Here is a 72,089-nt window from a genome sequence, read left to right as displayed (position 1 = left end):
CGGCCTCGTAGTTAGACAATACAAAACCACATTTTCCAATTAATCATTGCTCATTAATGAAACCTCCAAATGGTCAATAAACCGCATACAACAACTGTAGATAAATGCTGTAAATCAATAGCACACCAAAGTTACACACACTTATGCGTTTGTGATTTTTACTCGATGTAAATTAAAATCCTTCTTCTCTTTGTTTGCTCATTGCCGTTTAATACCCTTTGTACATTACATGTACATTCAAATGCTATCAAGTTTAAATGCCAGGCAAGTAAAAACAACTTTCATTCTCCCTCTATCGCCATCCCACCTTTATTCATCAGTAATGAAGTCAATAACAAATAGTGGAGAAAAATCAATATCAAACCATTTCATTTCATAACTAACCGTTTAACCTCAATGCATGCTCTCTCGCACATTTCTAATGCGATCACATTTTTACGTTTGTAAATTTTTTGCTCATTGAATCGAGTTAGCCTTTACTTATTCGCTATACCTGGAAACAGTGTAAATCAATGACAGGAACAATTTTGACTTTCGTTCTTAAATGCCATCGGGAAGAACACTAAACTTAAGCAGTCGATTAATTTGGCTAAGCATCTAAAAAATGTTGTATTTCCCTTCATGATAACCTCATCATGTTTCTCGTTCATTCTTATAGCCATGCCATAGTATATATTTTAATATAATTCACCATGTCTGCCACGCCCGCTACTATTGTATCTATTTGCTTATTCTTCTCCATCTGGCTCCGTTTTTTTTCTTCCTTTTAAAACTTATTTTTTGCTTAACACAACAGTCTGTCCTTCGGTATATTTTGGCTTTCGTTTGTGCTTTCTTCAGTTCGCCCCTTAGGAAATTTGCGAAGAACAGTGTGTCTTTCTTCGCTCTGTGATCTCCTCGTATCTGCTTATGCCATCGCATATATCTACCTTCGTTTGTCACTCTATGTTGGTCTGCATTTTCCCGCTGGAGGTCCCCTTCTACCTTTTGAGCTCTTGTCTTTATATCTGCCTCTATGCGTATTATCACTTGGTTTTCTGTCTACCACGCTTTCGCTTCATTTTTGCCTCCCACTTGTCTTTTCTTTTATATTTTAATTTGACCCCTCTCTACTTCGGCAACTCGCCTTTTTATTTTAATCGCTTCCTCTGTGCTCGTCTTCTTTCGTATCTTATTCTGCACTGTCCTTTTTCTTGCCGATCGTATTACCGACTGAATGAATAAAGAGTAAAATTTTATCGCAAATCCATTGCAATTAATTAAGCTATAAAGCTATGCATACTGAATATCAATAGCAGTAAGTTGGGTTGGCTGATTATCTCTACTCATCATCGCCGAAGAGTTGAAAAGGTCTATAGTAAGTCCCGACTTTAAATGCTAACTGGATTTATAATAGTTCCAAGCATCACTCGATTTGAATGCAATCATATGTGAACGAATATGTAGCTGCTCTAGGGAGACTACTTTTAGACTTCTAGTCAAAAGAAATAATGCGCTCAGTCAAATAAATTTCATGTTCATGCTCCACATTTTCTTTCCCTAAATATTTTATGAAATTATATGACATCTGGGTAAACGTTGTTGAGTAGTGGGATTCATTTGCAAACTAATCACGAAATTACAAACAAACTTAAATACCGATGATGTGAAGCCTCAGTGGAATTTTTCGCATATTTGAAAATTCATTTTCATATGCAAACTTTCACTGGCCGTTTAAACGTTCGACGAAAATGATAAAGAGCAAAAAAAAAAAAAAAAAAAAATCAGCTCAACGAACAACATAACAACGGAAGGTTAACAGTTACGTAATTTATGCAGTTACCTAATTTCAGTAAAGACATTGATTGAAAGTCATCAAAGACAGCACGAGTTCTTTGCGGCTGTCAGGAAAGGACAAAACCTTCTAATGGCTGTTTCGATGACCGCGTTATCTAATATTTTCACTTTAGGGTAAATATTTGCTACGGTCTATCTCTTACTAATATATTAAAATTGGCGATTATTTTTTTAAACTTAGACGAGTTATTGGCCGATACTATTTTTATAATCTTCTAGGAAGGGAAATATTTGTATTAGGTTTTAAATTAATATTTTCTATATATGCCACCTGTGATGTATTAAGAAGAAAGAATGGCTTTTTGTGCCTTTTCAGGCTAACATTTGTTCAACTTATTGTCATTTTTACGTTGCACCGCGACTTCGCCCAACATGTCTCTCATATAAAATGATTTCTGTAGAAGTTGGAACCGTGTCAACAGTGTTAGTTATCTGCTCCTTTTTGTTATATGCCCTACACTGCGTAGGGTTCGGGGTGCGTCAACTTTATCTGAACATATGAAGTATCCTGAACGATTTAAGAGAGACCCGCGTTTTATTATTCGGTTTAGAATAATTTCTTGTCCCTCTCCGTTTATCTGTTTAACCTATACGTCCCATTTTATCAAATACCTTGATGGAATTTCGTACCGGTGAGGACGAATGCTGCTAAATTGGAACATTCTTACGGTCACTCTCCATATAACGCGTTGTATTTGCCAAAGCCTTATGTGGGAAAAAGTTGCAATTTCCATAACTTTCTTCTTCTTGTTCTTCTTGAGTAATAGCATCCAAATAACAAGTTCATTCTAATCAACCTAAATTCTGCAGCCTACTCCCTCTACAGTCGTTCATACAAAAGTAAGCTTTTATTTGGCAAAATTCTCTGAAGGTCTAATATTTTATGCTAAAAGTGATAACTTGATATAAAGAGTAAGTGCACCAGATGTCGATCGTTCTGGATCCCTTCTCATATAAGGCTTCCTATTATAAGTTAGCCGATCAGTTCGATTTTTTACCTCTTTAGGACTTTATAAGAAAACTATTTTTGCGAAATGTCAACAAGGTCAGAGTTCACATTTTGAGTCCATTCACATATGAAGACTTCCCCGAAAAGTATGCCTTGAATGAGTGAAAATAAAGCGTAATGTTTGCTTATATAACATTTGTAACGTAAAAAACGAAGAATTTTGTTAGACAATTTGGCGTAGAGTATTTAACGATCGGTTTTGCTCTGGCCTCGCCATAATGTGTGTGCTTGCGCGTTTATTGTAAGTGTGTTTAACGGCAGCCCACTACCATTTTCGGCTTCTGGATGCTGTTAGCGAATTTTAGGTTGCTATGAACTGTGAGTTATAGCTTTTGTCTATTAAAGAGTGGTTTTGCGCGGACCATGTTCAATTTTAGATATCATGTTCGACATTTTAGATGAACTTAATCGGATATTGTAGATGAAGATCTGGTACTTTCCCATTCTTTGATATAAACTAACATGCGTTCTATATATTTCTAATCACGTGCATTAGAGCGGTTAATGCAAATTATGTCATATCATCTAACATACCTATGCAGTATGCGAGAGAGAAATTTTCGATGCTATTGTGTGTAGAGTCTGAAAATATCCTTGTTCTGAACTGCTGATGTGCAAAACCTAAAACTATTTTATATTCAACTAACTAAAAGTTGATAAAATTTTCGAATATTATCTAACAGCATTAATTATATGTATCCTGCATTAAGAGATGACTTTTGCGTTGATTTCATTTCACATTATTGTCGAATGAAAAATTTGTAACCATTAATATAGTTAACAACTAAACCCGTCGAGGATAATGATTGTGGTGGGAAACCTACTGTTTTTATTACGGCTGACGTGGCTATATTTGCGTTGTGATAATATCTCGACGGTGATTATGATGATGATGATGATGATGATGATCATGAAGAATTTCGGTCAATAGACTTGTAAATAATGATGCCATATCCACATACACGCACATACACACATATACATAGATACATTGATAGAAACGATACTACACTGATATAGTTTGTTTGTTTCTCATAACGTTTACATACGTGCATACATATATACGTTTAGGATTTTTGCACTTTTACGTTTAGTTAGCTAATAGTGTTTGTAAATGTGTTTAGTAAAATTTTTACTATTGTTGATGAGATTTTTGCCAACCTTAACACACATAAATGAATTTCGGATGATTGAATGTGTTTCCGTGGCCGGGCGTAGAGATGCATATTTGTAGAACGCCTTTTTGTGGTAGAAAGCATTAGCATACAGCTGGTAATTAAAATTTAATCATTTCGTATTACACTTTGTACACTTTTTCGGTTAGTTTTTCTGATATGCATTTCCATGGTGTCCTCCTAAGCAAGCAAGAATCGAAAATCTAATAATGAGTCTTATGTATATACACTTGAGAATAAATGAATGAATGGATGAATGAATGAATAAGCGAATGAATATCAAACATATTCAAGTCACAAAGCTATTGGTCTGATTTTGTATTCGTGTACACTTATGGGAACTTACAACAACAGATAGCTGTTGGACCAAATTTACCGACTTCAACCATCACATCGTCGTAATATTGTTTTATGCAGTACAAAATGGTTGGTCGTTTATTCATTTAGTCATTAAAACACTATACAAAGAGTCAGTCATTTTATAAATGCATACAAATACGCACACGTACTCACATGTTCACATAAACAAAAACCAACAAAAAAATGAGAGCGATAGTACAATGATGACATGATATGTTACTTGTGTCTGCATAAAAGTATGTACAGACTGCTTTCATTTTACTTGTATGTATTGTTCGATGTAATGGTCTGCCTATGTTATGAACTCTCAGCTGGCGTATGTCTCGCTGTAGCTTTTATAGGATTTTTGAATTTTTTTTTTCCTTTTTTTTGTTTTCAAACACACTCTCTTGTAGGTTTTATTTTTCTTCTTTTTTTTTTTTGTGATTGCTAAAAATTTTGCTTTTGTTTTCGCATTTTGTGGCCATTAAAGAATAGTAACGATGCTATTGTATGTGTTTGTGGATAGGATAAAGGAGATAAATGCGAGTGAATGTATATTGGTATCTGTGTGAGTGTGTGTGTGTGTTTATATGTGTTTGTGTTTGTGCGTGTGAGCGGGTTTGCGTTTTGGTGTAACCAAGGAATTTAATCTATTTTTCCGTATACAAATGTACCAGTTTCTCGCATATACACACAAAAGTTCCTACAACGTATTGTCTAAAAAATATTAAGACTAAACAAAGGCAAAGAGTTAATTCAACATAAATTTGTTCATTTATATGAAGTCTTTGCAGGTACAATCTGAGCAGGTCAATATCGCTTTGCTTGAGAGCTTAATACTTTTCAAACTACTTAGTGTAAGTGCATGCAAAGTCAGACCAATGGACAGACTTGTCTTATGATTATATAACCAAACTAAATAAGCTTTTTTCTCCTCTCCTCTTTTTTTTTTTTTTTTTTTTGGTTATTTCCAAGCCACATACAATATGCGTTTGTCTGTACATGTATTTTGCATTGTTGCAATTGTTTTTTTCCTTCTACATGTGTGTGGTTAACAATAAAATAAAATGGTTTTTGTGTTGAAAGAATAAAAAAGATTTTTTGCTTTTGATTTCTAAAGGAAAAAAAAAATTAATATTTGTGTAGCGTAGATATATGTGGATATGTGATGTTCATGTTTATGGTATTTTTACATAGATTTGTAATTCATATAAAATATATAAACATAGCTTTTATTACTTCAATTAAATTTTTTCTAATTTTTTTTTTACTTTTTTTTTTTTTTTTTTTTTTTTTTGTTTAAATAATATAAATAAACTTGTTTATATAATGATTTCTTATTTTATTACACTAGGTTCAAATTTATTTTGTTTTGATTAAATTGAAATACTACATTTTCCAGAATTTGTAACAACAATATTTAACAAAAAACTAATCATTAAAAATTTTGAAAATTCAAGTTAGTATAGTTTGTCCGCTTTAACAAAGTCATAGATAGGCGATCGAGCCCACTTTCAACTGAGCACTTATAAACGGCTTTGGGAAATGTTTTCGATAAATCTTAGCTCTGTATTTATCTGAAATTCTCAGTAAGTGCGCAAATATATTCAAAATTTCTATGAGGATTTTCAAAATACTTTGGCCATCTGAGGCATCACTGTGAATAGATTTCTTCAATATTAAAATTCCAATAAACAAAGCAAGTTCGGAAGCGTATTCGATTAATAGTCTTTTTGCTTTTTTACAATAAATTTCGGGAAATGAACGTACTCCTAGTAGACATAACCTTAAATGAAGATATCAGAATTTGTTTGAAAATTTACGCCTTAAACCAAATATCTTGAAAGCTTCCATTTTACTATAAAAAAAACTTACAGTCTCTTTGATTCTTCAGCGAAAGGCACCATATCGTTGGGATAAAGTCCTAAAAGTAATGTTGAAATTGCTGAAGATCAGCTTGACTTTGACCATTGTTTTCCTACTTTTATAAGTAAAGTTTCTTTAAAATAACAAAAAGCGCAAGCGCATGGGAGTCGAAAAATAAGTTATTAGAAAAATTTCTCCAGCTGAAGCTGTGTTAATGATGAGAATCTACTTTAGCTATTGCTTAAGGATAACCATTACTTTGCAAACATGGGGTTGGTGCAAAGACACTCTCTTTCAATTAGTTATCATTTTATTATTATTATAATTAAGTTACGCAGAGAAATAAGTTCTAGAAATAAGGTCTTAAAGCACTAGCATCTAAGACTATCAGCTTTATTGAAAACTTGGAAGAGTTGAGACTCTTTGTCTACTTGGCCATTCAGGTGGATAATTATCATTTTGAAAATATCCGTTGGCTTTGAACTCAGAAGGGACATTAAAACCTGAAGGGAAAGCAAGCAAAATCGTCGCAGTGGGCCATGGCCCTACACCACCCTACAGTTATTCATATCTATTTTTGTTTTTTTTCTTAAATGACACGTAGTATGGAAGGTATTCGAGAAAGTTGTCCGATTCGAAGATTTTTCAATAGGGTTTGTCTTTGGGCCAAAATACATCTGTGTACAAAAGAAAACAGAACGGCCTGTACCTTGAAAACAGAACAACAAGAGACAAATGGCGAGAGGGTCACATGGACATACAAGCTCAGATCGATTGAGAAAGCGATCCTGATCAACTATAACAGTAAAAAATTCAGTCCATTTCAAGTCAAACTTAACATCCTCTTGTACTACGAGTGGCATTGGATGTAACGGATAGGCTTTAAACGAGTTTTCGATCTTTTTCGCCAATAATATCACCCACGCTATTGCTATCATGCGATATAAAAAGCATTGTTCTTGAAATTCTGAATACTTTTACATACTTTCCGTATGAAGCAAAAATAGTTAATGGATGTACATAATTTATGCAGACAGCATAACTTCATTTTGCTGCGTCTTCAAGCTGCTTAATGCTTGATAAAGTAAATTTTATAAGTTAACAATATAAATAATTTTACTTTTACATCTTAAATGATCTGTAGGTGAATTTCTGTAATTTAGAAAATCTTTATTTATAGTAAAGCATTTAACCAAAAATATTTTATATATGAATTTTAATTCGATTTAAGTTTGCTTCGTTGACTATGAATTTTATTACTCATTAAATGAAAAATGAAAAACTCTTATAAATGATTTCATTGCCCATTTATTATATAATATAAAATAAATGCATTACTCATTGATACGACGACGAGAAGGAAAAAAGAGAATAAAAAAGAAAAAAAAGAAAAAAATTCATATAATGTATGTTTGTTATATTGTAATTTATTTATGGTAAATTATTTCTGCATGATTGCTTGTTTTCAATGAGAGAAATTTTAATGAAAATGAATCCTAAATAAAGACAGCAAAAAAAAAAAGAAAAAAAGATGATAGTTATTAAGAGATACTTTTTAATTAATTTTCAAAATGATACTTTTATGTCGAAACTCGGGAAAAAATGTAGCAATAAAAATGAGAAAAGAGGGGAGAGAGAGATTGAAACCGAGAACTTTTTGTTCAAGTTGAACTTTACATACTCAACTCAGTAAATTATCTGTTGTTGATTTGTTGACTCGCAGAAGAAAAAGAAGATCTAATTAGCGTAGTTGGAGCGAGCATTTTATGTACGTTTGAAGGTAAATGTATAGATGAATATGTTTGGCGTGAGCCTGTATGTTCGTTGGTATCAAATCGTATTTAAATTTTTCGTACGAAAGTAAAGTGTTGGAAAAGATCAAGCCCCCGGAGGACAGGTAGACAGCATTATCAAAATAATCAATATCGGAGTAGATAGAGGAGACGAGATTTCACTTTGACTCAGTGATTGTGATTACCGCAGGTACACGGATAGCGTAAATAAATATTCGATTAAAAAGACAAATAGATGGAGGAAAAAGGTCTTGTAAAGGTCTTGTTGGAAAAGCAAGAGTTGTTGTCATGGATGGCCAGTGGAAGCATTTTAAGTAGTTGCCTTTCGATTTCTTGAAAAGAGAAGTAGAGTCGCGTGATATTCTTCAAACGTGGAAACGTCCTAAAAATTACACTTTTTCAAAAAAGCAAGAAAGCAAATCTACCAATTATTACGTTTGTCCTTCAAGTATGTCATGATAAATGCTCTTGGCTATTTTAGACTTTGATTATGTTAAGCTACATATTTATTCGCAAGCATATCTATTAATCAGAGATTATGTTGTGATAGTTTCACTATTACATAACATCCTCTATCTCTGCTGACAACTTAGGTTTTAGATTACAGAGGACCAGGAAAGATTACAAGTATAAACTTTCCATCTAGTAAGAGAAACTGACAAATTTTTTACGTCTCTCTTATCCATAATGCTATCTATTAGCAGTCATTTATATGCTTGCTTTTTTATCCTCACTAAGAATATTCCGTTAATTGTTTCTTAATACAGCATCACATCCTCTGCAACGTTTGCAAAGCACGAGCACATATAACATTTAAGTTAATATGCATATATATATTTAAGTGTGAATGTGAAAAAACTAAACAATATATGTGTATGCAGCAAATATGATTCCGTTTCCGTTCATCGTTTATTTCACACTGAAGTGTTCTAAATGTTCTATGTTCGCTAAATGATCCGAAATGAAATTTGGAATATCCTCAACGAGACATATCATAACAGAAGTAATTAAAGATTTGCTGATTTTTTATTTAATCTGTTAGTATTTTAATAATATTTTTATTAATGTAAGTCCTACAGTTCATCGTAGGGAAAAATAAATTTTTCTCTAAACCAAACTACAAACATTTGTCGTTCAAGTCTTTCAAGTTTTGGCTCTCGCGCTCTCGTTAGTTATAAGGGCGAAAATTCTGGTAATGGTTTCTTGATACAAACTCACATTTTATTATGCGTTTACAAAGCAAATGCATATACAATTCTACGCCTTTAAGTTTACATTAATTGTGAAAATTAGAATTAAATTAAAAACAGAGGAGAGAAAGCTGAAAGTGTATCAAAAACGTGGACGTTCAGGTGCCTTCCCCTGATAAAGTGTCGTTGGTATTTATAGTGTTCTTCTTTTCTTTTCTTTTTAATATAAAGAGAAAAACCTATGATATATATTTTTAAAGATAAAAATTAAACGTTATAAAGAAAAGATGCCGCTAAATGACTACAATGCTCTCGTAAACAATCTACTTAGACTATTTTACAGGTCTACCTTTACTAGCTCCAATAATTGCATTCATCGTCAACACATTGTCCATACAGACTCAGTGAATGAAAATAAATTTGCATTTAGTTTTATCGAAAAATAATTTTTTTATTCGGTTTTTAGGATATCCTTTGCCGCTCGCTCACGATAAATTATTCGTTGTAAAATATCCTATGAACTAATCAAAAATTACCTTCCCACTTTATTTTTATTTATTTTCGTAATAGTCCACTACGTATAGTTTACATTGGTAAGAGTATTTGGTATTTCATCCATTCATGTTGTAAAACTAACTTCATCCCTAAGGTTTTGCGGTTTTTTCGCCCTTTAACTTTTGCCTTATATAGAAGTTTCGTACAGACTGTCTGAGATAAAGTTTCGCTGAGTGGTTAACGTTAAATATTTTCCACAGAGTACTTTTTTGCTAGATACCTGCTTATATTGCATATCGTGAAAAATGCGCGTGCGTCCGTTCTTCCCTTTGCTTCGTTACAGACTTTTTCGATGTATCTGTTTCATCATCGCAGTTAATGTTAACGCCGCTTGCTTTTACATAAATATTGTCGAAGGCTGGACTTCCTAATTGGTGAACATCCATCCGCAAGCCCTTCTACTTACTCATTATTTATATGCCCTCTGTTATTTCTTAACACCACCCCGTGCTCCTATCTAAAAACAACTCATCGTATTGGATATCATCAATTAAGTGATCTCGATGGCGACGAGTATACTAATGTGTAAAAAGTGACGTGGGAACGTCCCTTGTACTGCGGGTCACTGAAATTACTGGTAAACATAAAATTTAGAATTCTTCAATGCCAAATAAACGATAAAACGAAATCATGTTGGGTGCAAACATAAGATCACTATTCAACTCAAACTCAGCTGATATATCGAACATCGGAAATACTTTTTTTTTGTAAATTGGTAGCATTGCGACAGACGCTTGTGTCAAAATTTCACATCATAAACGCTTGATTTTGTGCGAGAAGAAAACTATGTTTTGCGATTTCGTTGAGCAAAGAAGTTGCATTAAATTTCGTATATAAAATGAAATGAGCTGAGATTTGGATCTACGCATACAACCCGGCAAAAATCGATCAATCGAGCGCATACTCAACTGAGACGGAAAAAATCGCGCCAAAGTCGTTAAAAACTCAAGGTGAGTCTTCTTCGATTATCGCGGTGTTGTGCACTATGAATTCCTTACGCCAGGCCAAGTTGTTAACAAGGAGCATTATACGGGTCTTATGCGTCGTTTACATTAAATTATTCTTCAAAGGAGGCTGGAATTGAATTAAAAAAGGAAAAAATTAAATTGATCTGATTTTTTGGACACAGTAACGCCTGCATATACTACGCGATATCAAGAAATCGCTAGCGGAATTTTTCCTCGACTGCTAATAAACAGCACTACTACTTTTATTGATACCATAAACCATGAAAAGCCACTGAGATCTATATTGCGTGTTTGTTTGAAAAAATTCTTAGCCAACCTTATAAAATTCACTAAGAAGTAGCAACCAAAAGCTGTTGAGTATTGAAATATTTACTTTGGATCGACTAAAATCGTCTGAATATTATTATTGTTATTTTTGTTTTCCGTAACTTGCAGAGAAAAAAAAAAAAAAAAGAAAAGACAATCTGAATTGTATGTATAAGTTTAGGAAACACGAACGCAACTGCTTCCACAAACTGTTCAGTCTAGTAAACTGCTACACGAAGCAGCTTATTATTGATGACTTAATTGTACTTGATTTATTAACACTAAACGCAGAATACAGGAACACGTACTCGTACACATATTACATATGCACATCTGCTCATATGGAATACAAATAACAATAGCATAACATATAGTTAAACATGATATTCTGTTTGCGGAATATATTGTATACATACACATGTGTAGATCTATGTGTGTGCAAGCATTTAGAGCAACTCATGCGTAAACTTATATGAAAGCGTAGTGAACATGCAGCATATGTTCGTTTTATTTTTATTTTACATAAAAGTGCAAAAACAATATATATATAAAAATGTAATAAAAGTTTTCTTCAAACACTGAATACACTTTTTAATCTTGAACCGTGCTCGTGTATATGTATATATCCATACTATATATTATACATTGTATTCTATAAATGATTAATGTGCAGCCGAGTTAATATTCTCTCCATAATAGTTAGTAAAAAAGTTTCTTTTTGTTTTCTTTAGAGCAGCGAATTGAATTGAATTGAATTAAGCAGAGTTATTGAGAGTATTAGAAAATTAATTTAAAACAAAAGTTAGTAACTCTTTCTATCTCTCTCTCTCTCTCTTGCTCGCTCTCTCTTTTTGGATGCATGTTCTCTGCAGGATAATCTTAAACTATTTTAATGGATGTTATGTTGTTTGTTTTGTTTTTCATAATTTCACATACTTGTTTTTTTTTTTTTTTTTTTTTAGTTTTTATTAAAGAAATCAACACTTGAATTTTTAAATAAATTAAAATCAAGTCTAGCATAAAGTAAGGAATCAATATTTCGTAGAAGAAATCTCATTTCAATAAATGTGATGGAAAATTTAATGAACTAAAGTTCGGAAAACGAGTAAGCAAAGAAATAACAGAAAAACAAGACTTTTCTTACAAAAAAAAAAAAAGAAAAGAAAAACGAGAAAAAAGAGAAAAAAAAAATGAAAAAAGGGAACAAATTTTTGAGTAAAGTACTTTGAGTAAAAAACTTTGAAATTTTCCATAAAGTCAAGAAAGAGTTGGTGCATTTGTTTGTTTGCCTAGGACAAGCATAAAATAAACTGGTAAGTAGAAAATCAAGTTGCTGTTGATGATGATTACTTTGAGATGTTGACAACAATGTGATGATAAGGCATAAAGTGCCTTAGTTTAGATGCAAAAGTGTTGAAATATAAATAATTTCACTGCGTTCGGTTCAAAAAAGTTAACGAACGAAGAGAAGAATATAAATTTTGGCATTCTGTTTGTTTGCCGTTTCCTGACTGCGTACGCTGCGGAGTAGAAGAAGTGAAGACCATAAAGATTCTTTAGTTGCTTGTATTGTATATAAGTAAGCCTCTTAGTGGAGAATGGGTGGGTTAAAGTTCGAAAAGATGAAAACATAACCCAGATGAAGACGATTGCAAATGACATTTTGCAATTTCTTGTTGAATTCAAATGTTGTTTTTGTTATTATTATTATCACACACACACACAATCATCAATGTGTAGTGCGTTGTAATGGCATCAGTTGTACTGACACCAATATTCTGTTCAACAACATTTTCAAATGCAAATTTGTTTCCTACAGTTTTGTATTCACTAAGAGTTTAGTTTGTACTATTACGAAATTTTCATTCCTCTCCGTAAAGCTTGGTGGCTTGTTATCACAAACACAAGAAAAACGTACTCTTAGTCTTTGCAAATGTTTGTAATTTATCCTACGCTTGCAAAAGTTAAGGTATAATTTACCAAAAATGGAAGAAGAACTTGTCGAATAGGTATCTGGGGATCTAGCAGTTAGAATCATATTTTCTATATGCCATATACTAATTACTATATTTACTAAAAATGGCATATATCCATTGGGACTGGCGTTTATCTTTATTTCAACTCAAAATATCGAACGTGGGGAAGAGATGCGTTGAAATTCGACGCAATTTTCGTAACTATTACAAAAAGCATATGAATTTTGAAATTTCTCGACTTTTTGCGAGTTTGTTTGCCAAAATATTCCTAGTTATTCTAAAATAAGTGAAAGCGCTATACTGGGAAAAGGTCCGCCATTAAATTCCCTACATCACTTCACTTAATGCACTTATTCATATAACTATCTATCAAAGTAAAGCTTTATACGAGGAATGTTCAAAAAAAGTTGTCCGATCGTCTTTGGCTCAAAATAAATCGGTTTACCAAATTTCATCAAAATATTTGAAAACTTACGACCTGTTGAAGGCAAAAAACAGGACAGAGAGACAGCCAGAAAAATGAACAGATACAGTACCATACATCGGCACAAACTTTATATTTCCTTATACCACAAGCGAAGGAGAATATAAAGAAAAAAAATTTACATTTTTTATGTCACTCTAGTCTAATAGGTACTACGTATTTTGCTCAAGCGATAGTATTGGTTCCATGGCGTTCGCCAACAAGAGTACTAGCAACAACACAACAACAACAATATTACTTTGCGAGCTTGTTTATTTTCATTTGTAAAACTCAAAGCGACACCCGGGATTTGTTATCACGAGTTTGTCTGGGGTGCATATTAGCTTTGCACACCTAAATCCATATAAAAAAAAAAAAAAACCAAAAAAAAAGTAGAATTTCTCCAAAAGTTAGTCTTAAGCGATCTTATATATTTCTTTCATTTATATGATCCGCCATATATACCCAGCTTCTTTACACATTCGACGACAGCTTTCTAACTTCTTATTAAAATTTAGATTCTTCCAAAAAAAAAAAAAAATAAAAAAAAAAAATTATTATCAGCAATCTTTTATGGACTTACGAACTTACGAAAAGTATATAAGTAGATTTGCAAAAAAAAAAAAAAAAAAAAAATTTGAAAAATAAACAGCCTTCAAAGAAGGTAAATTAATAGAATTTACGAAATTCTTCTTCTTTAGCAGAGTCTCTTCAGCAGTTTATTACAAAATAATGTCATTATTTGTATGAGTATAATAAATAAAAGGAAAATTTAAATCCTATAGTAAACAATTTTGTATCAAGTGTTTACTGTATATAAGCAGCTGCATTACCTTTGTGATGCTTAGTTTTACTTAAGACTTGTAACATTTTACTATAAACTAAACGTCTTACATTTAAAGCCCACAAAAAATCCATATGATTGAATTCTTTCATAGGCACCAAGTATTTGCCTATTGGTCGTCCCAAATCTTTATACATATCCTCTACATCGGAGGGATGGCATAAGAGATCATTTGTAGAGTAATATACATAGGTTGGTACCGTTATCAGTGATAGATTATATGCTGGCGGTTCACGTTCTTTGTATAAAGCATAATTCTTACTATTACTATAACTGTATGGAGCAAAACGTCCAGATTTGATTATTTGTATAAAATGTTTAACTTGTTTTGCCGCTACTCCGGCCGGATAATGTCCAAGGATAACTGGAAACATTTTCTAAAGTAATTGAAAGTTTCAGATCAGATTCGGAAATCAAACAAAAAAGGATTAAAATCTTGTACTTACTCGATTAAATTCCTTCCAATTACGTCCCACTATAGCGAAGACGGCTTCAATGCATAGCCTTTCGGTTTCTTCGGTCATGCCGCAGAGGAAACGAAATTCACCATTAAACATTTCAGTTATGGCGCTCCCCACTAACGACTACAAATACAATGTTTATTAGAGAGATTACTTCGGAAAGGGAAATTTTTTTCTAGCTTGAAAGTGCAATAAAAATCTCTCGCATCTCCCAAGAGGTATTAGGCAAAACTGTGCGCACTAAGAAGAAGTTGAAAGGGAAACAATTATCATAAATTTGGCAGTGGCGTGCCTTGTTCTGTTACTTGATTGATATCGGACTGATTGATGCTTTTGTCACATTCTACGTAGAACTATGATAAGGAAAATTGAAGAAATTACGAAGAATGCAGTTAAAGAATTCCATATCGAATTGCTACCAATGTAGCATTTCTAAGTTGACTTCGGTTTAGGTTCCAAACTAAAGCAAGGAAGAAGCTTATGCTTGTCAATGACCGAATACTTTGCATTCTCCGTCTCTATCTTGCAAAAAAGCAAAAAAAAAGAAAACAACAACTAAATTTTGTTGATCTATAATATTAGATGGGCGTGACCGAATTTTTATTCTTATGGAAAGCGTGCAGAAATTTATGTTGGGCATCTGTAGAGCAGAAAAGCAAGAAGCCAGGGATATTTTCGAGTTACGTTACACTGCACGCTTGTCCAGTAGTCCAGTAGTATTTTCCATACCAGCTTGCTTCCAATATCAAATTTGAAATCAATGTGGGGGCCGGGAGAATGCTTAAAACAGAGATTACATAGGCGACCAGATGGACTTATGGACAAATGAAGTGACATGCATGCCTAAGTGAGATAGGGTATATGAAGTTAATTAGAAAAATAAAATTAAATTTACTAAATGGATTACTAATGTAAATATCCGTTTTTTTTTTTTTCATTTAAACAAGTTGGCTCTATGACTCGCCTTTGTAATACTGGGCACACACATATTGTTTGTTTACATTGATGTGGTTGTTTTTGTTGGTCTTACAATCCTGCATACAAGTTACATAAAATTGAAATAATTCTATGTAGAATTGCTACAATCATATACAGAGTCGCATTTTTATAGAGAATTTTATATAGAGGGCAACAAAAACTGCTATAGAATTTGCACAGGATTAGTTGAGATTTCAGGCCTTTTTGTTCCTGACCTCTTTCAAGAAATTCGAAAACTTTTAAGAGCAACTTGGATCTTTTAAATTGTTACTACTTCAGTTCCACATATCAATCAAATTTGAAAATGGGCATGGTGGGCTTTTAATGTCTCTAAAAATCTTTTGATAAATCTCAATATTTTAACATCCCTTCAAGCATAATTTATGTCCTGAAAAATACTTTCTTGCTTTAGCAAAATTTTCAGCGCTTGGCAACGAGATGCATAGATGACATTAAGGCTAGATTTTGTCAACTCTTCGAAGCTGATGATGAATTGATTAATATCTGTAGTTTGTGTGTCGAATAGAGTTTACATTCTATTTACAAAAACTTAAGAACAGTGAGATCATTCTATCATCTAGTTGACTCTGCCTGGTTCGGGGCCTGCTGAGTGCTAGTGAAGTTCGTAGTTTATTAACGCTTGTATTCTGCCCACGTCGTGTCAACATTTTAAAATCTTTCAAAATCTTACTTACATTAAAGTACAAACTCATTGCTCTTATGTACGGGTGATCTTCGGTTTCGCTGGCATAAACTGCCGGTGCCATGGCTTGCATCATTATTACTTTTTTGTTATATTCCGGTTTCATAGAGCACATAACAAAGAAAGTTGTACAACCCTAAATATGTATTAATCCCTTTATAAATTGTATTTTTATTTCAATTAATAAAGAAAATGTATATCTTTTTACCTGCGAATGCCCGATGTATTGTATTCTTTTGTAACGGGTTATCTTAAGTATATAATCAATCATGGCGGGTAAATCGTACACACCAATTTCATGCCAACTAAACTCCCAGAATTTTTCACCTTCTGGATCTAAGAATGTATGATTACGCGAGTAACGATTGCCCCGAGCATTGCCCAGCCATATGTCGTAATTGTGGTCGGCTAGAAGATAAGCTAAAAATTCATAATATCAGGTCAGTATGGCCAGAGAAAGATGAAGATGAGAAAAGAAATTATAAAAATTCCTTTTCCGTTTAAAATTCCGAAAAGGATCCCAAGATTCGTCAATGTTTGCGAAGTGTTACGAATGTTTAACGTTGCATGCAGAGAAGCGTGAATTTTTGATTGGTCCCTCTATTGCCGGTCAATGTAAATCATAGCTTCGGAAGAGCAGTGATGAATCTACAGTATAACTATACCATTATTAACGTGAATGATTGTGGGTGCAAAAAGAATCTGCTCAAACCAAATTAATATATATTTTTTTTGTTTGCCACACTCTTTCTTAGGACTTATATTAACGATGTTTATAACGAACGTTGAAAGAATTCATTAATTGTAACATGCTGTATATAAAATAAATAACAATGAAAGGAAAACTTACCCAGACTTATGTTCGGTCCCATAATAACATAGCCGGCTGAACTGTCAACGAGACCGTGCTGCAAAAGGAACGGTTGCGCGCCAACTTTACGTATACGATGCATTGTTAATATATAACCATCTTCGGTAGTGACATGATGCACTTCTGCCGGGTAACCGTATTTAGCAATTAATTTATCCTGTTGTATACAAAATGAGACGAACAAAAGTTTACGAAAATACATACAAATACATGTAATAAGAATTATGTAAAAATTTTATGTAAATTAGAAAAATATGCTTTTGTATAACGAAGATACAGGAGGTAAGTGGATTGATGATGTTGAGAAAGTTAATTAATGTTAATGTATAATAATGCAAATATGAAATATTTTCCCAGTAATAAAGCGAAAAATTTATACAAAGTGAGTTGAGAGTAAGATCGTAAATTTTAAAGTCAATATGTCTTTTAACTTTAACTTAAAACGCTATCGTCAACGCGACAAATCTTATGTGTTAAAGGACTTGACTGCAAGCTTTGATTATAAACTTTCATAAGCAGGTGAAAACTGTTGAAAGTTTTGTTGTAAACTATGTTGAAGCTATGAAAAGAGAAGGAAGTTACACACAAGTCTTAGAGTGGCCTTCAGAGGCACTTGTAGGTTGACGAGTTGCACCTAAGCATTATGGTTTTTGTGATTACACACACATTTAAGACATACAAAAGCGGAAAATTAGCAGAATTTTTTCCATGTCTAACACAGTTCCTCTCATATCGTAAACGTCGCATTTTTATATCGAAAATCATTTGAGCCAAAGGTTGAGTTGAAGTTCTATTATACCAAATAAATTGGAATCGTTTTCCGAACCGATCTAAGTCTGTTTGTCCGACTGTCTGTCTTACAGCTGTCTATAAATTTTTGTGTGCAATCTACAAAGGAAACATTTTATGGACACTCAAGCACTGTCATGTTTGCAAACAAGAACAAAAGCGACTAAGAGTGGATTCGATCGGATCGTGCATAAGACAACTCTTTAATTTCTTGATTTTAAAATCATTCCTTCTGTTAAATGTAGATAAACTTTTTCTTACAGATCTGACTAAGGCCACTTGCCCTGCGGCTGGCTATGAATGAATTAAAGCGATCGTCAATATCGGCAACAACTAATAAAAACAATTGGATACTGTTGATAGCGTCCATTATTTTAGAATATCATTGAACCGACAGCGATTGTTGTTTGCTATGGGAAAGTAAAATTAACAAAAGGAAAAGTAAACATATGTCGTCCATATGGACAACAAATACTGCGTTTCAATGAATGGATCGAAATTTGAACATGAATTCATTTAAAAAAGTTTGTTACTCGAAAAGTTGAAAACGAGAGATTTCGCTGGAAGAAAGAAACTTGATTTCTACATATAATATAAACATATAAAGGCTTTGCATGCACCGGAGTGGCAAACTCTACCGCCAGCATGACAAGGCAAGTTGTACAAATATCGTAAAATTACGATAAAAAAGATATATAAGTGGACAGATAGACGGACTTTGTTCATCAACTGGGAATATTGAGTTGATCGAAAACGAATATATTTTGTCATACATTTATTTATTTCTTGAGTCTGTTTTGGACACTTTACTGCTTTCGAGATCTATACAAAATGCTATAGCGGATGTATTAGAAACTTATTGTTAAAAACCTTTTACTGTGAACAACAGTTATAGTTAAAACTCTTAAAACTCCACCGATTGGTTAGATATTTACCTTAACTTACCACTGATAAATTCGAATCTTCGGTTATACTTTTTCTCTCAGCTTTTTCTTCTTGCGTTTCTTCTTCATTGCTGTCGTCCTCTTCGTCATCTTTTTTTTTTTATTTAGTAAATTTTATTAAACAATTTATTAATAAAAAGCAAAATAAAATTTTTTTATTGCTAAGTACTTTTCTCAAATGCATTTCACTACTGTTTCTATTAATGATTTTATAAAAAATTATTATATGAATTTCGTTAATATCGTTAATTTGGTTTTGTCGAAAGTGAAATTTTTTGTATAAATTTTCAATCAAATGATTTGAGTTTAGTTACGCACTACTGTTTATTTGCTTTTTTTTTCAAAGTTTTTATGCCGTTTCGTCCACTTTCCCGCTTGGCAGTTCAAATTCGAGTGTTTCTCGATCATCATAGTGAATTAAAAAAAAAAAAAAAAATTAAAAAATAAAAAAATAAAAAAGTAAAATATAAAAAAACAATAAAAGACACAGTCAATTCGTTCGCTTCAATTATGCCAAACTTTCTGTTCGATATTTATTTTGATTATATTTTCTCGAGTTTTATTTTTCCTTTACTTGTTTAATCAATCGTCAACACAAACATCGAATGTTGCTTCTTTAACCGAATTCGTTTTTTTATATTATTTTATTTTATTTCATTGGTTCCCCTATCTTAGCCCTGATAAGATTTTTAAACATTTGCATGTGAATGCAGTAGTTTAACCTTTCTTTTCTTTCGGCGTTAATTGGATGTTGAGTAATTCTGTTTGCTTTCTTCTTTGCCTTATTTCATTTGTTTGGTTTTTTAAAATGTTTTTTTTTTTTCTTTTATTTCGTCTTTGGTTTGTCTCTTTCTTCGATAAAAATATGCAAAAGAAATTGATTTCATGAATATTAACCACACAATATGTTACCATTGTAATCAATAAACACGTAGTAAATTAACAATAACAGAAATGACAGAGAAACAAAAAAAAAAAAAAAATCTGCACACAACACAACTTTTTGAATGAATTTTAATTTAAGTTCAAAGTCGGGAGAAAAAAAAACATTACATAAGATGTGTTTATTCTTCACGAACACAATACCATACGTACCCAGAAGGGGAAGCTGAAAACTTTCAATATAATTATTCTCTTTTCCCCTTCTTTGCCGGCTGGACATGAATGAAACAACGATATTTACAATTTGATGAAAGAATTAAATAGCATATCTGCTGCGATATGTCAACAGAATAACAAATCACCTTACGATAGGTTTCCGCGCGACTATTGCCAAGTAACCTAAAACATGTTCGTTTAAATCTATGTAATTTAGATTCAACTCATTTCTAAGACTATAGCCGCACACTGTGCAGAACGGTATCGCATTGGCTTATGACTTATTGACTTATGTTATGTCGAATGCCAACTTTTATGGTTAGCAATATTGATCCAAGGCCTCAAAGCATATCATACTCTACATGTAGAACTCGACAAAAGCGACATAGCTTTCATACGGAATTTGTATTTTTAATCTGAATTCATTTTCGTAAAAAATGCAAACAAACACATGCTTCTCATGTATACATTGCTTAATCCGTAAGGTAAAAACTCGGTATCATTAACACAGCTATACAAAATTGAATTATTACATAGATTGGCTAAGTATAAGAGCTATTCGATTCTTGAATCCCTTCCATGTAGACTTGCTTCAAGTACAAGTGCATTTGCGTAGCACCATTATACTATGAACTAGGAGTGATTCGTTGTAACATTAATTAAATAAAGAGTTATGAAGTCAAATATGCAGTTTCAAGTAGTCTTATGTCTATTATGTATACCTGTATATATACATGTATGTCTACTACTATCGAAGACCTCCTTAAATTGTCGTATAATGTGAATTTCGCAACAGCTCTATACCGATCGAAATCCCTTTTAAGTGTTGAGAAACCGTAAATGATCTGAATCGGTATTTTGAGCCAACACTTTGCGATGAAATATTATCCGAATATTATCCAAAACATAGTATGAATGTCCACATATGTTTACCAATGTTTTAAGAGGACATGGCAAGAATTGTATGACTAACACACTAGCAAATCATGCAGGCCTCTTCAACAGACCGGCAGACTGATTGGCAATAACTATCCAAAATCTTTACATTTTAGCCGGCTGTGTCAATATTGTCAATGATGGTTAGGGGTAATTTCCCCAAAAACGTTATATAAAGCTTAGGCTGGACATAGATGAGAAAATCGCACTTTCATGTTAAGAATCGCCATTTCTGTTATTCATCAACCCAGTGCTATCCACGAAAAGGAGAAATAAATATTTTAGGGGAATCATCGGATATTCAAATGGCTGAAAGGTCACTCATCGCCAGAGCGATAATGAAGAAGTAAAGTGAGTGAAGTTGCCGAAATTGCAATCTAAGGGCAGGAGAGTAACCTTTTTTGCTTCTTAATTATCAGAAGGGCTGTCGTTTTTCTTAATGGAAACGCAGCAATATCTACCAAAAAAATAACTTCTGGGATTATTTTATTTAAAACTATCCTACACCTTAGTCGGAAAAGAAAGCAAGTTGACCAGCGACCCTCTACGGGGAGGAAGAGCAACTCAAACCGAAAAATTATACAGTAAATAAATACACAAAGGTGTACTTGCGGTTACTTGAGCATTACAAATGCATCATTGAATTCAATACATTTTCAACCTTTAGAGCTAAATAAAGAAAGCGAGAAAAGACAGTTTATCATGAAAAGCACGTAAAAGTTAATGATGTGATAATAATGTTGAAATTTCGATTAATTGCCTACGTCTCTGAAACACTTAAACAGCATTTAATACACACGATTATGTAAATTAAGTTATAGCTGTGTAAAAATTGTTATAATTAAGCTTTCTACGAAGTAGCGGGAAACATTAGACTATAATCTAACAACGAAAGCAACTTTTTTATTTATTTGCCGCAGACGCAGACACAAAAGTTTGCAGGTAAATACCTTGCAGACACTTTTATGGAGTTGTGAGACCATTTTTAAACTTTCACTTACTTGAATCAAAGATATCTATGGAAAGTTCCAAATTTTCCAAATCCAATTTTGTTTTCTTCAATGTTGAATGTTGTACACATAGACGGCTCAAGGCAAAGATATATTGGTATAAGGGGCATGACCAAACTCATTCTCTGTTAGAACCTATCAATATTTATTTCCATTGTATTTGAAGGGAAAAAATACCAAATTTTGTTTTTATTAACCCACATCTATACTGCACTCTGCGTTCGATAGAAAAGCGATAATAAGGAAATTATTATTCACTAACTCCAAAATGTTCATCATTGCTGGGTACGGGATACAGGAAAAGAGCGGAAAAAGTGGTGCATTTGTTTGCACACTATTATGTGTTTGCTGGTTTCGTAAAATAATTATACTCCAGTGAATTCTCATTTGCAAATACCTGCGAAAAACCGTAATTATGCAATTGCGGATTTGCCATTGGTCGACATGCGAAATTGTTGAGAACTGAAATTCTGTTTGGTTGCGTGGGATTTCATTTAGCATCAGCCCATCAGACATTTAACATATGCTTGTGAACATATGTAAAAGTATTTATATGCTTCCATGGCTAGGCTCGGCAAACAAACCTAATGGAATGCATCAGATATATTTGCAGAATATTGTTAAGTGGACGATTATAAAGGATTTAAGAATCTTTTCGTAATCCCTTAAGAGAAAATATTTCTATAATATTTTATTATCCCGGACACAAGTAGGGTAATGCAAGCACTATCTTACTGTGTTTTATGTTAAAACGTAGGTAGAGTTTAATAATTTCGTTCACACATACCTTCCAAACTTAAGTTTTAATTCTAATGTATATGGAATAACATATAAAGGATGTTCCAAAATTTACGCAAGGATTGAATTAAATAGAAAAGAGAATTACGTGTTTTTCTAATAGTAATTTTTTTATTAAATCGTAATGTACCTGGGATAGACCATATCGGGCAAATGGTGTGCACGGCTTTGCTGCCTCCTCTAACGGAATTCTGATCACCGAAACGTGATCAGAGAATGCCTAACGGAGTAATTGAATTGTTTCACAGAATGTATGGCGTGTGACATCGTTTTACTGAAACTACATGTCGTTCCTCACAATATCGTCCAATTTAGGCAAAGAGATTTGGGCTAACATAGCGCGATATTGGTCACCTGCAGTAGTCATTGCTTGACCAGCCTCCGTTTAGAATAAATTGAAACATTGTTCAACAATGAAGAAACGTTGCTCCCACGTGTAATGCTTCATTCTGATTGACCCTAAATTGTCAAATGTCTAACTTTTTTTTTTTTTGTGGGGAAAAACAGACCTCTGTACTTCAAACCGACCATAGTAAATTTATATGTGAAAATATTAATTTGTGCTAAGTTTCACTATAAGCTACTAAGAAGAAATGCTTAAATGATTCTGAATCTTATCCCTACTCGCTATTATAAAGGTATAGGTATTATTTCTGGTCGTTTTTATATCTTTGGCATAAGCGCTGTAAGACATAATAATAATATATAGGTTTTTATTAGAATTCAAAACATCGGTTTAGAGTGCGCCTTTGATCTCGCCACTAGAAATTTTGTTGTCTATTTAATGGCTCCGCAGATTGAAAATTAAGGTTTTTTGTCCATTATACCCGGGATTACATGCGCACTCCATGTTCTAGATTAATAACTTTTGACAAGAGTAAGTTATAGTCTTTTGCTGTCTGTAGGTCGCATGGGTCTTCAAATTTTCTCTGTACCGATCAATTAAGAATAAACAAGTTGAGTTTTACATTTGTATTCAACTAATTTTTTTTTTCTTTTTGGCGTTATTGGAACAACGAACCACAAGTAGTCAAAATTAAATCAATGCAGAACTCACATTGATCAGAAATTACAAAGGGAAAGGCAAATTTAATATACAATCATATCGGCCTTAGTTAGTTTTAATTTCCTGAAAATGTTTTGCTTTTATTTTCATTTGTGCTTACCGCCAGTGCAATCTTTTCGTTACTAAAAATATATAACAATTAAATTGTAGGAAATCCTTTCAGTTCAATGTAAATAACCAAAATTGTAATTTAAACGCTTTGTTCTCTTTTCATAGCATTAATAAATAAAAACACTGTTTGTCGGCTTTACGTTCTTTTTTTTTAACCATTTTTGGCCGTAAAAGTATTAATATAAATTTAAGTTTCTAGCCAATCAAATAGTACAAAAAGCCACCACACACGAGCCGTTGCAAGAAACGGAAAGGAAAGAAGATAGAATGTTACTGAAAAGGCGAATTTTAAATCACTCCCCCTTTAAGGTAAATATGTACATGAAACTTAAAAGTTTTTCCGATATATTATACCATAAGAGCTTTTGTACCCAATTCCAAATTCCAATTTTGTACTCAAACCCCATAGATTATTAAAGTCACTCCCAAATTTTCCATGGATTTTAATATATGAAGAACAAATTTTTACATACTTGTATAATTTGTACATATTATGAAAATGATATTATTATTGTTGTAAATTTAGCCAGAGAATAAATTCGAAGACTAAAAAGTCTTAAAGCACTAGCATCTAAGACTTTCGGTTTTTATTAAAAAGCTCTACCGCATTTGAGATTTGAACCCACGACCATTGAGTTACTAGTCGAGACTCTTGCTTACTCGGCCACTCAGGCGGATATATGAAAATGATAAAAATGAACTTATTTGACGTACGTTTTTCCCATCTGTCTCACAATTTGCTGATGCCACGCCAAGAAGAACTGTAGCCGCATAGGTCGCGCAGCGATTCCCAGCTGACAACTTCACTTTTGATTTATTAAACCTTTCGCAGTGCAAGGAAAAATTGTCTTCGCTTACAGTCCGTTTCGGTTCAATTTACTTTATATTAGAGTAGCTTATAACACTGACTGATGTAGACTTTCAAAGTCGCAAAGTAAAGTCGCTCTCCTGTCATTGTCTCTGAAAATTTGATTTTCATCTTGGCCTTAGGAGTTTCTTAGGAGTTTAGGAGGAGCCTTAGGGCTTACGAGTTTCAATGATATTGAGCCGTACATCTATAACGAAGTGCTACATTCGTGCCTTGTGTTCGGAAGTTGGGTGGATATTTTCGTAGCCAAGGTCATTCTTCCTTGCGGATGTCTGAATAGGAAAGTAGGTAAAGTCGAATTTCCATAGCGGCCATCTCGATCCTAAAGTTCGACTGGAGTCGCCAACCAGCTCGGAAATGTCAAAGAGCATCGTGGCTTAAGTGGATCAGGGTGATGTACAGAAAAAGAGTACCATCCTACTACACTCACTGTTGACTTTCTGATGCCTTTCATGCAAAAAAGATATTATTTTTACTTTTCCGCGTCAAACCTTTTTGGTTCGACTTTCAGTCGCTTCTGTAACCATTATCTAACCGTTACCGCACTAAATGATTGGTTCTTCTTTACTACTTCTCCACTAGCTGAAGTCGCGGTAACGTGACGAATAATCAGACCCGTCTGCTTATAGTGGGCTAACTCATTCGATATGCATTTTTTATTATCCTTAAACACACATGTATTATTTAATAAAAATTAAAATTGAAAAAAAAAAAAGGATTTTTTATATATATTTTATATTTCGAAAGTAAATTTAAAACACAGTAACCGTGAGCTTCTCAACAAAAAAAAAAAAAAAAAGAAAACATAATAAATAAATAAAAAAAATCACCAGCCACTAATAGTATGTTTTTCGTTTGTTTATTAAGGCCCGAAAAAAAGATATTATTTGTTGTTTGTCTATATAGCGAAGTTAAATTTTATAAAAAATAATAAAATATTTTTCACTTCTTTTCCGCAATCGCACATGCTTTTGACCATCCTATAAAATTTCATACATTTATGAGAGGCACTTGTGTGCGTCCGAAATTTAAATGATCGCCTTTTTTATACTCCAGTTGAAGTAAGGGTATAAAGTAGAATATAAGGATGAGGTAACTGTTTGGATTGTCGATGAAATGTATGGGAAAGTATGTTAACCTTGTTAACTTGTAGGTAATGCCCATTTACCTTATCGTTCGATTAGGTGTTTCTCCCAGGTATAGAAAAATGTGAAACATTCAATTAAGCTAAACGTATAATGAAATGGAAAATAGTTGCAATACTGACAGCCTCCATTAGGAGTACAAATTTTAAATTTGATGCATTTGAAGTGATATTTATATATGAGTGGATATGGAGTGGGCAATAGGTGAGTTGAAGATATAATTGGAAGCACACAGTTTAACGTAGCGTGGGCGAATAGATCTACACTGTGAATTGAAGTGTTTGTATTTAGAAGATCAGAAGGAAGGGACTGAGGTTTTCGGTGGTAGTGCTTCCGCGGCGGAGAAGCAAGTGCCTATGCAGGAATTACACGATGTTATTTTTTTAATGACTATTGTGTCGCTGATATGTCAATATGTACGATCCCGCCTTTATTCCAGAGCACTGTAGCCCTAATCTTTCTAAATGTGACCTTTCGGCGCTGATTGGCTAAAAAGCAACTAATGAGAAACCGAATGCTGGAGCTGAGGGAGTACGTAATAGCTAAAAGGCCCATCGGCAGATGGTTCAATAAATCATTGCTATGGGCATGCTGCCATTATCATCCAGAATTGATCGACGATGCGTCAGACATTTCCTTTGTTTAATGTTTTACATACTGACATACATTCAACGTATATAATGGGAAGCTATAAAATTTACGTTGACTCCTTAAAGCTCCACAGCTAGCGAGCGAAAGGGCTTGGTTGGCAGTCTTTGAGACTTCTGCATATAACCAGGAACTGGTAGAGTCAGACTATCTTTGTATGTCTTTGTTCGCGAAATTGTCAAAATGGCGCCAGACAGTCTTTTGGATGAGGCCTATGAAAATGATACAATGGATTACAATCGATTAAAATGATACGCATTAACTTTCACTGAGTTATTTCCTTTTGATCATGAATTGATTCCCAATTTTGACTAACAAAGGTTTGATGAAACTATGGGATGATACAACTGTTACATCGTTAGCGAGCGATGAGAGGTAATAAAGTTGCGACTTAAACTTACTTGTTTTTTTCGACAGTTTTTGTACGTTGGGTTGTTTGTCTGTCTGCATTCAAATGTTGGAAAAAAACAAACCCATACGAATATAAATAGTATAAGTAAGAGATGGAATGAGAAAATGAAGAGTTTTTATCTTAAAATTCATATATGCAGTTAACTGTTTTTTAAATACGCATATGAATGCAAGGAAAAAATATTCCTGCGGACATATGTTTTAAACATAATGCCAGTAAATGATGAGGGGAAGATTTTTATTGAAATCATTAATAAGAATTTTTTTTATTTTTTCAAATACATATAATAAAAATATTTAAATTTTCAAAGATTATATTCATACGCGAGCCCAGCGTAGCACGTGTCAGTGAGTGAGCCAATTTGTGCGAATGATTATTTGATTTTCTTTAACAAAATTTTCATAACATATATGCTGATGGTATGCTTGCTTTGCTCGCATACGAATCGATATTATTACTTATTTTCGTTTAACATTCAATTCAATAATATTCGCATGCTTTCGACATATCCTTTGAAACGCAACCGAATCTCGCTATTTGTAGCAATTCCTTTCATATGTTTCGCTGTGCGCTCAAAATTTAATTTTCACTAAGAAATTTTCACTGCCACTATTGTGTATGAATTTTTCGTGTAACGTTTATTATTTTTGTTAACTGAATGGGAAAACATGTTGTGTAAATTCGAAAAATGTCACAACGGTTTGCAGATGTTATGCTGATTGCATAAAATACACATACGCTTGTATGCATACTTGCCCATCACATGTGCATGTGTATTCGCTAAAAAGGAACAAATGAAATGTTTGTGTATTTTTTTTTTTTTTTTTTTGCTTTTTCAAGAAAATATATATTTTTTTTTTATTATTTTCTTTGCGTTGTGCACACACATAGATATACGGTAGATGCGCTTAATACTGATTGTCTCTCTTCACGCAGTATATAATTTGTTTATTTGTCTATGTATGCCTTTGCTCGCTTTTATGCATATGCAAATATCCACTTAATTGTTGATGATTTATATCGTTAACGGTGAGTTCGCCTCGAGACACAAATTATATACGCTTTCCTTGGTCGCTTCCTTTCAGCCATATTTGCTTTCCTACTGCTTTCAGTGTTTACTTCTGTTGCGGTTGTAGTCTTTCGCCGTTGTCTATACTATTCAGCTCTGTCAGTTATGACCGTTAGCTTTTTGTAATCTGCTATTGTTATTGTGAGATAGCCAAAGGGCGTTAATTTCACAATTATTCACTTGTATAAGATTTTACACATCACTGAAATTCCAAACGTTCGACAAATTTGCATAATCATTAATATAAATTAATACGTGCGCCTCTATACGTTCGTCTGCATATTTACTAGTGTATCCTTTAAAAGTAATTAAATCACCATAGTAGTGTATATATAAACAAATGTGTGCGTGTTTTATTTTCATTCTTAAATTTACACGATGTTTAAGTTGGACATTACTTCTATCCATACTCACTCCGTTTATTTGCGATAAAAGTTTTGGAATATATTCCCAAAAAAATTGCAAAAAAATTAGTCCACCATCACAATAAAGTTGCCTATAAGCCGTCATTTACGGCTTTAAACATATAATATCATAAATTGTCTCCTGTTAGTTGCGAGCGAAACAGTTGGCACATTGCCACTCTTTCTGCACTTGGTCTTCATAGGTTCGATTGCATTTATGCTAAGGTCCAGTCTTCAGCAAAAATTATTATTATTATCAAAGGCATTTTCATATCAGATTAGTAGGGTAGGAGGTGTGGGGAAAATTCCGAATTAACGATGAATGGTGAGCGTGAAGAGCTAAGATACTCTAGCGAGCTCTGCTGTATGCGAATGCCGGGCTCCAATCAATGCTGATGCCCGATCATGCGGGTTATACTCTAATCTTGGCTAGATACAGGCGACTTAACTGGCACGGATATCGCCTGCAATGAAAGTAAAAAGCCTAGACCACCTCGAGTATATGTTCATATTTGTTAAACGAACATTGTCTTGTATTTTCATAACCAAAACATCAAGGGTGAGCGGCCATTAGCCAGACTTCATACTGTTATTTAGGTCTCGATTTAGCCTGTCGTCCTCTATGCAGGCTGTGTCGTGTATATTGAAGCTGCCTGGTCTCTTGTTGAAAGAGAACGAGTGAGACAAGGTGGCGTCATGTGCGATTATATAAGTAACGTTGTCCCGTTGTCCCATTTGTTCAGCATAGAAAGCCATTGATGAATATGGTATGTGTTTCAGGTAACTCCGTCGATTAAAACTCTTCTCTAATGGCTATTTACGAAACTCGATACAAATTGAGTGAAATTATCGTCGACAACAAATGACAACAGTGACAGTAAATGATGCAAGTAACGGCAAGAAATTATCATAGGAATCTTCACATCGTATGCAGTATACGCGTACGTATACTCGATGTAGACGCGTCGGTTAAGCCGTCAATGCGTGAGTGTCCCAATTGGCCGCCTCCTTTACGTCATGCCAGTCGTTCATTGTTGAGGATTTTTAAAGCCGTAAGAGTCCATACAGAACCTTCGAACATGCTGGGCACGTTCACAAACCAATTGTACAGAATTTGGTGGAAAATGACTTACATATAACACAGAGTTCCATTAAAAACTTCAATTCAAATTGAATTTAAAAAGTTGAAGGCGTTTTCCTTAATAGAAAGCTTCAGAGGAAGAGGAAAAGGAAAAAAGGAAAATTTTTACAAACACACGATAGAAACAACAGGAAGATTTTTAGAAACTTTGATAGATTCCAAAGGTACATGACGTTACATATCATAGCCGTTTGGTAAGGTTGGAAGGAAGTCGTGCATCATGAGCTCATCTTGGTTGATAAGGCGAATACAGTTTGGTCCGTTCTCTGCAAAACTCTACTACTCGGACAAAGCTAATTCAGAAGGTGCGTTGAGGAAATCAATTTTAGTTCTTTGCCACGATATATGGCAGAGTTTATACGACGTTATTTTTAGCTGTGAAAACTTAATGACCAAATGATTTGTATTGCTAGCAGGCTTCAAAGGATTGTTTGAAAATCAATAAACGAATTTTGTTGGAAAGAAGCCACGAACTTTTTGCTTATTCTACTAAAGTGATACAAAATTTCAAATATTATTTTTTTCTGACATAACATGACATTGTATGCGTGTAGTTGTTTGTTTGTTTACCTAGCAAACAGTACCTCTGCGTGCTAAGGCGTAAAATGCCTAATAAACCATTAAAATCCCTATGCGCCGACAATGATTGCTTTTAACTTTCGTATTCGATTTAAGCTGTAAAGCTTCAAAAGCCAAAAATGATCCCACACGTTGTGCCCACATTTATGCCGCTAACATGGAGCCTTTTTTTTCGACTCGTAATTCGTTTTACTCGCGAATGCAGAATGGTGAGGTTTTTCACCTCATTACTTCTTCCCAAAGAGCCATATTACCGCATGATTAGATATAATAAATTATTTTACAAACCAATCACGAACATTGTTTCCACTAACGGCTAGTAAGTGTACTTATGGCTCCTTGCGCCGCTTAATAAAGTTTAAAACGTTTCCAACGAGCACCAAGTATTTAAATGCATTAAACCTTTAAAATGGAAAAAATTTTCATTTCATCTTAGTTAGTGTGGTATAAAAGAATCGTCACCGTCGAATTGATTAAATTGTCAACGATAGGAGACAAAAAAAAAAAAAAGAAAGAAAAGCAATCATTATATTGAATGACTTTTAATAGCGACATTGAAGATGCGCACAATAGCGCTGATTTCGGTGTCAGTGTCAATTGTAAGGCAGCATTTCTTTCATTTGTCCTGTTATTTTATAAATAGAATAAAAATCTGTCAATACAATGACAATGAAAAATGCCCGCAAAAAAAAAAAAACGAATGGAATAAGTGAAGATAACCAAACAAAAGTTAGATGCTATTAGTTAATGACGACATTGAAACACTTTAAATCCTCAAAAAAAATTTTTTATTGTAAAGATTACTGGCATGGTGAGCAAAAAAATTTGGTTAGAACTTTCTTGCTTTACAATCAAAAAATCTCTTATTTTTCTATATTCATTGCTTTTTTGCTTTTCATTGAATCCTGCCATCATTTGGTATATGAACGTTACAAGTAATTTATAGTAACTAAATATGTTTGCGAATAAAAAGACGAATATTTCGTGCATTTTAATAAAAATATTGACATTGCATTGTTATGCCATTGAAGGAAATCAAGTAAAGATAAAAATCCCTAAAGAAATGAGATGTGACATGACGAAGAAGAAGAAGTCAAATGAAAAAATTTATATACATATATATATATATATATATATATAAAGGAATATAAATGATAAAATTGTTGTTATGGTTGATGGCTTTCAATAAAATTATGGCGTAACCCTTAGCACACGGATATTGTGTCACAGAAGATAATATTTTTACTCTCTCTTTTTATAGCAATGAAATTTTAAAGCGATTTAACCCGAAACATTTGATGCCTATCCCTTGATTGTCTTTGAACCATATTATAGAAGTAGCACGAAGTAGCACTATTTACCGGAATAGCATGTTTTTGGTTGACATAATTGTAAGAGAACTTAAACAACAGCAACGCTACTCGTTAATGTGAATCCTGCGTGGTCCTGCAAATAACTGATGAAAGAAAATAATTGGATAATGCGCTAACTAAACTAAAGCAGGACAGCGGGAGAGAGTTTGAGACCAAAATTGGATTTGACTTTCGTGGTTGCAGATAGAGGGGAGAATAGAAAAATGAAAACTCGTTGATGGTGGGGTAAATGATTCGTTTTTTGATACGCAGTTTACGTGTTTTTCGAATTGTATCGTTTTGTATGTGAGAGATGCACAGTCATTTTGTGAAAACGTTTGTAACGCCCAGAAGGAAGCATCGCAGACCCCACGAAATACATACACTCTCGATCAGCACTAAATTCTAAATCGAAAAAAGCAGTCCATCTGTCCGTAGATATAATGTCTGCTGCAAACAAGTCAGCTTTTGGATGCACACGCCTACGCGACAGATTGAAAATGGAAAAAATCAGCCGCGCCCACTCCTTATTGTAAGGCATGAAAATTTTTTTTTTCTTTTAGGCTAACTGTGCTGGGTATAAAACATTCAGTCACGACCGAATACAATTTTCTTATTTGTTAATGGACAACATCTCTTATAACTGTGTATTGGTTGGCTATTACATATGGTAAATGTAAATTTTCTTACGAGTTATGAAAGAGTATTGAATAGTAAAAAAAGAATTTTACGATTGAATAAATTCTTTATTATATAATAATAACAATTCTTGCCTGCTGAGCGATTGACCAAATCATATTTTTTTTTCTTGCGTTTTCAACTAACCTCTGGCTAGGATACGATTGACGAAAAGTGTTATTAAATGTGTAAGACCTCTGTTTGCTATTAATGCTGGCTATAACAGAACATTGTGCATTTTAGGTATTTCTCAGGGTTGATGGTGTGCACTTTTTTTTATTCATTAAAAATGCTGATATAAACTTTCTTGCAATTCTTTCAATACGAACGCATCTTTCACTGTCAAAGTGTTCTTAACTATTTACACTTGAATAAGATAGATAGATATATAGATAGATAAAATAAGAAATTGCCTTCTAACATAAAGAAGATAACGAATTACATGATATTACCATCGTATTGCTGAGGCAGTCATGGAGGAGGTTACATGCAAGCTCAACAATACTTAAGCCAGGATTAGTGTATGAATAGCTCAATAAATGTGAAAATGAAAATTTGTAATGAGCTAAGGAAGTCTTTGAGTAATTATTTTTATTGAAATTACTTCTATTTAGAAATATATGATAAATTGTTATATATATATTTTTACACTTAATGGGTAGGTTATGAATGGTTATTTATCTTATACTTCACTGAGATAACTTACGGCGCGTAAACTTTCAAGATAGTGCAGAAAAACAGGACTGGGGAGAAGTCGTAATATATTTGAATCGATGACACCCTGTGTCCGTTCTTTAAATTCGCGTTTGCGATCTATAAACTTGTTTGGCAGAACACACGTACTGCTTACTTCCGTTTACATTCTTGGCTTTGTTGACTTCAGTCAAGTGCGAAAATTATATCAAGCTATTTAAAGATTCGTCAACAGTTATCAACTTGCAAGAGCACGCAAGCACCTGTTGGCCAAAATAAATCATTTCGGCTATTTGTGCGGATCAAATGTATTTATACTGCAGGCAATCTTCGATGCATATCTCTATGCGTTGCAATCATTTGCTAAAGTGGCTCACTTTTTTTTTATATCAACAGCTTATGAAATTGTTCGCTGTCTTGATTAACATTATGATAATTTGATTTTTTAAGTACATTAAGTCAATTAATTAAACAGATTTTGCGATAATTTCGCTTTTTATAGCACACAAGCCATAAAATGAGAAAACATTGATTTTATCAAATTGTTAGCAAAGTGCGGATGCGTCATAAAGTATTTGTTTTAAACCTTCCTATAGCTTGAATTTTTTGAATCATTATAGCCACGTCCCTCTACCTCTTAGACCTGATTTACACATTTGTGTCGGTATACTTGACGGACTCGAAGACGCGAGAAATGACACAGACAAGTGTACCTTTTTAGTAAATGAAGCGAGCAATCAGATCATATGCACAATGACGAAGACCTGCATCCCATTTTTAAAATGCAGATCTCTTTACGTATTTTAGGTTTTTTTAAGTAATTGCATTGCTCTTCTAATAGTTATGTAATTGAAATGTTGCTGAATAATTTTCACAGAATGTCTCGGCCACTACACAATAATACACAATATCGAATAAATCATAGCGGCTTAAGAAGACGATAACGTGTCCGGGTTGTAGATAACAGAATAAGAATGATGTCGACCGTTAGAGAAATCATGGGGGATTTGACAGAAAAAGAAAACTACAAGATAGTGTTCAACAAAAATGGGTCGTTTCCTGGAACAACATTTGCCCAAAGAAACGCCATAAGAATGTCTACAAATCATTTTTTTTTTCTAGTCTCCCGGTATCTCTCGATATAAGCAACTAAAGGAGAAGATTGATATTCCTTGTCCAAAAATATCATAAGAGTATACTATGCACATGGGAGGAACGGACGTGATGTATAACTATTTAAGTAGCCATCGCACAAGAGTCCAAAGCCGCAAAAGGGATCTCCACCTATTCTGTCTTTTATTGAACCTCGAAACTTCGGAACCTCATAAAGTCCTCGATACTTATGAAAAAAAATCCATTGCAAAGGGCGTTCCAAACAAATAACTAAAAAATCTGGTTCAGTTTGGCAATGATTTGGTTGATGCTTTTTCTAAGTTAGAATCTCATAAAGACGGTAATAAGTCAGATCGACCTGGTTATGGTTCATTAGAGCACAGTTTTCAGGCGAAAAGTGTGCTTGGCCTCAATGAAGATATGAAAAGACAGTGTTGGTCACTGGCATATATTTTCAAGCAGAAATTCCACAATATAGGGATATCGCAACGTGATCATGTAACAAATGCAACGTTCCTTTAAGCTTGGACGCAAAAAATAATTGTTCATGTTTTGTCATATGAGAAGAGGTATTATTTATGTTTGAAGTATTGTATCAATGATCGTAGTAGATTTGTAGAACTCAAGGAGTGATGGTGGATTTTTTTTTTTTGGCATTCTTCCCATTAACTACTCACTCACTTCGCGGTTGTTGTAAAATTTTAACTTATGCTGCATAGCAGATTTTGGATTATTGGAAATTGATTCAAATACCCAAAGGGCAATGCCCGCAAATGACAACAAACTATCGTAATGCTGCGTATGTTCTAAGATTCGTTCGAAGGTTAATATTGTTGTTGTTGTGGTTTTTTTTTTTTTTTTTTTTTCTAATAGTTCGTTCTGCTTTTATTCGTGTTATTAGTACCATAAATAAAAATTTAAATTTCAAATCAGGTTCGTCTTGTCATTTGTTTGTTTTTGTTTTTTGGGTGAAATAAAAGTGTCGTTGCTTTTTTTTTGCATGAATACCATGAATACCTGTTCAGGCGAGCATTTCTAATCTCATCTTTATAAGCATTTACTCGTGTGTAAATGCATGCGAATTAATGAGAAAATAATGACGAATTTTTTCTAATTTATGACATTTTTTATTTCTTATGGCAAGTAGAAAAGTAAAATGTTTAATAAAAGTTTACAAAACCTGAACGCAATTATTGGCATTGTTTAAACGGCAAAATACGATTTATTAAAGGTATAAAACGGCATCGATTAGTTGGAGAGAGTATCAGTTTCAATTGCTTGTTGGCGCGTTTTAGAAAACCCAATAAAAATGAAAGTGTTCCTCGTATTCGCTGTGATTGTGGCGGCCGTTTGCGCTGGGCATGTAGAATATGGCGGCCATCATGGCGGCTATGGCGGAGATCTTGGCGGCGGCTACGGTGGTTATGGCGGTCATGGCGGCCACGGTTACGGCGGCGGCTTGGGTGGTTATGGTGGCGACTTGGGGGGCTATGGTGGCCATAGTCACCATGATCATTATGGTCATCATGGTCATCATGGGCATCATGGTCATCACGGTCATCACAGTGAACATTACGGTCATCATGTTCATGGCGGAGATAGCGGTTACGGCAGACATGGAGGCTTTGGCAGCTCTTATTCCCAAGCAGGTTCCTTTGGTGGTTATCGTCGCTAGCTGATATAATACGAGTGCAATGAAAACGTAGAGATGCTTTCTAAAATACTTTAAGCATTTTTCTGCGGACTTTCATTGAGAACATATAAAAAATAAAAAAAACCTTTTGTTGATACACAAACAATGATAATTTGTTTAGATAAAAATGAGGTTTGCTTGCATTAGTCTATTAAATGCGAAGAGTCTCCTGAATGTAAGAATGCATGCATTTATGACGAATGACCTAATAATAGATGGAAATAAGACGACGATATCCAATCGATCAAAACAACTATCGATAGTAGTCAGTAATGGTCCTCTAAAATATGTATGAAATAATTACTTAACCCTAGAGACTTGCCGGAACTGTCTCTTAAGGCATTCATGAAATTGTATTGCTTTGACGCGATGGTTTTAGGAAAAGAAAAAGTCATAGTAGTTGTGTAAACATTGTAACTAATCGATGATATTGGTTAAGATTTTAATGACAACCATTTGCGGTTATAGTTACCTAAAGTATCTTATGAGTTTATGGACCGTGTTTCTTTCCTTAAGTTTGAACAATTATTTTTCAGAATCGTTGCTTTGACCGAGTGAAAGATTTCCTCATTGGAAGTCGTTCACGCCGACTCTTCAGGCACTTTACAGCGCTTCTTAAATGTTTTACATCACTCGTATCCCCGAGTTTATAACAAAATATTATTACCGCAGGCCTTGTATACGATTTTCGTCGATCAGAAGTTCAATTCGGAAGGTGTTTTTTTTTTTCGCTCATTCATGGCAAAGTCAAAAACGAATCTGATCGCGGACATATGCAATTGTGGGAAACCGTTCGATGTAATAGTAACCGGTAAGTAACTGTGACTATTTTCGCACGTTGCAAATTTTATTTTTAATACCAGGGCTTTTACAAGTCTCCATCGGGTTGAAGAGAATTTTTTTCATTCCTCCTCAGTTGGCGAGATTTAGCGAATTTAAAAATTGTAAAAATTTGCAATTGTTTGCCATACAAGGACTTTTCAGAATAAGACCGTGAAAAAGTGGACCGATCCGAACTATTTTAAAGAGCGCTCGTCCGCGGGTCAAAGCATGTCGGTGTGGCAAATTTCATCAAAATATCTCACAAATTGCTGTCTGTGCATTTAACAAAAGAATACATAAACAGACATAATTCGGACCTACGGACAGACATGCTTAGATCAACTCAGAATAATTTTTTGAAAATAAAAGTAATGATGGCTCTATCTGAACTCGTTACGTACGCCCACACAAACTTAATATACGCTATACTACAAATCATGTAGAGTGTAAAGAGAAAAAATATTCGAGGTCTTATCAATGAAAGTAACAGCGCAACCATAAAATTTCTTACAAAACATATTAAAAAAATGTTGTTGCAAATTGTTTAGGAATAAAACGGAGCTATCAAAAACATCGCTACAGGTCGTAAATTCTCGATTTAGGAGAATAAAAAAAAATTTTATAAAAATATGATTAAAAGTATAGTGAGCATCGCGCCTGTTTCTTCAAAAATTGATTTCACTGTCAATTTTTTCATCGCCGTTTGCTCTTTATACCTATCAAAGTGTTCGCTGAACTAATGTTCTTGTAATAAGGCTCTATGACTATGAACGAAAAATCGATATTTGTCAAAATTTCAAGTACAATGTAAAAGGAGTTCATTACAATAATTAAATGCAAATAGTGGAAAATTCAGAATAGCTGAGCGAATGGATTATGACAAAAATTTATTTTAATTTAAATTATTTAGTATTTATTCAAGACTAAAGCCTTCCTCAATTACATGTACACAAACATTCAATTTACTTTTGTATTTGTTTATAATCTAACTGTTAAAATATTATTAAATAAATATAAATTTTGTGCAATGTCAATAATTGTAAATAAGTCGCTTGGGGGATAACAATAAAACTCAATTCAATTTTCCCCCCAAAAAAAAAAGATTAAAAAAAAAAAAAAAACATTTCAACATGCAGTTCGCATCGATGATGATGATGATGATGATGGGTTTTCTCATATCAATTTTACCCTAATCTCGTTAATTAGTTTTGCAATAATTTTTAAACATTCAGCATTAAATGTAAATAATGACGTGTGCACGACACAAAAGCGGGTTATAAAAGTTTCGCGCTCCGGAAACGAGGAAATAGTTTTGCATGTAAACACAGACACGTATAGATAGGCGAGATCGAGAGTAGTAGTAGTAGTGGTTCAAAAAGCTTCAAATAAATCAATAACTCAGCCAAGCAAGCTAGCAAACAATCCTGAACGATTAACAACAAATGTATGCAATTTGATGAAATTACGCATCACTCCAATGTTCATCCTTAAAAGCATATAATATATAGATGGACGTGTTTATCGTATAAGCTTTTGTAGTCGAATCCGACCAGGTGTTGCATAACTAATGCTCGCTATTACCGCTAAAATATTTTACGCCATTTATTTGCTATGGATGTATGTTTGTAAACATATGTAGGAAAATTTTGCAATGCGGTCGTTCAGGATTTCAAAACCAATTTTCATATTTTTCATAATGTCAACGGCTTGGCGAGTTGAGAATCCACAATTGAACACTCACACACTACTATACAAATTGGTCTACGCATTTACGCGTTGTTGCCATGTGCAAATTTCTTATGGTCATTTAAATGAAAAGGTGGCAAAACCGTTGTCGGTCTTCACACAGGGGTACACAGTGCGTATAAATAATAATTTCAACGCTTTTTTTGTTTTTCTGATATTAAAAAACAACAACAACAACATTGTTAGAAACTATGAATAAAATTTATTTTATTGTGTCGATTGTTTCACTAAGCATAGCATTCACTTTGTGAATAAAAACGTTAGTTTTATGTTAACCTTTAAAACTCTTGGGTCTATTAATTGCTTTAGTCCTTTTGTAACATTTGTGATTGCACTTTATAGATATAGGTTATATTGGACTCATGGTGAATTCATGGCTTCCAAGTTAGTTTGTATACAATTGTTCCACTGTGTGTTATAAGCTGGCTATCACAACTCGGCCAATATTACCTAATACCTACAGATGTTTGAGTAAAGCTTCAAACCAGAAAAGTGGAACCATTTACAAAAAAAATAGAGAAATATTCTATACACTTTCATTAATATGTAAACCCACCATTTCTGATATCGATAGATTTGGAATTACTTTCGAACCTTGTCTGTGTGTCGCTCATGTTTTCTGGCCTTCAACCTATATAGGCCTCAATATTTTTGTGTTGGCTCAAGAACGAATACTTGAGCCTAGACTAAATTGAGTTTGGTCGGTGCACTTTTTCGACCCAGACAACGCCTTCCTATATACCGTCATTTTTTGTGAAGCCGTTACATAGATAACTGTATTAGACGAATTGGTGCAGAGGCTTTAGTGGTGAGTCGTATCCTGCTATAGCATTTTTACTGGTTATCTTGTAATATATCGCATCTGTATTATTATATTGATTCCATTAAGAGATAAATGCCCTCGGTTACCTTCCTCTTTTTGCCACAACATTTGTTTATTATCTCTTCGAACATAGTGTAAATGGGATATAACCTATAAAAAAGCTTTCTACAAACAAATTTGAATTAAAATAAAATATAAACAATAGTTTGTATTTTCTGTCTCAATTTTGGAGAATCTAAAAATTTCGCAATGAAAAAAGAAGACGAACCAGAACTCTAATATAACGTTTCACGAAATTTCGTTCGAGGATTTCCATTGTTATTGCTATACTTTATCAATAATTCACAGAGAATTAATCCTTAGATTGTTAAAATTCATGAATTTAGTCCGTATAGTCGAACTCCATCATGAGGCTCAATATTTATTTTGTTTATCTAATATTGGCCTAAATATTATATATGCATGAAGTTGTTGGGTGTTCAAAATTCGCCGTAAAAGCAAATACAATATTTTTTCGTTTTATTCGTTTATCTAGATTTTATGCAAATATTATTAACATTATCGATAATAAGGTCTCTCGCGGCATGCGTAAGAGTTTATTATGCATTATTAAATAACTGAGTAAAAATTGAATTGATTCATTTACGATAGTTGATTGCGCTTACACGAAATGTATCTGTATATATGGAATGCATTTACAAATTGTTGTATGTATAATTCATTCAAATTATATGAAAGAAAACATTTTATTTATTAAATTTTGAAACGAATCATTAATATTTATACATAAATTATGATAATTAATTTTTTTTTTTTTTTTTTTTTTGCATTTAGAAAGCAGTTATGATTTTTCCAAAATGTTTGTATAAACAATTTACCTGTGTTCTAATTAAAAAAATTAAATGCTTTTGTAAATTTTAAAATATTATTCTTATTATTATTCAGGACGTTTTCCGCAAGCAGATTCCAATAGCTGGGCTGACGTGCGCCTATGACTAAATAGAATCTGACTTTAGAGATTAAATGATAAGTACGTGAAAAGGGATTAATTAATTTTATTTTCTCGCCATTTTTTTTGTTAATTGTTAAGCTTTTTAATAATAAATAAATGCTTCCCTCTTATTGATTAATTTTATTTTCACGACGTCAATACGAACGATCTCATCTTTATTCCAGAACACAGTAGCTATAATTCTTTTGAATGACAAATCCGTACGGTCGATTTTCAGCGACTGTGTGAGTTCCAAGTTGTCACTAGGAAACTGCCTATCGGGATTTACATTGTTTGTAGTTGATCCAATCAGGACATATTCCGATAGATCATCCTAGTCGGCGCAATATTCATTCTAAATCGACCATTATTAAGTTTTCCTTTTTTTTACTCGTTCAGCTTGTTTTTCGTAATCTTGGTATTCTCTGCTGCATAAAAGCAACGGTACTCACCACTGTTCGTGAAAGTCAAATTTTTTATGGCGACGCGAAGCCTACAGTTTTTAGTAAATGAAAATTTTGTTTCTGCTTGGCGAGTGGAAAAATTTTGTGGCCTATTCGTACTGTCTTCCAAAAAGTTGACAATAATTTTTAGGTTAAATCAAGTCAATTCGTTTAAAGAACAGAGTATACTGGCGGCTTGAAGAAACCGCATGCATATGCCTTTGTAATCATAGTGATTGTGTGATATGCTTCCCTAATTGTGTAGGGAAATTGCTGACCAATTTTCTTAGCTGTCTTATATATAATAACAAATTTTTCCTTTACACGTAGGAAAAGTTTATAGTAGTTAGTAACTAAACGACCTCAAAGCAATGAAAGAGAGAAAAGGCTTATCACTTGAAAAACTCAGTTTTAAAATTCTGGCTGTCAACACCGTTTCATATCACACTTATGGCACTGATATTACATCCCTAGTTTTGTATGTACATTACATGTGCACCCAGCTCTATTTTCGCATGATAGATGCATTTCTTAGAAATCCTTGCAAAAAAAAAAAAAAAAATCGTGTAAAAAAATGCATGCATACATGTGGTAAATCGGATGTTATGTTCCATAGCTTAAAAAAAAAAAATCGTGTAACATGAAAAAAATGTAAATATTTTCCCAAGAAACCGTGCAAAAAAAGTAATAGTGAACTCCATATTACATAATTGCAAAACAAAAATCATTCATTGCTATAGCAAAAAACAAATTGAAATTGGTGTGCAGTGAAAATCTAGTACATAAGTATATACAACATATGAAAATGGAAATTGAAATTAAGAATAAAAACAACGTCCCAAGTATTCATTGCTACTTGTTAACAGGCGTGTACGCTTATTGCGAATGAAGTGAAAAATATTGCCAGCCATAAATGTGTTTGTCAGTTATGTTCAGTCCAATCGTTGGATTTGATTCGAATGAAGAAATTTGTTCGTAGAAAAAGGCACTAAGACAGATATGTGGGCATATGCCGACTGACTTCTAATCTCAGGATTTCTTCAAAGGTATTTTGTTGTTGTATACATAAGTTTCTGTGAGACACTGTCAAAATTAGAATTAAGAAAAAATTGTTTTTCGGATTCATGATAGAATTAAAAAAATTGTGTAAAAGAAAATCATAAAAAAAGGGATGAGTGTAGTTTTTAAATATAGTTCTATATAGTTCTATATATTTAAAAAGTTTGATCCGCTTTAAACTTTTCTCTCATTTAATTAAAAATTTATAAAACATTTTTTAATATATAACTAGAAAACTTTTTCATTTCTACCTCTGCCAGTAAATATCCTTTCGAATGTGAATCTAGGAAATGTTTAAAAGAAAAAATTCATGCCATTTAATATAACTATTGCAATTACAATTATCATAAGAGACTCTCACCAGCAAGCAAAGAGCAGTCATTTCGTTCTATATTAACTTTCCAAGCCCTAAGGTTAGAAACGCAACGTGAATCGTTTAAAATATTCGTTCGCTTTTTTTTTTTTTTTTTTTTTATTGTTGTTTTGAATATTTCGTATAAAATTATTTGGAAATGCAAAAAGAACGAGAATGACTTTAGTAGCGAAAACATAACAAACTTAGGCGTTATTTAGTTTCCGTCATTTCTTGACAACTTCCGTTCTTTTAACGAGAGAGATTGCGGCAAAAAAAAGAAGAAACTTTAAAATTCGCTCATTTATATAAATGGCTTGTGTACTGCTACTGATTACATAAATATTTCTTATGACACGCACAAAAAAAAAAAAAAAAAGAAGAGAAGCAAAAGGAATCCGAATAAGAATAAGAACGAAGAAGTCATAAAAAACTATTCATTTCGAAGCGAATCTTGGCTGCCACTACAATATATTCTGTCCTAGGATTTTCTAAACATTTTTGCTATATTTTAAATTGATCTAAGGTCATCAAGGAATTTTAAATTTTCTTATCGCTTTTCCAATTTTGCAGTGGCTGTACTTCAGTAATGTATGTATGTAAATTGTGCCTTTAAACTAATTATGGTTTTCAAATCTAGTCTGTGGTCCTAATTTAAAAGGTTCTGAGAAAGTCAGGCAAATAAGATTGAGTCGAATTTTTATCTCCGCCCGATTAAAAATAAATTACGTAGATTTATTCAGTCTGAATAAACGGCGTAACGGCAAAGGCTGAATAATGTATAAAGTATCAGGTGGGAATGATATGAAATTCGTGACTGTTACAAATGCAACATTATTATTTAGTATACTCGTATGCTTGCTGTGTATGAAAAATATAATAGTTCATATATCACTGTGTAAACCTCCTTCTCTTCTCATTTCCTTGATTATATTTATCTTGCAGCAACTTGTGCTTGCATATTTAATCTGCGAGTTTTCATGTTGATTGCTTCAGCATCATCTGAATGAAAAACGTATGAAAAGCAAAAACGCTTTACGGAACACATGTTGCATGCATTGCATGCAAATGCATTTCATATCAAAGCGTACATAACAGTAACTTTATTTATTTTCTTCTTTTCATTTTCAGAAATATTACCAAAGAAAACAAAAGGAAAAAAACATTACAATGTAAAGCTTATTGTGCTCAACGCTCAACGTTGTTACAGCATAAACAGACAGAAAAGAACACAGGGGGTAGAATGGCAATAGCATTGACATTGACTTCCTTTTCTTTATATATATGCGTATGCATCTGTCTGCAACACAAAGCATATGGACACTATGCAATATTGTTGAACATAAGACAAACAGTAGAGCTGGAGCAGATTTTCTTTTCATTTGGTATTCTTTTCTTTTTTCTTTTTCGACTTTTTTGCACTTAACTTCCTGTAACTGTTGCATTCTTCTTGTATATGGCTGCAGTCTTCGTATGTTTTGGCTTGGCAAAAGTTCAATATCCCCAAAACAAGATATTAGTTAACTCGATTATTTTGTATTGCTCTTTGCAAATCGAAAGATTACAAGTGAACGAGAAATAATATTTGAGAGTCTAGGGATTGTTTTTTTTTCCAAAGAAACACTTATTCCAAATTTTATTTCTAGAATTTATTAAAATAATAATAAACCAATCCATTTTTAACTATACGCAGATCGAAGTCATTTGTGGAAGTCTTCACACAGTAACTCTATGCTTCACTAATCAATTATCACCTTGACCAAGCGACAGATAAATCATGTAATATTTGCATATGTACAAGACTTTACGAATATCATTTACTAGCATTATTAAGTTGATAATTCTCGCACAATATACATTTGTCGATCATATTAGCGAGCGATTGTGGTGAAGAGAACGCGTTGCTTATAAATACTGTCATCTTTCGCAACAAGTGTTGTACCTGAAAATTTGAACGGTGCATCGAGTTTTAACTGAAGAGAATAAGGAATGCGCTAAAAATAGTGTAACAATATTGTATAATATTTTTCACCTTTTCTTAATAAATAATATGTATAGTGCGAAAATTTCGGATTGTTTGTGCAAATTCAATATATGCATTTATGTTCGTATTTATATTCATATTCATATCTATATTTGTGTTCTTTTCACATTCATTAGATACTCAGATTCATATATATTAGATATTCATGTTCAGTAGATAGTCATATTCATATTCATAGTCGAATTCGTATTCATATCATATTCATAGTCGAATTCATATTCGTATTCATATCATATTCATACTCATATTCATATTAATATTCATGCTCATATTCACACTAATATTTATATTCATTAGATATTCATATTCAGTAGATAGTCATATTCATATTCATATTGATAGTCGTATTCATGTTCATACTCATATTTATACATCTATTCACATTCATCATATATATATTTATATTTATATTTCATAGTTCATATTCTTGTTCATATTCATTTTCATGTTGATATTTCTTCTCATATTCATATTCCTTTTATTTCAAACTGATACAGCAATATCGATTCATATTAAGAATGCATGATGCATATACATATATCTTATTGTGCGGATGAAAGCTTTTTAAAGCTGCTGGATGTCAAATAGATAGGTTGTGATTGAACTGCACTGCATAATGCGCTGAATATTCTGTAGTGATTGTAAATGCAGTGATGTGAAAGTAATACTAAGATCATCTATTCACAAATTTTTCAAAGAATAGGAATGGATTAATTTCGGAAATGAGTGAACCAGTTTTATAATACTAATAAATACCTTTCAGAACTATAATCAACTGTGAACATTTTTGCTAGTATAAATTGACTAAAGTCAATTCGACAATCATTCTTAATAGAAATGATGATTAACAAGTCCAAGGTGTTAAGCTTGAAACTGAACTGAAGCTTAAAAACTGAAACAATGGCGAAATATTGAAATATTTATCGTATTTTCTTGAGATTTTTATGCTGCATATCGATCTGCATTTTGTTCAAATATTGCCAGTCGTTATGGTGGATTTACAACGTTGGGTATTTAATATTCGATGCGAAGCGCGTAAAGATATTCTTACTTAATACCCCAAATATGTTTTAATTTATTTTGTATATCTTCTGGTTCGTAATAAAACATGCATTTTAACACATATATGACTACAAACCGGTTCAAAAGGCAAACAACCTTTTTCGAGATAAGCAAGATAAAATTCGCTATTAAATAATTCCATAACATTCTGCATTTAATTTTTTTTTTTTTTTCTTTTCTCACAGCAGGAGTAGGACGTGTACCTGTCATTCCAGATGTAGGAACTTGAGATTCACATATATTCTTAATCAGTGTGAGACTATGATTGATTTAATTAATAACAAATCATGACAGCATTAATGCTAATAATAGCAACAACAAGAAGATATTGTAACAAGTACCAAGCGGCATTGCATCTCTTATATATTTGTGTGTAAGTGGGTGCACAGATGGTCCCAATGGACTCTTTGATAAAGTTAAGGGTACTGAGAAAATGTATTACATTCCAATCGTGACTTTAGACGGAGAATATCTTATCGTCGCCTTTGTAATGGATATGATTTTCTTGGGCTTTATCTCCATCTGTCGCTTTCTAAAATTAAACACTCGTGAAAATCGGAAGTCATAAGCATTAAGCGTTAAGACATCTCATATCTATTAGTTTATTTATTTCCACGGACGAAAATTCACCTACACACATACAACTTCAGCCAAACTATAAACACACTTATCTCAAAGTTATAACCCACAACCACTAGGGCATTAATAGCAAATGAGCATACATCAGCAAAAAAAAAGTGAAAAGACAAACTGTATGTGATATTTAACTAAATATACAAAATATAAGAAATCTTACAAGTTGGTTTTTACTGATTTCAGGGTTTTTTCCTTAATTGCTTTCAAATCTAATCACTTATTAAGGTTGATGTGGCTTTGGACCCATTAGTTTTGATGACGAACGGAAATGCTAGTTGGCGTTACCAGCTTTATTCGTACAGTCATGCACTGCAGGAATGTTTTGCAAGCCACGTGATATTTTCTTTTAAGATATAACATAAAACTTTAGAGCAAAAATCGTTTGACAAATTGTCCTTTGATTAGGCATAATGTTGCGTATATCCAAAGATTGAAGTGTGGTGCAGCTTGTGCAATCCCTTTTTACTTTGGCTTGGATTTAGTTTTGCAAATAGAAAAACTACTCTGCTAATGCAAAAAGAAGTAGTGTTCTAAGTTTTTTTTTTTTTTTAGTTTGCTTACGTCTCAGGCCGAGGTAGCGGATTATCTTTTCCTTGACAATCCTTTCGATATGGGTGTGAAAGGAAAAGCATTAAGAAAAGAGAATGTATATAATGTGAGTAATGGATTAAAATGTAAAAAATGTGTTATATAGATTTACATGAATAGAAGCGTGAAAGATATATATTTCTCCGAGTCATTTTCATGTGACTATGCATAAAACTTGGTGGCGTTTGCAAAGGAATTGAAATGAATTTTCGCATATTAAGTATGCAATAAAATCTTAAGGATCCCGAGCGTAGTGACACAGGAAAAAACTTTTTCTCCATCTTAAAATAAATGTCCTTGTTTGTGCGGATGTTTGCAATATCAAGAAGTGTTTGAGATAGACACGCATTTTACTGCACCCATCCATTCAGATAATCACTACGCCGCCTGTCTCTCTGTCTGTCTGTCCGTCCGTTCATTTTGTTTTTTTGTCTTCAACCTGCAGGTCGCAATTTTTGAAAAATTTCCATCAACACTGTGGGTACACTGTGCCCCAAGGACGAACTTTGTTGAAAACGCTTTGGATTGAAACACTTGCCATATAAAGCCTTATTTCGAAAAGCCACTATGTGAATAGCTGTAGGACGTGTCCCTCAACAGTGTTTTTATTAAAAAACATGCAAAACCATAGAATTCGTTTATAGGAAAATCCTTAATACAAACTAACTCATGCGAAAATATAAAAATCACTTGTTAATAATAGGGGTAGAGTTTGTGTAATAGAAAATTTAAATTGCTTTGCTAAGCAATTCTAATGTAAGATTAAAGTGCCTTGATGGCCACCGACAAATTCGTTTAAATTTCGCGCTAGTCGCTATTCGCTTAGTGTATGACATATATAAAGTTTGATAGGCGCTGAATTGTATGACTGGGAAGTGCAAGTCATCCTTCAATAGTTTATATGTAAATGCCTTTGTTGACAACTTCCGATGCAGCCCAAGACGGAAAAATTGCTCCAAGTATTAAACAAAGTCTATAATGAAGAAACTCTAAGCACAGCACCATTGTTCGACAATAAGTAAAAAGTTGAAATAAAAAACTGGGAAGAATTGGGAATTAGTTGCCTACCTACGAGTAAGGAGTATAGATAGAGTAATAAAAATTCCAATTATTTTTGCTAATTTAATTTTTTTTTATTATTTTGTAAATATTTTACAATAGATTTATGAAACGTTTTTTTATTTATTTAGTACAATAGAAATCAGTTAGTATTCATCTCCTTGAACGCCAGCGATAAGACATTTTGACGAATTATTAATCTTTGCACGTTTAATAGTAATGGCTGTGATGATGATGACCGTGGTAATGTTCGTGGTGACCCTGATGGTGGCCCTGGTGGCCGTGGTGGCCGTGGTGGCCATGGTGGCCGCCGTATTGACGGCTTTCTTCATTGCCTTGACCATGGCTATCGTGTTGAGTGCCGTGGCTGGCGTGTCCACTGTCATGGCCATGATGTTCATAATGTCCATGTCCACTATCATGATGACCATGATCGTAGTCATGTTGGTCAGCGCTGATAGCGACAACGGCGACAAGTAAGAAACAAGCGACAGCTAAGAATTTCATTTTGACTTTGTTTGATTTGCGTTACTGAAAACTGCTTAACAAACTCTTGAGCGTCCCGGCTTTTATACTTAAATTTTGCTTGCAGTCAGAATCTTCACTTTCTCTATATAATTGAGAAGAAACTTGAAATGTTTGCATATTATTCATAAATTACTGGTTAAAACGAAAAAATAAGTTCAATTGTTTTTAATTGTTCAACAAATATTTGTTAAATATTAAAGTTTAATACCTTAAATATTATACTGCATACAAAAAGTAACGGTTTTAAAAACTGGATTTTTTTTTATTCTTGTTGCTTTTTTACCAGTTGTTCTGCTCTGTTATAAAATTTGGGCTAAAGCAATAGGAAATATAAAAGAAATAATTACTTGATTTTTATATCACGAGTATAAAATAAAGGGTTAACTTTAAATTAAAATTTGTAAACTGGGGTTATTACACTTTACACCATTTATGATACAGGATGCGTTGAATTAAAATTTGTAACGTGGGTTTATTATAACTTACACACAGCTTGTGGTACAGGGTGTATTAAGCCGATGGGGACGCATATAACATGCGTAAGGGCTTCAGATAGATCTATCTTTTATTATACCGATCAGAATCCACTTTTTAATCGATCTAAGCTCGTCTGTCTGTGTTATGCCCGTCCATGTAAGTTTGCAAGTCGCAATTTTTAAGATATTTCTGTGGAATTTGGTTTATGGGCGAACGGTATTGGAGATAGTTTGGTTTGGTCCACTTTGTCGATCTCTCCTCATATAAAACCCTATTTTCGAAGTCCTTATATGGAAAAAAATGGCAATTTTTAAAGTTTCTCGACAAAACATGCTCTGAAGTAATATTTGCACATTCTAAGTTGGTACGAAAAATTTGATTCGGTTGGGGCAATTTTGTGAGCACTCTTTCACGTACATGTTGCTGCCAAAAGCGAATCTGTGTATAGTAAAAGATTATGATTTTTTAATATTTTATGCTAAAAGTTAGTTCAAAATGGTAAATTGACGTAGAAATCAATTTTACTGAATATGGATCCCGTACCCGTCTATGTGTTGAGTACCACCGCATGAAACGATTTCTCGTTTCATGGCAATGCACGAAATAATGTGCAAGTCTTGATGTTGTATTAGCATAAATGTGAATAAATGTATTGGGCGAAGGTGTAGGTTAGAGTGGTGGGGTACTTAATAGACCACTTTGCTAAAATGTTCTTAATCCGAACTTGTTCCTTAATATCTATACATGGCTGTTCAGTCTTGAACGGTATCTGAATTATAAGATTTTGCTTTTAACCGGTTATTTTAAAACGAAAATTTTCGTTGTTCTGATAGGATCCCATTGCTAAATAGGTGTATATATGGAGCCGGAAACATAATGCAAAATATTCAGTACTCAGAGGCAATCATTTTTATAGACCCCAATTGAAACAGTCAATAGCCCGTATATTCATTATGGTTTTTAAGGACAGCTTCTTTTTTTGTAGCCATGGATGAGAATCATTATCGCAGATCTCTACTGGGAAATTATACCATACTTTTTGAATACATTACCACAATTCTGTTTTATTACTACGAGACACAAGGCGCTTTAGTCCTCCCTAAACATTCTCAATAGGATTGAGACGAGCAGACTGACTTGGGCATTCAGTGACATTCAAGTTATATTCTCGGAAACACGCTTTCACTAAATTGGACCACAATCCTAGTGCAATTTCCATAGCAGGGGCTTATTTCATTTGGAATGCCGTAACATTACAGTTTCCAGAGTTTGTGTATTTTGTGGGCTAAAGCAAAATCTGTCCTCTTCTCCAAATTAATTTCCCTGAGTAAGGGAGCCTTCCGAGCTACACAACATTCCCAATTTCGTTGAAAATTGCTCTAGACGGCTTGAAGGGATCTCGCTTTGCTAAAATTATAATGCGGGAAGTATTAGTGCACATAACTGTTAAATTTTGATCTTGCATTCCTATTGATTTATTCGGTGCATGCAGACGCTAACCGCAAAGAGCGCCCGAAATTACATTTGAAGAAATCTGATGCTACAGTCCACCAAATACGTTATGGTCATGCTGCTTCATCATATCCCAATTGTCGGTTTTAGTTCCGACGGTTTAAAAGTTTCGACACGAATTGACTGAAAATGTCATTTTTTGGCCACTTGTTGCAAAAGATGTCAAGGATACACTGTTGCAGCTTAAATAGAAAATTCTGCCACACTCAACGCACACAGACACGGTGCCTTCTGAATAACACTTGTTCTGATCGATGCAGCATAGCACGGCTGGTACGTAATTCCGCAAAGTTGAAAAAATGCGAAGATGGGTCGATGTTGCCTAACCCATACAAGTTCTTCCGACATGATATCGCCATGTGGCTAAAGTTTTAGTAAAATGATGTACAAAATGATGGAAAATATTTTGATTAATATATATTTTACCAATTTTTTTCAATAAATGCCTTTATCATATAGGATAACATAATTTCAACTTGGACATAATACAAATAAAAAACAAGTGCATGGTGTTGCGTCGAAAATTTATTATTACATTTTTATTATTGCATAAGATAGCTTGAAATAATGACAAGTCAATGCAATGTGTACCGTGTAGTATCGAAACGAAGTGTTAAGGTATGAAACATTATGATGAAAATTTTAATACGAAATTTCGTTCCTAACGTACATGAGGATGCAAAAGTAAGTAAAGCTTTCATGAAAAAGAAAAAATATGAAATGCAACACTATGATAAATCACAGAAAATGAAAATATCTATTTGTAGTTTTTCAAAGTGCGTTTTGGTTGAAACTTCTATTATTAACGATAGAACAGAATTCATTTTCGAATTAATTCAAAAAACGCACTTATTCGATTGTTTGAAATCGTTTTGTCCCGAAGCCGTGTTATAATATTCAACAATTTTCTACCGTGTTATATCAAAACCGTGTTTGACAATTTCCGTGTTAAGCAAGGGACACCTGCATATGTTTGCAACACACACACGATATATGACGTAAGATGATGATGTAGGATCACTATTGATGCTACGTCTTTTGTGCAAAACAATGGAAAATATGAATGTCCTGCGTAGCATCACTCAACGAATTATAGCTTGTAAGCTAATAGTCGGAAGATATGAAATTTTGACGCATTTCGTTCGGATGGTGATAGTATATAAAAATCATATGGATTATATATATATATATATGTGTTATAAATATATTTACAGCCCAGAAAGTTGACATTGCTTAAAATAGAATGAAATTTGGATTATTTTGAAGAAAACATTGAATGAACCGCATATTTATGGCGATATATAAATAATTGTTTACGGGAAAGTAAGGATTTTTTAAAGATGTATTTAAAAATTATATATAACAAGACAAGTATATATATCAATTTGTAAGAGTAAGAGGATATCACTCAAGACGCAAAGTTTAGCACAATCTTTCTTGAAAGACTGGCGCTCGTTTAAGTCCACAATTCGGACCGCCGCAGATATAAATTGTTTATCGTTTTGTTTTGTATGACCATTAGTGGCAAGAGGAATGCAGTCTTACGACGTTGCCCCTCTGACACACTTAGCTAATTTCAGTTTGTATATAGTGTTTTATTATTATGTAACCGTTTTTCCACATTTCCTGCAAGTCCAAATTCCATTTAAATATAACGCACCATTCTACGTTGGCAACTTGGAATTGTTGTAAATTTCGCTCTTTAAAAGCTTGCCTTTTAGCTCTGTGTTATCACGAGAGTCATGCATAGTTTTAGGCATTGCTTATAAACGTACCGTCAAGGATTGTAAAATGTTAATAAACGTTTCGTTTCATTGAAAGATAGGTGGGGTTCAATACGAGAGATTGTATATGCGAAACAATGTATTCTCTTTGTTGTTCATCAATAAAGTACTGAATACAATGAACGCATCGCACATTATGCAAAGTATTCTCTTTGTATGATTATATGGTCAACTTCATATAAAGTTTTACAATCAAATTAGGGGTAATCAGGCAACTGAAAGGTAGCTTTCACTTTCGTATTCATTCGTTTAGGAAAAACATATTTTGACAGCCCGTAAAACACAGTTTCATTGAGACGGCTGCAGCATTGTTAAATTGTAGTAATTGCAACATACATGTATTTGTTTATGTTCTATATATTTTCTAAATAAACTTATAAAGTATGGATTTAAAGGCTAACGGTTAATATAAATTATAAACTCATCCCCATATTGAAAACTCAAAATTTTTTATATCGCTCTATGAAATAATTGGTGTAGGTTTTATTGATAACGAAAAAAATTCAAAACTTCTTGTAATTCTTGTATTTCTTCTATGAAGTAATTGGTGTAAGTTTTCTGCTGAGCCTTTGTTTTTTCGATTTGCATGCATTTGAGGTTTAATTTTTTTTCGGCTTTCTTGTTAGTCGTAAACGTTTAGCTACTCAGCTACTCGTGCGGATTATCGCAATATATTTTTGCGATAATTTTTCATTCAGTATTTTTTTTGTTTATATATTTGAATAGGCGTTAGTCTAGATGCGCTCAAAGCAAATAAACTTTTTACGGCATTTATTGCATCTACCGCTTTAGGCAATTGAAATTCATTAGTTTTTTTTCGCACAGGAAAGATATTGTATCGATGCGGTCAAGTTTCTCACTCTACTCAAAATCTGCTTAAGAACAGTTCAGGTCGTAAAAAGGTGGAATTCTGCACATTATTGATTAATAGTCAGAGATTTATTTCAATAATAAATCATACGCTCCTTGCTTTTAAAAACACGAAAAAAAATCTTAAATAATAAAAATCGTAAAGTATTTCCGTATAAAGAATTTTTTTAAACTTTAATTTTCAAATACAGTTCAACAGCCATGAAGCAAGTTAACTATATAATCTTACTTGAATGTGTTATATCCTATTTCTTACAAACAAGTAAACAAACATTTTCAGTTCGAACGAAGACATGGCTTAGTTCTTTATCGTGTATACGCCTTAGGTGGAGAATATGTGCTAGACTTCGCGCAATGTGGCCGTAAGTATCTTTTGCTTGTTTTTAATTAAAAATAATAATAACAATATATGTAGTAACAAAAAATATAAGTTGTTCAACAAATAAGCATATGCTTTATTCAGTTTCATTAGGGAGTCGATTAATTAGAACTTGCGAAAGCATTTAATGCAGAATATGTTAGTCATGTTTTATTTCTCTCTAGCTTTGCATCTGCGAAAATATCCGCACCAGTCAATGAGGCTTACAAAAGAGAGAGAGACAGAGAGAGAGAGGCAAACGATTGGCCAAAGCTTTATTACACACACTTGCGTTAAGCGTATGAGTTTTACACCAGCAGAGACAGATGAAGTTTAACAAGTATAATTATCTTACAGTGCTATAAACGTATGTGAAAAATAATTTATAGGAATAAAAATTTAATAAAATTATCATAAGGAAACTAATCTAAAATTCTTTAAAAAACCTTTAAGCTTTTCCTTGCAGCAGTATGCTCTTAACAGTGAAGAAGAGTCGAATGTTAAGCACCGTCACTTTAGCGTTGAAAGAAAAGAAAAATTTATAAAAAAAAAAATCTTTTTTACTTGAAAAAGCTTAAGTTACTTCTAAATTCTGTTGCAAATTTGTAGGCGATATCTTCATTTTCGCTTAAGAACGTTTACCTTAAATGCTAGATAGTTGCACAGATGACAGTGGACAGATGACAGACGAACAGACGGACATGTTTAAGTGCATTCCGCATTTGATATTGGCCAAGTATTTATAAACTTTAAGGGGTGTTTGAAGCTGGTTACTGCTCGTTAGAAACCTATTGAAAAAAATCTAAAACTTTGATATACTATTATATTGAGAAGGCGTGGTCCATTTTCTCCATTTTTTTACAGGTGCCACAGCATCACCTATAGGATATGCTTTTAAATTCTTGTAGATTTATCTGCTATAGCTGATGGGCAATGATCACAACAACAGAGGTGTTCTCAGTTTACGAGGTATTGTGGCCGTCTACTATGACCTATTTGGCCCATTTTGCCTATCAACCTGCGTGCAATAATTTCCAATTTTTCTGCCAAATTTGAAGTCGACTGCTTCAATTTTTGCGGGAAGATAAATGTTTACAATAGTCAGTGCACAGACGGACCGACCCACAGACGGACATGCTTAAATTGACTTAGAATTTAACCCTAATTGAGAATGTATACACTTTGTGGGCCCTCTGATGCTCCCTTCTGGGTCTTGCGAACATTTTGCGAACATGAAATACGCCTTTCATCCTTCAGTGATGGGTATAAAAAAAAAAAAATTATCATAAATTAAATATTTACAATAAATTATTATCTGAAATCATATTTATTTACTGCCCTTCCTGAGTGAGGAGGTTTCATAGTTACTTCAATGCAACATCGATCGGGTGAATCGAATGAATAATAACCAAAGAAGTTCCCGGAGCAAAACTTGATCAGCTCTTCATAGTGGAGATTGAAAGAACAAAAAGATCTTATGAAGCCGGTCAAAGAGAGTTACTGCCTTAGTGTTAGATAAGGACACTTGGTAGCGAAAGCGAGAGAAAATAAAATCGTCATTCTTTGCCTTTTAGATCAAACAGACAGACAGTTATATCGTTTTTATTTTTCGATTACTGCATCAAAAGACCTTTAGCTCTAATGAATAACTTTGATCGTCACGTTAGTCAGCCAATGAACTTGATTGGCTTAATTATTTATTTATGCGATTCACTTACTTTTGTTATGTTAGCTTTACGGTAACCAAGGACGTTTTTTTTTTTTATAGGTTGTCATTATATTTATGTTGGTACAACATTTATATGCACTTATAAGCAATTCAAGTTACGTTAGCGCCGAATTTCTTCATACCGTACACATGTCCCTTATCATATATATTTTTATACCTAAATTGATTGTAAATATTTTCTGATCTTCATAGATCGGTTTTGAAAACGAAGCGTCATCACTTTTTTCTTGGAAGTCTTTCAAGAATCTATTCTTTTCGAAATACTTATGCAAGCATACTAGATTTACAAAGATCTGAAATCTGTGAAATCTTTCTCATATTCATATCATATATAAGTTCGAAGTAAGTAACTAAGCCTCTATAAAGATAGTCTAGAAGATTTCTTCGCTCTGCAAGGTATATTTAAGATCGATTGTCAGATGTATAAACCTACTTTAATTTTGGTTTTTTTTTTTTTTGCGTCAATAAAAATCCATAGCAGTGAACGTTTATTCGTTTGTTACAATTTGATTTTCAAGCTATGCATAGGTGTGTGTGCAACGTTCATTATTAATACGTATCAAATATTGTCGTTCATTAAGATTGCGCTAAATGTGGACTGACTACATTTTTATTCTTGACTTGACAAAAAACAAAAAAAAAAAAAAAATTAAAAAAGTTAAAAAAATCATTTTTTTCTATTATTTTAGCGAACGTTAGCTCTAACTCATGTGCAGTATTTAGGTTGTCTATAAAATATTGAGCATTCAAAATATCACAATTGAGAAGCACTTATGTTATTCATGCGATTTATAATAATAACTATGGGTGTGTGAGAGAAATTTAGCCTTTGTTTATAGGTTTACTATGAAAACGATTTTCTCTTGATTGGCATTAAGTTTACCTGCGTGCAGCATGTGTCCGCACAAATGTACCCTGTACCATGGCCGGTGTAGGGTGTAAAAATAATTTGCAGATGCTTAAACACATCCTCTAATGGCATTCGGCCACTAAAGGCATATAATGAACTCTTTTCGAATTCTCTGATTGCACTGTAAAGGGTCGGATCGAATATTTCTATATATGTTCTATTAATCATTGAATGCATGTATAAATGCCAGTACATATGTACTTCTGAGACTTGGAATTTACTTATTTTTTATTATTATTTAGATCGTTGTCTTCAACGTCACTTAACAATGCTATTAGTTCTCGATCAACTGAAAAGCAACCCAATCAGTAGATATAAATTAAAGCAGGGATGTTCTATAAAATCTGTCACTTTATTTTATATTTTTATCACATAGTTTGTTTAATTTGAAAACAAAAAGAAAAGAAATGAAAATTTTAATTAAGTATATATACTTATATAATATAATGTGATTTATAAGAGAGTCTTTAGCTCTTCTTGCAAGGAAACGCTCAATAATGTTTAATTATGTTTAACGCTTGAGTATCCGTAGAACATTTCGACACCATCTAAATTGCGATGATGTTTTAGCTTACGTGGAGCACGTTCCCTGTACATGGATTCTTCGGGCTCAATCGATTCCGCAGCATCTATGGTAGTAGTTTCCTCAACATCTGCGCTTAATTCGACGGCTACTTGGCCAGATGTATAGTCGCTTTCATCTTCAAGAGTGCGTGATTCACGACCATCTTCATCGGTTATACTCTTCGTGTCTTCATCGACACTGAACTCGCCTTCCTCATCGTCTTGAAATTTCGCTACTCTTCCAAACTCTTCTTCGGTTATTTGATTTTCGCCTCTAGCAAATTCATAGGCAAGATTTTGTGCTATCTTCAAGAATTCGATATTATGCAACGCCGACGAACTTTCCGGTCGGGAATTTTCTTTCAAATCTTGCGTGTTTTGGTCCATGGCTGAGAGCTTATCTCCCATCGATTCAGCCTCTTCCACAAAAGTCTTTTCGGCAGCTTGTTTGACTTGAACGGTGTCGTTCGAAGCTTCTGTTAACATTAAGAAAAATTCCTGAAATTTTTTTCAATATTTGCAAAATGATACTAAATTCTTACCCGATAAGGAACTTGTCAAGCTTGCAGTTTCAGTCGCGCTGCTAGTCATGTTTATTTGGTCCGTAGTATTTAAAAGTTCTTCGACCTTTAAATTTTCGCATCCCATAGTCGAACTACAATTTGCATGACAACAACTGTTGGTCACGTTTTTAATGAGAAGTGTTGCATTTGTTTCTTCTTCCTTCGCGTGTATTGTGCTGGCATTTGCTAAAGGATTTTTCGCTGTTTTTATTGCTTGATCCATATAGAGAAAATGTGGTGCTCGATAAAAGTCGCTGTCAGCTTTAAATCGGAAACTTTCCGAGGGAATTTGCTCGCCCTGTGGTCTACGACCTATTTTCATACTAACGTGCATGTTGTGCGCAGTTGCATTGGTCGCTTTTGTCTTTTCAGCGAAACGTCGTTCGTTTTGAGCAAAACTACGAAAGCCATTTGAAGACGAGCTTGCATCATGTACATGATATTCCTCTGCCGATGAATTAGTTTGAAAAGCAGTTAGTTTTAAATTTTCGCTGATTTTCGCCTCTTCAGTGCCGTTAAGTGGTTTGGTTTGATTGTCTGAAGTTGTTGGCTTTGCTGCGAGGGTACTTGTCGCAGAGGCCTCACTGGATTGGTTTTTTGTGGAGGTACGCAGTGAATGTAGTGCTTCTTCGCTAGTAACTGAAATGGGTAGGTATGTAGAACTGTCTATTGTAACATCTTCAGCGATTTTCGAGGTATCGTAAGGCACGTTTGACAGCATATCAGTTTTGTTGGTAGTCGAGTTTTGAAGGTCGCCTAATCGAGCGGCAATTGAATGATTGTTTGCATTATTTTCCTCTACAAGAATATCCTTATGATGAGTTTCCTGGTTTCTTTTCAATTCTCCAAATGCCAACGTCTCTTCTACGTCAACACTTGGATTTTTCAAGGTAGCGAAAGATTCTTTTTCAACAAAGCTTCTTATGGGAGAAACTTTGTTGTGATGTGCACTACACGAGCAAGTTTCCTTACTCGTGCTGTTTACGTTTATCATTTCCGTATTTTGAGTGAAATTTTGTTGATCTGCTGCAACACACTTTGGCTTGAGGGCTTCTTGAGGACTATCACATAGTACAGTTTCGTTTATCGCATTTGTTTCATTTTTAACGGCTTGAGTTACAAAAGTGGTTATTGGGTTATTTTCTGCAAAACTTGCAAAACTCTGAATTGTCTGGGATTCAGCAATCGGGACACTTTCGACGATTGCGTTTGTTGCTGGCGCTATATCTTTGCTAACGTTTGTTGGAATTGCTGCGAGTTCGCTGACTTTATTCCCAATTGTTTCATTTGCTGAGTTTGCTGCATTTGCTGCCATTATACTTTCGCTTTCGATTGAATCTGACGCATTGACAGTTTCGTTATTAGAGTTTGTTTTATTTGCTGTGGACATAGTCTCGTTGGCCACGTCCGTTGTATTTGCTTGCTGTACGCTTTCACTGGTTCCGCTTGTTGCGTTTGCTGCAGGATTTGTTATGTTTTGCGTTGCTACACTACCTGTGGTCGCTTCTGTTTCACTTTCCGTTGCTACAGTTTCGTTTCTTGATTCTGAAGCACTCTCTGCTGTTGCACTTTTGTTGGCCGATCCTGTTGCATCTTCTGTTGCTGTACTTTCGTTGGTTGGATCTGTGGCATTTTCTATTGCTAGGCTCTTGTTTCCTGACTCTGGAGCATTTTCAATTATTACATTATTGTTGTTGGCCGATTCTGTTTCATCTGCTGTTGCTACACTTTCGTTTCTTGGCCCAGGAGCATTTTCTGCAACTACACTTTTGTTAGCCGACCCTATTGCGTCTTCTGTTGCTGTGGTTTCGTTGGTTGGATTTGTGGCATTTGCTATTTCCATAGTTTCGCCGAGCACGCTTGAGGTATTTGATGCTGCTACACTTTCACTTGTCGTATTAGTTACGTTTGTCGTATAGGATGCATTCAGCGATGCAGTTTGATTTGTGTCAGGTGTTGAGTTTGTTGCTTGTTGATTTGACGCAATAACTGGCTTGATTTTGTTAAGTTTGAATACTCCCGCGATTTCATCGTCAGTATCAGTCTCGACAAGTCCTTTAGGTCCCTTTGTAATGTTACCTGCACCTGCTTGGCCCGCTTTTCCTGGCAGAGTTCCATCCAATGCCTTTAATGTTTCGTTTTTGTTATTCGCTAAATGTGTCATGTTTGTTTTCTTAGCCGAATGTTTCATGTTTGTTGAATTGTCTTTCGATCCTAAATTCTTCACTATATCATTTACCAAATTCTTTAAAACTTCCATTTCTCTAAAACTAGTGTAATCGTTCACTTTTCGAGTCTCATCATCTATGTTCACCTTACCCCCTGCTTCGTCTTCATCACTGTTAAATAATTGTTGTGAGCCTACAGTGAGTGTAGAAGAGTTTGGACTTTCCGTTGCTCTTGCAGTTAGATTTAAATTTTCTTGTTTTGATAAAGCAGTTACCGGCTCATTTTCCGCAAAACTGGAAGCAATGTGTGATCCACTTTTGCTCGCATTAATTGCTGCTGGTTTTACAGTTGAATTTTGTTCAATTCCCGTAGAAATTACGTTGTTGGGTTTATCTTCGCGAAAAGCGGCAACATCGTAAAGTGTCACCGGTTCATTTTGCTGTTCCTCAATTTTTGATGCCACGTCATCTATTGACGGTTTAGTTTCTAATGTCAAATTGGTGGTATCATGTGCCTGAGATTCATTGAAAGATGTTGTCGCTACATTTTCTGTATTTGCAGTTTTCGTTTTTAAATTGGCAGATGTAGCTAGGCTTGCAGCATGACTTGCATTTTTCGCATGTTTTGCTGTCAAATTTTTAGTTAATTGGGTTACTAAAAACTCAAAGAGACTCATTTCTTCAAATCCTGCATAATTGACGGTATTTAGATGTTCTGGACTGTCGTCAATTGCTTCCAAGTTCGTAGTTGAATTTTGTTCGTTGGCTGTGATATTGATAGAAGAATGTGAAACGGATTCGTTTAGCGATGCCTTGGTGCCATTGGTGACATAGGTCGTATTTGAATCAGTTGCATTGCTTATTAACTCAGTATTCGGGGCGGAATTCTGTTGCTCGGTTGTATTTTCGTCCAAATTCTCATCACTGATGTCGCTGCGCGTTTCCTCAGAGTCATTATTTGACATATTAACATCTGTTACATCGGTGACATTTGCTACAGTGTTGGCAGTCAAATTTTGTCCAATTGTTCCAACACTTTCTGTCGAACTCTCGGAATCGTCGTTTTCAACACTTTTGCTCGATGGTTTCTCTTCCCATGTATCTGTTGCGGTTGATTTTTCGGCATTTTCGGCATTTTCGGCATTTTCGGCAACATTTGCTTCCTTACTAGCGTCGATTTCGCTCTCGGATTCTTCTACATCATCTTCGTCGTAATTATCATTCCTTTTTCTCGGCGGAAGTGGCAAAGTCTTATGATACGGTCCCGGATTGCGCCTCGAATTTGTTGCATTTAATGTTTGATTTAACAGAAAACCTAAGAGATCAGTTTCTTGAAAATTAGCGTCACCGAGTGGCTCTTGAACTGTTACAATCTGTTCGGTCGCACATTTGCTTTGACTAGATATAATAAAGTTCTTCAATTGATTCGAGTTCAATGTCGAATAGCTATCGCCATCTAAGTTAGCTGGCGTTGTAGTTTCATTGTCGGTACGTGTTACATTTGATGCGTTTAGCGGTCCACTATCATTGTTGGTCTTTTGAGAAATCTCAAGTGATGCATTTACGTTCGACGCTAATGTTTCATTTATTGCTCTCTCGATTCTAGTTAAATTTTGTTGTTTTATTTCACTACTTATTGACATATTTTCATCACTGCTGGCAGCATGGCAAGGTTTAGACGAGAGAGTTGACTTTGTGACGCCAGTGGCATTTGTTGCATTTAGATTTCGCGTTTGATTGATAGCAAGCCTTAAAGGATCCGATTGTTCGAAACTGTCATAACTGGATCTTTCTTCTTGCGCATTGAACGATTCAATTCCATTTGTCTCAGTATTATTTTCGAAGTCATCTAAACTGCTATAAACTTTTTGGGGCCTACTAAACGATACATTATGATGCGATCGATGAATAACATTACTTGCTTGTGTGTTTCCCGTTGAGGTTTGCTGATTTCCAGAAATTTGCATCGGTTTGTCGATGAGCGACATATGGGTCTCTTCAAATCTATTTGCATTTTCACTTATCGTATACGCTGCTTCCGCGTTACTGTATAAACTTTGACGATCTGCTCCAGCATATGCGGGATCGGTTCGAGTAAAACTGGCAAAGTTATCAATTTGACGATCATTTTGATTAGTTTCATCCGTTGCATTTGGGACATTTTCGTTCGTCGCGGAAGCAACGAAAGATTCTTCTCTTTTCTTAGATTTTGCAAGCGATGCTGTTGCATTTGTATGGTGTTGTTTAGCATTTGCTGATCTTATGTTTCTTATCACATTTTCCTCATTTGCCGGATAGTTGGACGATTGATTTTTAGAAGAACTTGACAAGTTTCCTTTCTCCTCATCTAAATGTGATATATTTCGATCTAAGGAAATAGTGTTTTCCAGCAATTGAGTTATATCGGTTATATTGTGATCGGCGGTCTTATTAAGGCCTGTTGAATTAGATGCATGCTTGCATGCCTCAGTTTCTTTTGCAATCTGTTTTAATTGTTGGCTGACGATATCGAGATTTAGTTGTAATTGTTTTATCGGATTTTCCAAGTTATCAATTGGTAAGGCTTGGACAGTATTCAATGCAGGGAGATTGCCTTGCAAAAGTGCAATTGTCAGCCACCCTGTAAACCAGTTTAACGGATTTATTAACATTTTCACTTAAGCGCGCACAGCTAGACAACTTTCCTATTTCAAGGCAAACGTAATAACACTAACACAACAATCTTTATTAAACTTAATAAATATTTTGTAAATTATTTAAAAAATTTACTTTAATATTTTCTTTTGTGTTTACTTTCTTGCGTTACTTTTTTTTATCTCGATTATATACATATAATATATACAATGTATATATTCTTTTCTTTTATAAGAAAATCTTGGGTGTAAATGTCAAATTGTTGCTCAACACGAGTAACGTGTGTCCACTTTGGTTTCAGGTTTTCGTTTGACTAGTTGAATTTACGTTGAGGAACTAAACCGCATATTTTGAATTTTAGCGCTTTTATTACTTTATGCTCACTTCACTTGCTTTTCTTGTTATTGTCTTTAAAACCCATGCATTCACTTAAATTATTTATTTACAATTTATGGCAGAGTTGTTTTCAGTTTGTACTCCTTCAAAACGCAGACGGAGAGCGAAGGCCTCTTGACGAGAGGGATCGGATCATTGCAAAGAAAAACAGAAACAAAAAACAAATTTGTTTTTCTTTTTTGCAAATTTTTATTTAATTTTTTATTTCCTTTCTTTCTTTTTTTTTTTATTTTTTTTTTATTTTTATTTTTTTTTATTTTACTAAATGTTTTGTTTAATGGCTGTCGACGAAATGATGGCCTAATAGCGGCTTGTACGGGGATTTTATACTCTGAAATTGATCGATATATACATAAACGTATTCATAAAAATGATCAATACAAATTTACTTATAATTATTGAAAAAGAAAACATTTTTAGCTTAAACATTAGATCTGTTTTCTCGAACAACATATGGTTTTTCTTACGCTTCTTGGCTTAGATTTTCTATTTACAATTACTATTAAGCAAATAAAGCTTACGAGACGGCTTCAATTCTAAATTTCTGATTTTTATTCAAAACAATAACAAAAATTATCACATAAGCTATCAAAACATACCCATTAAAGCATATTTGTTTACTTATAATATAAATATGTAATAATAAAGAAAAAAGCAAAAAAAACAAAAAAAACAAAAAAACTGGTTACTATGTTTCTTCGTTGTACTATATTACCGTTTCACGTTCACTTACCCATTTACACATTTACATAAGCAAAATGTGTTTTTTATTTATCTCTAAACGCCCGCCTTTAACTCTTTGCTGTCAATTATTATTTATAATAGTCTTCGATCTCTGCTTATAAGAAGTGACTGCAGCAGCAGACAAATGTTTTTTTCTTCTTTTTTCTCCGATACCCATCGCAAAGGTTATGTTGGGTTTTTCAAATGTTTGTAACGTGTGATATTATGCGTCGGAAATTGTACCAATCGTACAAAGGGTTTAACTATCTGTCTGTCTTTCTATATTTATGTATTGGCTAGAAATGCATAGTTGGATTTTAAGTTTGGTTTATCTACAACTGCCATGAAAAAGCCGCATAATTAAAACGGAATCTATAAGAGTGTTTTTCAAATTTATTTCCTACATATCTATGAAGTGTTATTAAATTGCCTGAAAATATCGTTTCACAATATGCGATGCGTATCGAGCAAATGCGTCTTCGTTTCATGTTGATAAAAAAGATTTTATTTTATTCATATTTAAACAACAGTTAACGGTAACTACAAGCATATTCGATCTGAGCGAATTAATTAACTAATTGTACGCATGACTAAAGGACGAGAAGTTTCTTCAAAACGTTTGCAGCGCCCAGAAGGAAGCTTCATGAACCACGCCATATATATATATATATATATATATATATATAAAATTCCGAATCGACTTAAGCGTGTCCGTCTGTCCGTCTGTCCGTCTGCAAAAGGTCTGTTGTAAAAAAAAATTAAAGCCATCTACTACAAATTTGAAGATGTTATTCAAAAGGGGTCAAATCAAATGAAGGACACGCCTATCATCACGTACCACGTAAGCTGAGAACAGCTCTGGTTTCGAAAAGGAAAAAAAAATTGTTTTTTTGCCCATTACTCATAAACTAAAAAAGATAAATTTGCAAAAATACTCTCTAGGTATCTGTAGGGAAATGGGAAAAATTGATCACGCCTACGAGTATATCAAAATTTAATTGCTTTTTTCAATACCTTTACAATGCAAGGGAGCAAGCTTCAAAAACCCCCTAAAGTATATAAATTCCTAAACAGTTTCAATTTCAAAATACACCTAAGCATGTTCGTCTGTCCGACTATTATGATAACTATGATAAATATTCTCCCCTACAAATTTGCAAAAGTATTTAACCCAAACAGGTCAAAGAACATGCCTACAAGGCGGGTCCGTGAACACCTTTGCTTTTCGTGCCGTTTATTCGTTGCTCACAAACTATAACAGATACGGGGTACAAAATTTCCACAAAATTATTCTGTAAAGATAGAAGAAATCAGCCATGCCCATCCAATATTATGGAGTAGGCATATTTATATTTTTTCCGCTGATAGGTATAAAAGATTCGTTCATGACCGAATATGATTTTCTAACTTGTTTTCTTTTCGTTCGGTTTTACGGACTAGGTTAGTTTTCATTAATAATTCAATTAAGGTGTAACTCTAAGACATGAGACCGCGTTGTTATATACATAAAAGCAAATTTTTGAGATCCCAATGTTAGGTATTTCGTGTTAAGAAATATATGCGAGAAAACTTTTTTCTCAAAAAAATTTCCAGAAAAATTTGTGTGAAGTATTTTTTTCTATTATTGGGCTTGCGTATGTATAAGTGTGTAAATAAAATACCATTCTATTCAAATAATAAGCTTTATGGTGTTTACGTAATTTCGCTTAGTTTTAGGCCGGCATCTGCTGGGTCGTATTAAGTGACTAACGACAAAGCTTGACAAATTCAAAGTTTTTTAGGGTAAAATTTCTTTTATGATCATGTCCTTAGATCGGGCAGTTTCTTTGTAAAAATCTATAATCACAATTTCGAATACAACGAAGCCAGATAGACAGACAGGCTGAATGCAGCTAAAACTATGCCAAATTGTAAGGAAAAAACGCTCGCATACATGAGGAATGAATGGAAATTATAGAAAGTGGAAAAAAAAAATCGAAGACGTTCTCCCTAAGAATGAGTATTAGAAAATGACCTTGGATAAGAAAATAAAATCCCAAATAATTTACATATGTGTAGTTACGAAACCTAAAAGAAAAAAGGTACATAAAAAAGATGTAAAATACACAGGCAGTGGCATGGATGCAAGAGCTAATATCGTAACCGCTATGCAGTTTAACCCAAGCTGATAAGAGTGATAAAGACTATGCCAATGTCAATGAAAACGCATGAAGATCTGCTTACTATGATTTTATTAAATGCTTTGCCACTAAAGTTGTTAGTAATTAGAGCCACAGTAGATACAGATAATGAATTCCCAAAATATATCAATCCCAAAACCAAGTTCGATTTGATTTTCTAATAAAAAAGTCAAGCACTTTAAGGAAAATTTCCAAAACAATCACAAAATCAAGAAAAGGATACACTAAAGCCAGTTTCTTTTCCTTTAAATTTCAACGCAGCGAAAAGTAAAGATGACACTTTAAAATAGTGGATCAAAAGAATGAATTCTAGGAAAGCAGGAAGAGCACTAGCAACTAAGACTATCTGCTCTTTCTCTTTTTTTTTTTTTTTTTGAGTAGTTCTTAAGATATTTTCAAGATGTCCACAGGTTGAGGATCCATTGATGCGTTGCAATGGTATAAACAAGTTGGGTTTTTCCAAATGTTTCGATCTTGATTTTCTTGACGTTGATTGAATATACAGGTAGAACAAGGTTATGGTTAAACTGCGAGTAGCGTGGATGATAATACTATCGATTTTTTTCATCAGTTTTTTCTTTAATTTTTTTCCTAATAAGCTCTCAAACTATTCTGACTTCATGTCGTTCATAATGAAAGTTGCGGAAGCCGACGATATGTCCGCTAAGTATGCTTTGTCATCTCCTAAGTGACCTATCTGGCTTGAAATCAAAAATATTAATTAGTAATTAATTAGTAATTTTGTTTGTAAAGTTTGTCGCATAGGCGTGTGGTCGTTGCATGTATGTTCTTGGAAAGGTTTAAACCGAATTTGTAGTGTACATGCAGAGATGGACAGATGGACAGACGAACAAAGGGACATGTTTCAGTGCATTCCAAATATAAAATTGGCCAAGCATTTGTATAATTTATCGGTTGTTTGAAGCGTGTTTTTGCGCTTTGTAAACCTATTGAAAAAACTATAAGATTTTGATACACTTTTATATTGGGTAGACTTGGTCAATTTTTTTCCATTTTTCTACAGGGAGTATAAAATCGTGCATAGAACATGCTTCGAAAGATCGAAAAAAACAGTTTTTTATTCCTTTCGAAAACTATATAGGTGTCCCCATTTTATGTAATACTGCGAGCGTGTCCTTTGACCGATTTAACCCATTTCCAATATCAAACTGAGGGCAAGGGCTTTCAATGTTTTCGTTAAATTTGAAAACCGGTACCGTTCAAGCTAGGAGAACGCTTACAACAGAGATCACAAAGACGGACAGACGGACGGATGGATATGCTTAAATCTATCCAAAAATTGGATGCTATTTCATGCTTTGCATTGCAAACGTTTTGACAAAATGAATATTTTTTTTCACTTAGCAAAAGTGCCTTAGCTATCTATGCCTTATAAGCATGAAACTGCCTTATAAAGTTCTTTGTTTTCGTTATTTTTTTCAAAAAAAAAAAAATCGTAATAAGTAATAAAATTTAATATAAATGATGATTTCATTACATTTTCTATTAAATCAAAAGCCATACACTTTTGCTAACTGTTATTACAAAACAAAATTGTTTCGACTCTTTGTGCCGTCAGAATTTTCGAAAGGAAAACAAAATAAGTACTTCAACTTCTAAAAAGTAATCGTAATATTAAACTGCTACACAACTCCTCTTTAAGTTGTTACAGATATTATTGCATCATTTATATATCCAGGGAAATGCAATATATGCACAATTATCGTTTCCATGGAAGTTGCTAGCGAAGCTTTAGCATTGTTTTCATGATTAATATCATGTTTGATAAAGTATAAGGTATAAGCAAATGTACGTCAATACATAAATGTACGTTCCATAAATGCTGCCTTATGTTGTATTCGTACAAATTTTCTTTTATTATGCAGTGGCATTTATTGCATATCGAAATTCAATTATCGATAATAAAGGATAATAGCCACAACAATGTCTATGTGTAGGTACTATATATAAATGTGAAAGCATCATATTCTGTCATATTTCTGTTTTTAATATTTACTACTAAGATTTCGTAGTAAACTCATTTTATCACCCAATTTGGCCGTCAGGAAGCCCATATGGCTATATAAAGGTTTTCTTAATAAAATTTCGACATTAAGTTGAGTTAGGGTTGTGTGTGTGGGCGTCTCTGCTCTTTTATCTGTTATGAAGTCTCCTTAAAGTGATTAAGAAATCTATCATTTATAAGGCAATCGTGGTGTATCCATCTTTTCATCTATCTATTCCCTCAAATACGGCAAAGGCTTCGAGTGAATACATTTTTGGTTAAAGGTTCTAAGTGAAATCAGTGAAAATGGCTCGTCATTTACCCTCTTCAATTTCATAGTGTACCTATTAATTTTTGTAAGTGCACTCGATCGGAATTTAAACCGACTGTGGCTTACATAGGCACCTTATTTATTGTAAGTACACTTGATCAGCTTCAGATTCGAAGTTGAATCAGACGATTCCTTTGGGCAGCCGCCAAGATTAACCTCATAAGTAATCTAATCATAGCATGTGATTCGATGCAGACTCGTGTTTACCTTGCCATCTGACTTCTCGTTCGTTAAAAGAGTTTAATAAAGTTTTTACATCATTTTCTAACACGTAACGAGAAGCAATCATTCCTTCTTCCGCTTACTTGCATGTTTGCTTCTCTATAACTAGAATTTATAGAAATTTTGAATGTTACTTGTATATATGAATTAATTAAATATTTCGGATCCACAGCTAATATTAAATATGAAACAAATATTCATAGAAACTACATATGGCAGATAGGTAAAAATGTTTTCAAATGACTTCTAAGAATAGTTTACAAAGTCCAATTCCTGGCTATAAATTTCTTGTAAGTAAATGATGGATATGCGAAAATGATTCCAATATAGCTCTCATCTTTAGTGCTCTTTCTTGTTATTCTTAATTACTTAGTATTTATTGCGAGTTTGGGCTTTTATCAGGCGCTGCGGATGCATTACCTGTTCGGTATCTAAGATTCGTTCAAACGGCAATATATTGTTTTCGTACTTGTTAATGCTACTGTTGTTGAATGCTCTTATTACTGTTGTTCTTGCTATATTTAATAATTTCAATAAAATAACAAAAAGTTTGCATGAATTCGTGCGATTAAATGTTCATGCATTCAAGCTATACGCATATATATATAATATACGTAAATATGAATACACTGAACTCTGGTTTTGCAAGCTATTTTAAAATAACACAGTTCATCAATAAGGACAAATATACTTTTTTACACGAATTTTTTATTCTCTCTAGCACGAGGCGCAAAAAATTTTGACAAAGTCATACAGAAAGTTATGTATACAGTAACAAAAGTAACAATTAGGAGAATGCCGTGATCAGAATTCGATCGGTTTATGTCCACACATAAATTAGTTACGGGGAATACCCAAATTTTATGATGACTCTTCATTTGAATCAAATCCGATAGTTGTGCTACACATTTCTGACAAATCTACCGATGCTAAGATTTTCGGTCCATTTCGCAATAAACGTGCATGCATGTTATCAGGTAACAATGAATAGTTGCGAAATTGCTTTTTAATCCTAATTTCAATTTTTGTTGTAATAAAACTGAATTGTTTTTGTTTTATAACTATGTAGTATCAATTTCATTATGAATTTTTTTTGTGCGGTTTCTTCCAGAAATATTTAGGGTTTTTTCCATCGTACATGAGATTTTAAATTTGTGGAACGTACTCTCAAATTTACCATATGAACGATTTCTTATTTACTGCGTAAAAAAGGAGCTGAGTGTATATAGAATGAAAATGCACCCACGCCTTTGCTTTTTTTTTTTTTTTTTGCAATCATCATTTAAATGAATATGTTAAGTTTGTCATGACTTGTAACTACATTTTCGGTATTTCAAGAATTATTACCGTCAGCAATGTCCAAACATTTGCTTATTAATCAATAAATTAAAGATGACAAAATTGTAGAGCAATACTTTTCTTTATTTAGTCGAATCAATCCTATTTAAGAAAAGTCCTAAGCTTTTCGCATTTTCACAGAATAGACTAATGATGTGATGCTTTAACAAACTCATTTAAAGTGAAATCAATAGAAAAAACATATTCGAAAGTCGCTTTCAGCTGAAAAAAGATTTTTGTGTTCATGTGCCTCGTCAGACTGTGGGTATGTGTTTGTACTTTAAAGTTAGTCGTGAATATGGATTAAACTAAAATGCATTTCGTTTACGTATTTTAATATGAATCTGAAGTAAATGTACGTCATAAATATATCTTTGATGGTTAAGTGATCCTTTCATTCAAAAATGATATCCAAAGAGTTGAATGGATGTTCAGTGTCGCTCAGAAAATCTAATCCAATTTTCGAGTGATGTTCCCGCCTAACCCGTCGTTAGGGTTCGCCATTAATTCATAAATTAAAAATTAAGCAAACTGTCCAAACAAACTATGGAACCTGTTAGTTAGTTAGCTAATATATCAACTTGAGTATACACTACTTATTATTCGGTTTTTCCTTTTGAATCCTAACTCACATAAGACTTTCATTTTGTTAGTTTAGATGTATCTAATTTAAACTCTTTTCATAAGTATAAGTGTTAAATTAATAATTTTATAATTCAGCTGAGATTGTAATTGCAGCTGAATATGCTTGAATTAAATACATGAATAAATAAATCATTACTGCTTGGAATTTTAATTGCATTGCTTTTTTGAAATCAAGTTTCTTGAGTTGAGCGCATCCTTAGCGCCTTTAATTGTCATCCCTTTTCATTTGAAATATGAATTATATAACTTTACCTATAGGATTTTTTTGATAATTTTCGAAACTCAAAAGATTTGTAACTGAAATAATTTTACTTTGCAAAATTTTGAGCAACATTTCAAAACGTTATTAGTTTATCCGCTATAAATATCCCCCTAGCTCTGCTAGGGTTTTCAAGTGGGACAGAATCATTAGAAGTTCTAGTACGCATATTAGTATTGAAAATGGGCCAAATTGGCCATGGCCGCGTCTACAATACCACGTAAACTTAAAGCAACTCTGTTTTCCAAAAGGAGAAACATATTTTTTAGAACTAAAGCAACTAGACTTGTAAAAATTTGAACGAATACACATAAGAGTAAAGTGAGTAAAGATCAAGTCCGTTTCTTTCACCAAAATTCAAACACGTACTTTTTATTATTTTTTTAAAGGAAATTTATTAAATCATACACACATATGCTATTGCGATCGAAAATCTTTTGCGACTTTCTCGGGAGACCGCATTAGCACCCTGCTCGTCCTGGCCATTGCAGTGTCCATAGCGGGTAGAGTAAAAGTAATTACATGCTGTTTATTTTGATGACATTCCTCATGAATCTGCAAAGACTTATCTATCGCCTTAGTTGAAGTGGTTATGAATATTTAAAAAGAGACTTGATTTCGGCGAAACGATGTAAATCTTTGCTGAGTTTAATTATCTAATCGGTTTCTTAAGTTTCCAGTACAATCGATACCAGCTGCTTTTGCGCATATCGTTCGCTTGCAATGTGATAGGCTTTATGTTTCTTTTGTTTTAAATTTGAAAAATTATATTAACCTTCTTTCATATTACGTTACTTTAATAACAACACCTTTTGTAATACAAACCGAGTAAGGGAATTTTATATAAACACATTCTCGGTATATAGCTATTAGATACCTGAGATAAGCATTTTTATTCGCATCTGTGAACAAACTTTATAGTATATTTCGCTGCATAGAAGAAGCATCTAAGCCAACAAATACAAAATGAATTCTTCGTTACGTAAGGATATGTCACTTCTACCATATTGTTCGGAATCAAAAAAAAAAAAAAAACGGAATAGAAATGAAAATTAAGTCGTATTTACAGAGACATGGCAGTATGGAAGTTCGCCTTTCGAAAGTCGACTCGACTTGATCAAGGCAAACTAATATTCGAAGGTATTATGGCTGCTACGGTATTCTGGAATGAAAATAATATTTAATAAGATATTGACAAGGCGCACCACGTGAACCTTTTCGATATTATTGTAAAGTCAAGATTATTGCCAGGAACTAGGCTTAAAGTCACACATTTACAACATGAATATCGAGCGGCAATGTGCGACGCTGCTTAAAAATCTACTTTATTCGATCTAAGACCGCACTCTTTGGCAGCTTTGTATGACATACAATTGTATATGTGAGTGAGAAGTTCATGCGGCAACGGGTCATACTTGGCCGTTACAATCAGATGATCGTTTATTTGTAGCATAAGTAAATACTCTCAGTGGAAGTAGGCCCATCGATATCGATAAAAGAATCAATTTAGGTTAGACTAAGGCCATTGCAAAAAGCCCTTAAAGATTCAATGTGGACACTTTACAACTTCAATTTGGCATACATCGGAGTGATATCCGTTACATTTTATAAGTTAATGTTTTATAGAATCACTTTTATAATACTGTTTAAGATACGAACTACTGTAGGATATGTGACATGGAAATAATGTATTGTATGTTAATTGAGAGTGGCATGAACTGATCTAATATTTTGGGCATTTAATAATGGACCGTACCCCACTATAAAGTTCTTACTTGTTGGTAAATCAATCTAAGCTCCGATGATTACAAAAAATAGCTGGGTTATAAGTCGGTTTTCCATTCAATATCTGCATCTGCGACAGCAAGCATCACATAACAACTAAACGATGAGTGAAAGAAGGGATGTGGAATGAAGCTACGCTTTCATGGATTATTATAATACTATATGTGTTCAGTTCTTACCAAGGAATTAGTTGCTTAAAAAGAAAATTTCTTATAACTGTTCGTTACAATGCTAATTATGTAATCCCTAACCCTAACTTTTTGTGATCAAATCTCAAGAGGCACTTAAAAAATATATTTAAGGATTATTTAAGGAATTGTGCACCGCTCATAGATTACTTTTCCGCTCTTTGAGGAGAAGTATGAACCCATATCTTTGGTATCGTTATAAGAATCGAAGCCTTCCTCGAGCAGATAGTATGTTATCGATTATAATCTGTGTCGATTAGAAGAAGTAATGTCTACTGATGACAAAGGCAGGTTTTTCCATACGGAAGCGTTTGTCAACATGCTACTAAATCACGATATCATGAGTTTTGGTATATTATTCTGCTTTTTCAACTTCAGTTGTTGTTGGTGGCGTTCCGTAATGATTGTTTCC

At 33.5% G+C, this 72,089-nt stretch overlaps 4 protein-coding genes across 4 annotated transcripts; 1 reads left to right on the top strand and 3 right to left on the bottom strand.

The window, feature by feature from the left end:
- Nucleotides 1-14,272: 14,272 nt before the first annotated feature.
- LOC119632910 (lipase 1-like) lies at nt 14,273-23,278 on the bottom strand. Its single transcript, XM_038026064.1, has 7 exons — nt 23,266-23,278; nt 19,071-19,159; nt 17,316-17,493; nt 16,674-16,885; nt 16,458-16,601; nt 14,770-14,907; nt 14,273-14,700 (listed from the first exon to the last, which is right to left on the bottom strand). The coding sequence occupies exons 1-7, from the start codon at nt 23,276-23,278 to the stop codon at nt 14,287-14,289; spliced, it is 1,188 nt and encodes a 395-aa protein (XP_037881992.1). The 3' UTR covers nt 14,273-14,286.
- A 12,221-nt stretch (nt 23,279-35,499) lies between these two features.
- LOC119632904 (glycine-rich cell wall structural protein-like) lies at nt 35,500-35,865 on the top strand. The gene has a single exon (XM_038026059.1). It carries the CDS (start codon nt 35,500-35,502, stop codon nt 35,863-35,865), a length of 366 nt encoding a protein of 121 aa, XP_037881987.1.
- Nucleotides 35,866-47,696: 11,831 nt separating this feature from the next.
- Nucleotides 47,697-48,089, bottom strand: LOC119634237 (histidine-rich glycoprotein-like). The gene has a single exon (XM_038028277.1). The coding sequence runs from the start codon at nt 48,013-48,015 to the stop codon at nt 47,719-47,721; it is 297 nt and encodes a 98-aa protein (XP_037884205.1). The 5' UTR covers nt 48,016-48,089; the 3' UTR covers nt 47,697-47,718.
- Nucleotides 48,090-56,104: 8,015 nt separating this feature from the next.
- Nucleotides 56,105-61,622, bottom strand: LOC119632902 (dentin sialophosphoprotein-like). The gene is made up of 2 exons (XM_038026058.1): nt 56,783-61,622; nt 56,105-56,716 (listed from the first exon to the last, which is right to left on the bottom strand). Exons 1-2 carry the CDS (start codon nt 61,620-61,622, stop codon nt 56,178-56,180), a joined length of 5,379 nt encoding a protein of 1,792 aa, XP_037881986.1. The 3' UTR covers nt 56,105-56,177.
- Between the last annotated feature and the right edge of the window lie 10,467 nt (nt 61,623-72,089).

Source organism: Glossina fuscipes, unplaced genomic scaffold, assembly GCF_014805625.2.
Source record: "Glossina fuscipes isolate IAEA_lab_2018 unplaced genomic scaffold, Yale_Gfus_2 2, whole genome shotgun sequence".
NCBI lineage: Eukaryota > Metazoa > Arthropoda > Insecta > Diptera > Glossinidae > Glossina > Glossina fuscipes.
Note: the sequence above shows the minus strand (reverse complement) of the source record. Positions and strands in the feature narration are given on the sequence as shown.

Bases quoted from the DNA above. Each gene is read 5' to 3' on its own strand.
- LOC119632910 (XM_038026064.1), bottom strand. The intron at 16,602-16,673 runs GTAAAAAGATAT...ATACATATTTAG, and splicing joins AATACATCGGGCATTCGCAG to GGTTGTACAACTTTCTTTGT. The intron at 14,908-16,457 runs GTAAGTAAGATT...TTGTATTTGTAG, and splicing joins CAATGAGTTTGTACTTTAAT to TCGTTAGTGGGGAGCGCCAT.
- LOC119632904 (XM_038026059.1), top strand. From the start codon at position 35,500: ATGAAAGTGTTCCTCGTATTCGCTGTGATTGTGGCGGCCGTTTGCGCT.
- LOC119634237 (XM_038028277.1), bottom strand. From the start codon at position 48,015: ATGAAATTCTTAGCTGTCGCTTGTTTCTTACTTGTCGCCGTTGTCGCT.
- LOC119632902 (XM_038026058.1), bottom strand. From the start codon at position 61,622: ATGTTAATAAATCCGTTAAACTGGTTTACAGGGTGGCTGACAATTGCA. The intron at 56,717-56,782 runs GTAAGAATTTAG...TAATGTTAACAG, and splicing joins CTTGACAAGTTCCTTATCGG to AAGCTTCGAACGACACCGTT.